The sequence below is a fragment of the Perna viridis genome, chromosome 14, assembly GCF_037379345.1.
Source record: "Perna viridis isolate PV_CMFRI_1.1 ecotype Kerala chromosome 14, ASM3737934v1, whole genome shotgun sequence".
Classification (NCBI taxonomy): domain Eukaryota; kingdom Metazoa; phylum Mollusca; class Bivalvia; order Mytilida; family Mytilidae; genus Perna; species Perna viridis.
The window spans coordinates 5242710-5314798 of record NC_142458.1 but is presented as its reverse complement, the minus strand read 5'-3'; the positions used below and the strand labels follow the sequence as shown (position 1 = coordinate 5314798).

The 72089-nt window shown below is 32.4% G+C and overlaps 2 protein-coding genes and 1 long non-coding RNA gene across 6 annotated transcripts; all 3 read right to left on the bottom strand.

Moving 5' to 3' along the window:
- Window positions 1-871: 871 nt before the first annotated feature.
- Window positions 872-11524, bottom strand: LOC148597876 (uncharacterized). The gene is made up of 4 exons (XM_088561815.1): window positions 11385-11524; window positions 10751-10865; window positions 2984-3145; window positions 872-1978 (listed from the first exon to the last, which is right to left on the bottom strand). Exons 1-3 carry the CDS (start codon window positions 11431-11433, stop codon window positions 2986-2988), a joined length of 324 nt encoding a protein of 107 aa, XP_088417941.1. The 5' UTR covers window positions 11434-11524; the 3' UTR covers window positions 872-1978; window positions 2984-2985.
- Window positions 11525-17970: 6446 nt separating this feature from the next.
- Window positions 17971-21558, bottom strand: LOC148597875 (uncharacterized). Its single transcript, XR_015918602.1, has 4 exons — window positions 21478-21558; window positions 20541-20658; window positions 19971-20133; window positions 17971-19143 (listed from the first exon to the last, which is right to left on the bottom strand). It is a non-coding gene; the product is annotated as an uncharacterized LOC148597875 (long non-coding RNA).
- A 14910-nt stretch (window positions 21559-36468) lies between these two features.
- Window positions 36469-71860, bottom strand: LOC148597874 (adhesion G protein-coupled receptor G6-like). 4 transcript variants are annotated; one of them, XM_088561853.1, is made up of 27 exons: window positions 71786-71860; window positions 69969-70239; window positions 68733-68804; window positions 68044-68115; window positions 66194-66265; window positions 64129-64200; window positions 63773-63939; window positions 63261-63370; window positions 62104-62290; window positions 60032-60138; window positions 58631-58698; window positions 55793-55944; window positions 54526-54652; window positions 53196-53311; window positions 50916-51141; window positions 49985-50156; window positions 49028-49162; window positions 47705-47848; window positions 46905-47054; window positions 44267-44394; window positions 42863-42986; window positions 41725-41869; window positions 40778-40853; window positions 39212-39609; window positions 38476-38499; window positions 37887-37970; window positions 36469-36835 (listed from the first exon to the last, which is right to left on the bottom strand). In XM_088561853.1, exons 2-27 carry the CDS (start codon window positions 70157-70159, stop codon window positions 36771-36773), a joined length of 3384 nt encoding a protein of 1127 aa, XP_088417979.1. In that variant the 5' UTR covers window positions 70160-70239; window positions 71786-71860; the 3' UTR covers window positions 36469-36770. The 4 variants fall into 4 exon arrangements, with proteins under 4 accessions (XP_088417979.1, XP_088417976.1, XP_088417977.1 ...); XM_088561850.1 differs by lacking the exon at window positions 71786-71860 and adding an exon at window positions 71144-71358; XM_088561851.1 differs by lacking the exon at window positions 71786-71860 and adding an exon at window positions 71000-71134.
- Between the last annotated feature and the right edge of the window lie 229 nt (window positions 71861-72089).

Sequence of the window (72089 nt, the reverse complement as noted above, 5' to 3'; positions counted from 1 at the left end):
CTTGAAGTATACTCATAGCCATATTATATAAGAGAAAATCATTGAACTGTTGAATGAATATACATGTACATGTTTAAATGTATAAACACGTAGCCCTCGCATCTTTAAATAAAAATAAATATTTACATAAATATAAAAAAGGTAAATAAAGCTAGTTATGTAATAATAACTGTTATAAATATGTATTTCTTTGAATGTTGATGCTTCATTTGGTACTACGGTGAAGTATATTTTTGTCTCTCTCAAGGTGTGTGCGGGGGGGGGGGGCTATGTCAAAATCACAATCAAATTGCACTTTCAATTATTATAACTATTTTATTTTTGTATGGAGCAAAAGCACCACAATGTTGTCTCTTTTAATATCTTTTGAGTTTAACATCAACAATTTACAACAACAAGCTTTTATAAAGATACGTTTGAAGTCGATTTCGTGTCTTTCCTTTTACCTCAGTTCAACAACATATTTGCAATTTGGCGATTATTTGAGACGTAATAATTCAACGAATCGATATGAATTGATTCAGTGCATGAGTACTTTGATTTATATTTTCTTTACAACAGTACAAATGAGTTGTACTACCGGGTTTCTTTCTTAAATAGCTTTAAATAATTAAGTCATTGATTACAGTGCAGGGTACACTTTTGCATAAATACACCAACTTGTTGATGTTGGAAGGTGATTGTAGTTTGGCTCAATGAACAATTATGTGAGTAACGTGGTGTTATATGTACTTGACTACCCTGTTGGGTCTCGCACGGATCGTACTGGTGAACACATGATATTTTGAAGTGAATTGTTTATTAAATTTTTGTCAATTTATTAGGTGTGAATTTGGCAAATAAACTGACATTTTGTATGGTAATGTCAAAATAACCATTTTTATTTTTATTTAATTCTATAGATGAACATTATTGACTGTATTATACCCTTTGTTTCGAAAATGTATGTTTGTGTACCTAAACCTTTTTCACATTACCTCATTAAGTCGTCAAACAAACAAACAAACAAACAAAGCAACTTTTTGTTAAATGAATCTCATAATATTACAAATAACAACAATGAAAACAAATGAATATAGTACGTTTAAACTAGAATGAAAAATCACAAATTCAAGTCATAACATTATTCGATAAGATATCAAGGGGAAAAAATGAAGTTAAACGAACCACGCCCCTCCCCCCGACCTGACCCACCCACAAACAAAATACACACGTCGCAAAACCTAGATGCTTCCAGGAGTCTGAAACGTACTCTTGGTTCAATATTTGCACTTCAGGGGCGATAACCCTCACAAAGAGTCATCTTACAATTTTGGCTTATGAAGACTTATCTAGGCATTTTCATAAGGATTATTTCATCAGTTATTTTTCTCTATAAATAATAGTTTTTACGATATTTACCAATAAAATGCAAAAGATGTTTTTATGCCTTTCAATGTAAAACCTTAAATTAGAAGTCGTTCCATGGCTTTGCTATATGAAGGCCTTTGTAGACCTTCTCAGATGAAATCATTTAATTAATTGTGAGTTTTTTTTTATCAATTACAGATTCCAAGAAATTGACATAAAACTAAAAAAGTCATTGTTTGCATTTGAAGGGCAATAACTCTAACCAGGAGTCGTCAGACAACTTTGACCGAATGGATACTTTTGAAGAGATGTTCAAACTGGACGGTTTTGAGAAATGTGTAACAATGGTTACTCGTTCCCCCAAAAATAAAGCAAAGTCACATATACAATAAAACAGTAACCTAATTTTCTAAAATAATGTAGCACAACATATTTTAACTACATAATATATGTTTAACAGAGCTAAAAATGATATTTGATTATCCTACGGAACGTTGAATATTTTGTTATCCCAAGTCTCTTAACATTATTACGTTAAATAAGTTGAAATGGTTGAAAGCATATAGGCATTTTTGACATAGGCATTTAGGATACATCATATTTGGAGTTCCTCAGGGATATTGATGAGCTGAAATATAAATAGCAATATTAAGAAAAAAATAATGAAGCAATTAGACTTACGATTACGGAACGGACTTTTTTTTCAGTTTCGAAAAGAAAATTCGGGGTCATCGCATTCGTTTTCTTGTAATGATATAAATAAAACACTGAAATTCTAAATACATTTATATAGAACCTTTTGCCACGAATTGCTTTCCCTACGAAAGTCTTCCCCGCCAATCAAATCTACTTGACACAGGTTTTTTTTGAAAATCAATGTCCGTTATTTAATCATACCATAATTTGTTATCTAAATAATTCTCTTATTGTTTCAAGCAGTATTGGTTAATTGACAATACATACGTCTGTATGAATTTGCAAGAAGATAGAAAATAATGCTCATGTAATAGGTATAAACAACTTTAATGTATATAGTGAATCTGGAGTATAGACAAAAAATGAATGTTCTGAAGTGTTTTTGTTTTCTTTTAACTCTTTATTTTTCTAAATGATTCATTTTCGCTTGCTTTATTGTGTATAGATACAATGTTTTAAATTACACTATAAAAAAAGTTCCCCTTCGATTCACAATCGTATTTTTTACCGCTATTGCCAAGGGCTTTGTGTCACCAAGGCTGTTGGTCAATTCATACATCTGGTCTACACCGTTTATTTCTGTTATTATGTCCCAATAATTCAATGTGCATGAATAAAATAGATATAAACTTATTTTTATATAAAATCTTAATTTTTAATTTAATTGTTTTTGTTTCTAGTTATCAACATTCTTAACTTCAGCCATTACCACGTGATTAATTTAGAATATATTCAACGTGTTATTCAAACGAAGTCGGAACAAAGCCAAAGCAAGCATAACTTGCCATTGTTTTAGTTCTTAAATATCTTATAACTGAAAGATCAATGCAATTACAATATACAATTACATTTAAGTTTCTCAGATGTACAAATGTCACTCAATGACAATGTTGTTGTCAAGCGGAGTCAAGCAGGGTGACTCCAAGTATATACTTACAGTTAGTAGGGAACAGCCACAGTTGTGTTGGCAGGTGCTACAACGCGTCCAACCTCTCCTGCAGTTTTTGTACACGCCTTACATATTATGATGATAACGGCAATTACTATTATCAGAAAAACCAGACTCCCAATGCCAATGCCAATATAGGCACCTGTCGATCTACACCAGAACAAAACGTTAAATTAATGTTTGTTAAAATATAGGGAAGCTTTCTATGATAATAATAATATAATACATGTAATAGTAATAATTAAATCATAATGGACCGTAAGACTATTCTTTCAAGAAATCTAATCGAAAACCGAAATACAAATAAAGTATTGATATAAGTATACTGAACAGGCACCTGTCGATCTACATCAGAAAAAAAAGTCAAACTAATGTTTGTTAAAGTGTGGAGAAGCTTGCTATGCTGATAATAATAATAATAATAATAATAATAATATAAGAACACAATGGGCTGAACATGTAACAAACAGTATTTAAAAATAAAATCTAATCGAAACATTTTAATCATTGCCAATGTTTATCCAATTATGACAATTAAACATGAAGAACTCGATTATTTGACTAGTTTTAGTAGGAGTAATATATGTGTTATTTGGATATAAACCATACAACATTACAGGATGAAGCAATTTAGTAGTAGGGAGTGAAAGGAATGAGATATAAGATATACATTACATAAAAAGGATAGCGACCATTCTGCACACTTTTCATCAGTCTATATAAATGTATCTAATTTGCAATGTTACAGTTGTTGTGGGGATAAATGTCCCATTCGTCTATAGTTTATGGGCATTACAAAAGGGGATAATGAATTGGATGAGGGGAGAAGGTGTGGTGAGAGGAAGTCGTATTTCATTATATTCATTCAAACCAACAAAAACATGTAACATTTTCCATTTTAGTGTGTTTCGTGTGCGTTTTGTGCATGTATCGTATGATCGTATAACATGTAGTATGGAATTCTAGGGACAGTGCCATTCGTGTGCAAACTTCGTGCTTTGTTCTTCGTGTATCCTGCAAATTCTTCGTGGAACGGTTCTGTTCTCTGATTGGTCAACAAAAAAGCACTATTTGTTAAATAAATTTTACAGAATTCAGTTTATTTCGTTGTCAATGCAAAATCAGTGGTCCTTTAAGATTGATAAGAGTAGATGTTATTAAAAATTAACACTTTTGAAAAATTATTGGGTTCAAACATTCGTACATAGTAAATATTTGAAATACTTAAAAAATTTTGAATGGCTCTTCGAAATGGACAAGACAAGTTTCACGCTATTTATTTGTCGGATGAAAATTTATATTTCCAAATTAATTCGAAATTTTTCTTTGTCAGATTAAATTGAATTTTTCAAAACCTATGATATAGCTGTCAGATAAAAAAAAATGTTTTACCATCCTTAAATGTTAAGTACACGGACGTGTATATATCTATGAAAAAAAATTGTTCACTTTGACGAGAGTATGTCAAAATTAGCAATACAGATAAGAGTAATTAAGGGAACCAAGGTTCTAGCAGAATCAATAGAATGTAATCCACGGACTAAGACGAAAAATGGATAGCAGGCACACAACAAAGAACATAAAGTAACTAAAGTACCACATACAAAAAACGGAATTATATGAGCAGCTCAGACTAAGCATGGGAGCATGGACTAAGTGCACTGGTAGGGTTCACGTCAACTGCTTTTCTAGAAACACTCGCCGAGATTCTCCACGTTAACTCATGGGCAGACGAAAAAGGAAAAGAAAACTAAGCCAGGTTGAACTAATCAGTTTTCATAGTACAAATGGATACACCATTACGAAAAATGTAATATTACGACCATAATACTTCTGCAGTGATGACTTCAATCTTGTAGCAACATAACCATGTTCCAGAAGCCTAACTGTAAGACTGCTAACGCGATACAAAAAGACATAACATATGAGTTGTGATATGAAAACTCGATACGCAGGTTCTGAAGGGACATTCAAAAAAGTATTAAAACTACTTGATCAACATATACAAATTATTGAAACTACAATTTAAAGAGTAATCAAGGGAACCAAGCCTCTATCGGAAATCAAAAATAGACTCCATCGTTGAAACATGTACTCCAAGTTATCTTGATCTTTATAAAAATGCCATAGATTTATTAAAAGTCTATTGAAGTTTCTGTAGCTAAATAATTAAAAATATAAAACTTAACGATCCACAACTTCATGATGTCGACCATAAAATGATTGTAATGATAACTTCAATCGTGTAACAACATAACCCTGTCCAGAAGCCTAATTGAAAGAAGTCTAGCGCGATACAAAACATCTGCGTAGTAACGGCAAGCGCTGGCATAATGTATGAGTTGTCATATGAAAGCTCAATACGCAGGTGCTGAAGAGACTTTGTCAGAGATGAAAGGAAACTTGCCAATCGCGTTCAACTGCATAGTTAATTCAGTAGTTATTCTTTACTATTGATCTCTGAGATTAGGTCAAGATATAAGGCTGACTTCACGGTGTTTGTAGTATCATTTATCTCAAGTTCTTTGGGGTAGATAAGATGATTGGGATCCCCTTAACTAGGATTGTTTAACGATAATATGTCATCTATATTGCAAAAACTGATATTAAAGGATCTAGCTAAACGATTCTCATGTCAGTCTAAGAGTAAAGAAAAGATTAGCCAATGGAGGAACACAATTTTTTTTTCATTGGAATGGAGACCTTTCGTTAAAAAAACGCGTCCACCACACTGACGATATATGTTGTCAATCACAAATTCAGGTATTTTGAAAACAACTTCTTCAGTATATTTGGAAGATGATTTGGAATTGAAAACACATTATGCTTTATCCTCAGAACCAATCAGAAGGTATTGCAACATTCTTAATTCGAGAAATTTCAAAAATGGTGATTATTATATACCAATTCTTTAAAGGATTTGTGATATTTGTATTTTCCATGCAAAGATAAATGATTTCCCCTGATCCATTTACAACAAATATTGACATTCTACAGGAATGAAAGAAAAACTGGCTCAGACGTCGCCCAGTATAAAAAGGTCCGAACCTGACAGCAGATCGGACACTCTGTTGTCTTGTAAGTATGTGGTGTCCCCAGATGGGAATCTTACCACACTCACATCTGTTATGGAAAGTGCCCCGACCAATTCAACTAAAAGTACCCAATCACACGTTCAGTCTGCAGACAACCTATTCCAGTACAACAATTCTGACTATTTTAAAATAATGAAACCATGTTCCATCACTTTAAACGATATATTTGACTACAACGATAACGAACCACATTGTACCATATCAAAATGTGGCATTACAAATTGCAAAACATGCAAAATTCTTATAACCGACCCTTACTTCTCCAGTTCCCTTACAAACAAAACCTTCCATACAAGAAGTCACGATGACTTAAGTTGCAAATCAACAAACTTAATATATGGATTTGAATGCAACTTATGTGGTTTAATATATGTCGGAGAAACACAGGAACGATTAAATAAAAGCATGCGTGGTCATCGTTCGGGAATTAACACCACAAAATTCCCCACAGTTTATCAACACTATAATCAACAAGATCATTCAATCCTCTCCATGAAAGTTCGTATTTTAGAAAATATTTACCATCCTACGAACAGTCCCTATCTAAGTAAAAACTATCGTAGGGAAAGAGAGGAGTACTGGATACGCAGACTAGGTACTGCAATACCTTACGGATGCAATGACAACATCAAAAGTATAGAAAATCTTTCAAGCCAATATAACAATAGCATGAATGTAATTAATTTATTAAACAAAGGAGTCATGGTCACCTCTTGGACTTCATCACATTAGAACCAAACGTTATTCTATACCTCTCACTCTACTACACTCCCTTTACAAAACAAGTCTTGACACTCCTGTTTCTGACCCCACCACATCATTATACAGACTTGTTGCCATCGTTTTGGATATTGGTTTTCACAGACTCTTTAAACCAGTTTGTGTGAAAAGTCAAGATGAAGAAAAAACGATCATTTTTTCCATTACCGTTTTTCAACAAATGTATAGATGCAAATAACTTGGCTAACATTCTCCATCACAAAAACGTTACCAACAAAATTCCCACATATTTCAAAGACAAAGCCATACCAATTATTTTATATTCCTATACTTCACCCATTGCATCCAAAATTTTCAATTATAAAAGGCTATTGCAGAACCTTTAGATTGAGGACTTTAAGGCTAAACCACCTGACTGTTCTTGCAAAACCTCTCCATTCAAGTATGGTCCTTCTGGTCACGTCGTTACGAGAGATTTAACCATTATCGAAAACGAATCTCTACGTAATATCCTTTCTAAAGGTCCCAAGTACCGTGAACCACGCTCAATAAAATGGAATTATAACTTTAAAGTTCTTATGGATGCCGTCGAAGACTATGTCTACTATACATGACAAATATGCTGTCGTACCAGCAGACAAAGCCCAAAACAACATTGTTTTATAACCAATGTTTATTATCAGAGGTAGACGTAGAAAATAATAGCAGTGATACGACCTATACTGTTACCACTCTCTCCAAAGAAGAGATTTTGGAAAACCATAAATCTGTGCTATCCTCTTTTGGTCTCTCTACCAAGGACGATGATTGTGATTTACCGTCTATGTACTGGATTCCTAAACTTCACGAGAATCCATACAAACAACGTTTCATAGCTGGATCTGCAAAATGTACCACCAAACCTCTTTCAAAACTTTTAACTTCTATACTCACAACTGTCAATGAGGGTCTGCAGTCCTACCACAACACTTGTTACTCCCGTAGTGGTATTAATTCAATGTGGATCCTGAAAAATTCGAAAGATCTTTTGGAGACAATCAGTTCAAGACTATTATCTGAATATAATAGCATTAAAACCTATGATTTTTCAACACTGTATACTTCTATTCCCTATACTCAGTTAAAATCCCGACTTAAAAACATTATACATAGTTGTTTTTCCAAAAAAGATGGTACACCTAGATACAATATATAGTTCTTGGTAGAGATTCCTCATACTTTATAAGAAATAATTCCAAATCATCTCCCAAATATACAGAGGAAGATGTTTACAAAATGCTGGAATTTTTAATTGACAACATATTTGTCCAGTGTGGTGGACGTGTTTTTCAACAAACGGTCGACATTCCAATGGGAACAAATTGTGCTCCTTTACTTGCTGACCTATTTCGGCTAGAAACCACTAATTCCACTTCCCATAGGCTTCTATGCTAATTTCACAATATTTATTGGCTTCTCTGGACTTTACCTTAACTTTAACCTGCAGAGGACTATATATCAGCATGATTCTACATATGCCAGCTCACAATCCTCAGAATGGCATGTGGGGTTAGCAGACTTGCAGTGCAGTACTGGTCACCGGAAGTGAAGGGTCTATAAATAGCATGGGAAATCCCAGTGTTTTCACAAGATAGGGGTATATTTAGAAACCATTATGGAGATTAGGCTTCACATCACAAGAAGCAAAATCCACCTATAAAATGTACAGAAATGTTTTTCCTTTCAGAAACTGTTTAAATATTTTAAATAAGATGAGAACTTTTTTCACAGCACTATGAGGAACAGGGGTAATTTCTGCGTAGGACTATTTTTGCGTACGTTCCAAATGCTCATTGGTTGAATTGGTGGTCTCTAACCTTTCTTCACTCTTATGAGGCTGACTTTATAGCTGATTTGATCAGAAAGAAAGAATATCGTTTAGCTAGATCCTTCAATCTCAGTTTCCGCTATATAGATGACGTATTATCTTTAAACAATCCTAATTTCGGGGGGGGGGGGGGTTGGGGATTTGATATATCGCATCTACCCAAAAGAAGTTGAGATAAAGGATACTACAGACACTGTGAAGTCAGCCTCATATCTTGACCTACAATTAGAAATCGATGGTAAGGGAAAACTATTGACCAAATTTTACGACAAACGTGATGACTTTTCATTCAGAATTGTAAACTTTCCTTTCCTCTGTGACAACATCCCTTCGGCTCCTGCGTATGGAGTGTTCATATCACAACTCATACGTTATGCCAGAGCTTGCCGAAACTACGCAGACTTTTTGTTCCGCGCTAGAACTCTAACAAATAGGCTTCTAGAACAGGGTTATTTTGCTTCAAGATTGAAGTCATCACTACAGAAGTTTAATGGTCGTCATCATGAACTCGTGGATTGTTATGATGTATCCATCAGCACCATGAAAACTGATTTATTCAACGGGTCATAGTTCACCTTTCCTCGTTTGTCTACCCCGGACTTGACTTTTTATGAGCAACTCGGCGGGTGTTTCTAGAAAAGCAAAGGACGCTTACCCTACCGGTGCACCTGGTCCATGCTCCCAATATTTAGTGGAGTCCGAGTTGCTCATTTACTTTTGTTACTTTGTATGTATGATTTTAGTTACTTTATGTTCTTTGTTGTATATGTCTGTTTTACATGTCTGGTCTTTGTCCTTGGATAACATTCTTTTGATTACCGCTATAACCTTGGTTCCCTTGATTACTCCTTCAAATGAAAATTGCTCTTTTTTTATAATCAGAGCAATTAGATGGTATCGCATAACGTATGATAAAAATGGACAACAATATTAAACATATGTGCACGCATATAAGACATTGCACGCATTTAACGTATAAAAGTATAATATTAATGTTAAACTACACGTAGCAAGTTAACAAAACAACAGATTATGATCAACAGACGGTTTAAATACTCAGCATACCACAATGTATTATTGGTTTCGTTTTCCAAGTTTAATTCTGAAATATACCAATAACAGAGATACAAATAATGTATATACTTCCGGCAAACATGTGTATGATGCTCTTGGATCGCGTTTCGTGTGGCTTTCTTGTGCTTGGAATTGGGGGCGTAACACGGTACAGGCGTTGTATATAAACACATTTATCAAATTACATTTTATACTGAATGATTTTTAAAATATAAAGTTCAACTAGATAGTGTAATATCTGATCAAGACAAACGCAATGGAGCAATTGCGATGGGCATAATTGACAATAGAAAGATTGTGCATAGTGTAAATGGAAAATTCGTATATATGAATATCGTTCAATATCTGTATGTGAGAATGAAAATATGAACAAAATATATTTTTACCCAAAAAAAGAAAAAGGAACTAAAAATATTACATGGAAAAAAAATGGACTGTTCGGTCTTTTGGCCGTTAGGGATAAAAAACAAAGAAAGAATCAGACTGACCAATCCAGATGACTTTATACTATTTGACATACATATGATATACATTTCATGGGAACAAAACATTTAGTGGTATAAATTTAACCCTGTGCCTGTATTATCATATATCTTCCCGACTTTTACAAGGACAGCCATTTAAGTAGCAGTCTTTGTAAGAATCATGCAAAATCTGAAAACTTTGATACACCCGCAAAAGGCTACATATTTTTATGGGTCTATACTTTTAAATGTTATTCATCAAATCTGCCTGCCCTTAGGAGATAATCAACATAAAAAATCCAATAGATTCTGTTGTAATTGAATGCCATCTACAGAGTTATCTCCCTTTATTTGGAAATCTACAGGGCATTATATATTTTGTATATCCTAAAAACACGGGTTATATGAACAAATGCATGAAATTTTCTGTTTACTATGGCAATTGAAGCAAAATATCAAAGATAAAAATATTTAGGCTTTTTACCCATGAATCACTTTGCATAATTCTTAGCGGGAGTGCTTCTTAATTACTTACAGTGTTAAAGCTGCGTTGTAACTGTAGTAGTAGTAATAGTTATAGTAATTGTAGTAGTAATAATAAGTTCTATTATACCCATAGTAGTAATAGGTGGATGCCGTGACAGTGTAGCCTGTAAAATAATTACATCAATAAAATATTTGCAGCGATTTCAACAAGAAATTATTTTAAAGGATGAAAGGGAATTTTGTTTATCCAGCAGGATTAAAAATCTTCCATACCTTACTCCTCTATTGAATACTTTTTTGTATTTACTTAAACGTCCTCGAACGTTTACAGGAAATGTTTTGTTAAAAAGTAATTTTGATCATCTGAACAGTTCGTATCTTATTTGGTATTTCTTTTTTAATTCTAAACTTTTTTGTTTACAAATATTTTATTTGAGATTTCTTTTTCAACAAAGAAATTAAAGAATCAAAAATTGTCCGCTTTTAATAATTGCAGAGACTTCAGAAACGCATTTATATACTTATCAAAAAGGATAGTTCGCCACACGTCAGAATCAAGAAATTCATTGACATAGGTACACAGCAAAAAGTTACAATAAAATATGATTGAAATAATTAGAAAAGAATCTTATCAAAATGTGGTGGAAAAAGCCGAGGAAAGGCGTCTTGACTATTTATCTTACCGAAATATGCTATAAAAGCAAGAAGCTGACAACTTTTTCCTGACGTCATCTCGCCAAGTGTGGACTCTCAATAAGGTGTCTCGTGACAACATATAATATTAAAAACCGGATGTCTAAGGAGAAGCCATGCATAAGCGAACACTACAAACTTATGATCTGCGCATTTATATTTGTATTTGTACCAGTTTAAACCATAAAAACCTTAGATGGTTTATTTTTTATTTGATTTTTAAAAGGTTTACATGTTATTGTGGAAATAAAAAAAAGGTCCAAATCCGATTTATGTTAATGCAAACTGGACACTGGCCATTTCTTATATGAACTTTCCTAATTGATTATTGCATAGGTTTTATCAGGTGGGGTACTTTTGTTCTACCCTTCATAAACTCAAGCATAAATGTCCTCTAAATATTTGTATTTTAATATTTTTCGTAGTTTATGTTTTTTACGCGTCCAAAAGTACATTAGTATCAGACCAATTGATTAATGTAGTCAATTTACAGCCATGAGTTCTTTAATCTAAACATTACATACGGACCGATATACTAAAAATTTGCTTTGCAAAATGTACAAGTAGGTTTTTTTAATGACTTTAAATTGGTAGACATTTCACGAGCTGATATTTTATTTCACTTTATATAATTTGTGCAATATTTCAAATTGAAAGGAAATGTTGTTTATAACAACAGGCTTCGGAACCAGCATTTTGCTTAATTTACTTAATACACAGTTCCTAGTCCTAAGTATTTAATTACAACCCCCCGCCTTTACACACACAGCCCCCCAAAAAAACCCAAAACAACAACAAAAAAAAAAAAAAAAAAAAAAAAAAAAATCAAACTTAACATGACTCTCAACATGAAAATACGAAAAGCATTAAGTGAACGAGGAAAATACGATGATGGAAATACAAACTACAAAATGAGACTCACTAAATAATGACCTCTCTACTAGGCAACAACTGGTCCTTACTACACAGGTAAGCACAAATTATATCGTATTGATTTATAGTTGCGATTCTATTCAATCCGACGCAAATCGGAGAGATTCCGAACTTGTTTAATATGTAAATGGTGTAATTTGTTGAAATCAGTAAATGAAAGGAAAAAATATAAAACGAAATAAATAGGGGTTATCGAATTGCGTAAAAAGCTACTGCAATAAAACAATAGATCTCTTATTGACGTCATTTCGACCTGATCATCTCTTACATGAATAAACTCCCGTTTTCTTTTTCACAAACGATATCTATTTGTTATAGATACTCTTCATCTTTCACCAGAATTGAAATCCGTTGAAAGGTAACGCTTGTGTATTGGAAGAAAGTAGGAATTGCACATTATACCCTATCATATGGGTTCACCCATGATTTTGTAAAATAGGGATTTGTTGATTTTGTTTTACTTTTTATGCACCCAAAGGGTAAACAATTCTGCTAAAATGTTATGCATTTGCGATTACAGACCATGTTTGACCAAGTAAATACTTATTTTGCGTTTGGAGCTGTTTTCTTCTGAAACGATTATATTATGTTTGAAAGGAACATTTTATGCATTTTAATATGATATAAGTACACGGATTTGCAGTGCCTTTTTCATACGCAGGTATATTTTATGCTTCAATTTGCAGTTTTCGATAACCATTTAGAACGCGGATGTTTACTTTACTTAATTGAAAATGTCATGTCAGATAATTCAGTGTGAAAACTTTTTAACAGGTCGTATTCATAACACTTCCCTGTTGCATTTGTGTCTTTCGTTAATGACAGGATGTTGTTAAAATGTTTTCCATCCAAACTGAACTAAAGTACTTATTTTCGTAGTTTCGTAATTTGAATTTACTTAAGGGGTTTTAATTTAAGCCAAAGTGTTTTGTGCACATCTGAAAGATAAACATACTGTAAATATGAAATTTTCTTTTGAAAGATATAGCGATTTGCTGAGACAATTCTGTCGCAGGGTATTCCGGTCAAGCTGGTTATTTCTGCACAAGAAAGGACAACTTATAATTCAAAAAGTGACAAATATATAGCCGATGAAAAACTCGAGCACACTGACCACATTTTGCTGGGTATAATAGCTATTGTCTTCCTGTAAAACAGTACATGTACTTTGTAAGATATATGGAATCATATTCTACAAAAACTACATTGTAAAAATTGCTGTCCTTGAATTTCAGTGCTTTGCTTGAATCTTGGTTCCCTTGATTATTCAGTATAGATGGAAAAGTTTAGGCGGGGTTTCAATTTATTGTATATTTTGTAAGTAATATAAATATGTAATGATAGAAAGACTAACTCAATTAAACTTATTTTGAATAAAATATTTTTGACCTATGTTCTTTTTTTAAATTTTAAATCTCGGGTAACTGCAACGAGATTTTATTTTTTTCAAATTCGGGACGTTTTTTTCAGTTTTTGGACGTTAATACACAGAGCAGTTCAATTTTACTTGCTGTACGAAAATAAAAATATATATGTAAGTTTCTTTTTTTCTTTAATAATGTAATAAAGTTTCTCAAATAATTAAAACGCTACTCCATAGTTTACAAGTAAGTTTAAGATTTAGATCTTACTACACATTTGATTCGAATGCTGATTAGACGTTACTGCTTGAATCCAGTGTAAAGGTTATCGAATGTTTATATATATATATATATATATATATATATATATATATATATATATATATATATATATATATATATTGTTCACTCCCCGGGACTGGAACTCCCCTGTGATATCTGAGGCATCACTGCCTGCAAAAAGCCCAGCGCCCTAGACAAAAAAACAAACAAACAAAAAACAAAAAATAAGTAGGAAACATGCCGAGTACACGGCTTAGTTAAGTCAGTATTTAGTATACATCACGTAATTTGTAAAGGTCTACTAAAAAATTACAAATAGGCATATTAACTAACATGCAAACCGTGTGGTTTTTGTAATAAAATTCCGTGTGCAAAAAAGCAGAACAGTATGTTTTTGTTTGTTTTTAGATAGGACGATCTCCTTTCTATTACTGAATGAATTAAGTGTATGCAAAGGTAAGATTTTTAGATTTTTCTTAGTAATAAAACAGAATAAATACAAATCAATATATACATTTGCATTCGCTTCCAACAAATGAAAAATATATTTTAAATTTCACATCATAACTAGATTTAGCGTATCTCTCTCTTAAGTATGAAGCGTTTGGATTTTCTTTTGATGACATTTTTTATGAAAATGATTGATTGATTGTTGGGGGTTTAACGTCCGAGCAGCAATATTTCAGCTATATTCAGACGATGAACATGAAATGGATGATAAAATGAACATGAAATGATGATAAGTGAAAACAGTGATGGGACACAAGGATAATAGGATCGACAAATTTTTATTGCCACTAGAAAAAAGGAGGATGGGTAGGGTCGGGCAATTTAGCCTCCTGTGGCGGAGCGCAAGGTTCCAACTCCTATCGAATACCACAACATGGTTCTTTAATGTGCTAGAAATGTGACATCTTTCCCAACACGGTGCACCACTATGTTTTGCGGTCAGGTTTCCCGTATTATTGCCTGACAACCGCAGCATGTAACACGCCAGGAGTACCCCATTCCACTTCCTGGGGGCACACATCCAAGTTGCTCCGTGGGCAAAGCGCCTAGCCCCGGCTAGGTTTCTGAGCACTTTTTAGTTGCCTTTTACCACAAGCTTAGCGCTGCTGCAGTCCTATTCTTTTAACACCCGGACCTGCACGGGGCCTTTTTATGGAAAACTAAACGAGTGCTCGTAGAGTAAATTTTGTCATTGACAATGAGGATACGTAACTACTTAAAACTGTTTATTGTGAACACATGAAACATGAATACACATAGGCGATTTAAGATTCAATAAGGACAAACACACCCACACATACTTAAACACCACAACTGTACTGTTGTCAACTGACACAGAAAACCAAGTCTTTTAGTTCGGAAGTAGTAGGAAAATGTAATAATGGTAAGTTTTGTTATACATGTTGAACATTTGCCTATAAACATTCAGGTCCGCTTCAAATATAGAATAAAAAATTAACATTAGGCAAAAAGGAAAAATAATCCTGTCTTGGGTTTCATACATTAAAACAGTCAGATGTGGGTACATGATTTTAGGTAGATATTTTTTCTCGCATTTGCTTTTACATCTTGAGTTAATGAAGTTTAAAGATGGTTGTGATACAGACATTTGTAAAAATGATGTGGTCAAGCTTATTATTTTCTCATTTCTTCACGAACTATGTACATAATTAACGCAATTCACGTACACAAGGGAGAGTTGAGCTTCAGAACCTCGAAACCTTCCTAAGGATCCACCTGTATTCGTTGGTTTACAGTTGGCATGGTGTAGATAAAAAAAACCCTAAACCTTGCCCAGGGTTTACCACTGGAGTACAAAAAACTGCAACATATGACGTGAATTTAAATGCCTAAACTGCGAAAATTAATGATAAAGTATTTGAAACTTTTTTTGTTTCAAACGTAGCTTTAACTTATTATTTTGTTTCAAACTAGCGGCCCCTTTCCCAAATAAAAATCAAATTGTAGTTCAGTAATGCCTACGATGCCCTTTGTAAAGCCTCTTTTTTTACTCCAACGCAAAAGTAAATATCGGCAACAACAAAATTTTCGAACGCTAATCCGATCGATAATCAAGTCAAGTCCAAAACAAGTTTAGCTTTTTCGTTTAAAAAAAGCTTGCGGTCTTTGCAGCTTCTTATTGGAGCTAATAATACAACTAGTGATATTTTGTCCCAGCTTCTTTTTTCATGTTTGAAATATTTCAGTGAAAATCCTGTTCTTTTGTTACAATTAAGATTTGGTATTTTGTTTTCTGGATGTTGCATATTATTATGGTCATATCCAGAATATAAGTATACGATTATTTATATTATATGAATATAAAGTTTTCTGTTTGGGCTCAATTTTGTGAGGGTAGTGTTGATATTATGGATAATGTGACGACTGTAAACATTTAGGAGTCTTATTTTCCGCGGGAAAAGGTGTCAGGGTTCTTTTTAAATTATTAAGTCAGAAGGAATTTCGAAGTATCGGAAGATCCCGAAAAGCAACCACCTGTATCTCCCTTTTTATGTTATCTTCCCCAGTCCGATGAAAGAGCAATCAAGGGAACCAAGGTTATAGCGGTAATCAAAAGAATGTAATCCAGGGACAAAGACCAGACATGGAAAACAGACATACACAACAAAGAACGTAAAGTAAATAAAATCATACATACAAAGTAACAAAAGTAAATGAGGAACTCGGACTCCACTAAAAATTGGGAGCATGGACCAGGTGCACCGGTAAGGTAAGCGTCCTCTGCTTTTCTAATAACACACGCCGAGTTGCTCGTAAAAAGTCAAGTCCGGGGTAGACAAACGAGGAAAGGAAAACTATGACCCGTTGAATAAATCAGTTTTCATGGTGTAGATGGATACACCATAACGATCCACGGGTTTATGCTGACGACCATTAAATTTCTGTAGTGATGACTTCAATCTTGTAGCAATATAACCCTGTTCCAGAAGCCTTTTTGCTAGAGTACTAGCGCGATACAAAAAGTCTGTGTAATTTCGGCAAGCTCTGGCATAATGTATGAGTTGTTATATGAAACGTTATCCAATGAAAAATTGCCTGACCAGAGGTGTTATCCAATGACAAATTAGGATCGTTGATTTTTACCTAATTGCTGTACACTACTGGCAACTTTTTTTTTCGGTGACATTTCTGAAGCAATAAATTTTTGTTCCCGTTTGTCTAGGAAGACGGCAAAAAATCTAGCAAAATAGATTTTACACTAAATAATTATGCAGAAAACCAAGGATATTTATACGGATACTAATACAAACATATAAAAAAATTATTGGATTCAATTGTAATTCAATCGAAGCACATTGTTCCAAATTTGCATGCAGGGCAGTTGTGATAACTGTACATTTGATCGAATAATATACAATATCAAACTTTGTTTGATAAAAATTTAAATGACCATTCATTGCCATAGAGTAGATGTAAAGCTGTTTAATCAATGTATCCACTACACGTGCTACGTTGTGGTTAGGATAACACATGTGGTCAGGGCCGAATCATGTGATAGTTAGCTAGGTCACATGATACATGTACAGGTAAAGTTGAAGCGATTTAAGCGTGATTTTTCCTTTTCTCTTTCGTTTACTCCGGACTTGACTTTTTAAAATCAGCTCGGCGGGTGTTTCTAGAAAAGCAGAGGACGTTTACCCTACCAGTGCACCTGGTCCGTGCTCCCAGTTTTTAGTGGAGTCCCATAGAAAAGAAACAAAAAAGATTTAACAGAAAAAAGTTGGTTTTTTTTACTTAATAGCCTTAAAGATTTTGTGCATTCGTTTTCCCAAACATTACTGTGTGCACTACAAACTTAATGCTTTAAATCGGAAGTGTACATAGTGAATTACATTTTATGTTCTAAATTCACTTGTTCAACAGAACATAATTTATTTATGTGCAAAACTACTATCAAACCCAAGCTACGTCTCTATCACTTTTTAATAAAATAATAAAACACATTTCTGATTTCGTCAGACACGGTGGCCATGTCATTTTAATATTTAATTACATTAAAAAAACATATTGAAAATAGAATTAATGTCCATAACTACATCACTGAAACAACGGAATATATCTACAAAACGTCCAATAAGAAGAAACAAAATATGTACAGCCCTGCCCAATAATACTGGCATTACAGTATATCTAAAAATAAATAAATATCATGATTAATAAAAATGAAATTGACCTCTTTATTACATTATTCATAATACTGTAAATAAGTCTACACTATATATGTACGTGGTCACCGTCCAACCTCGATAATTGAAAAAAAAACTTGATCGTCTCTTTTATATACTACCCGCGAAATTCAAACCGATTCTTTCCCAATATAGACAATATAAACTACATAACTGAAAATTACTACGCGTAAAGCACATAAATATATGTATTAGTGAGTTTTCTTCCGAATGAATTATATTCTTTCCCAATGATGTCAGTAGGGAAGATAAGGCCTTATAGGCCCTTATTTGTGTTTCTTACACACGCATGCACATGAGAATTGAGCTTAAACGTAGCAAAATAAATATTCGTATTAATATATAAAATGCATATCCATCAATCGCCTTCTTCAGGAGAAATATCCTACATGATGAATCATGCTGTACCTCTCTGTTCGGTTTTTATATTTTGCTTTCACGTCATTTATGAATCCTTTTGAAAAGGAAAGAATGAAATGTAGTCAGAAACGACCAGTCATTTTGCTACATCTACTATATAACTAGTGTCACAGCATGGTAGCTGTTTTGGTTTTATTCATATATAAACATTTAAAGATATGAAGTGACGTTGCAGAAGAAAAAAATGACGTTACCTAAAAACGACTAGAAAAATCGGGTAAATATATATAGCATGAAGGGTGAAAGAGTCCAGTTGTCAAGGAATTATTTTGTCTTATCAAATAGCTTATACAATTTCGAATGACATTTTTATAGCTAACTTCTAGGCATAATTACTTTTCAGTACCACGAAATAATTCAATACCTAGTATTGTTAAATAATTTTCCTACTCCTTGGATTTTGATCATTCTATTTGTATATTTCAAATCCGATACGATATAAGTTTTTGTTTCAATAATTTACTTGCATGTGAGTAGATCTTTCCGCGTGCCAAATTTCAGAAAATTCTTGGACACAGTTTTTACGTATGCTCTACCTGAAGAAGAAATCAGAGCAAAAAATAATATCGATTACCAGAAATTATTTTTAAATGAATACATTTCGTACTATCAAACATTTTGATACAGTCAAATGAAACAAGTTATCTGTAGTCATGACCATGATTTGTGCAGCTGACATGACCAGATTAGTTTGGTTGTTGTGTTGTTGTTGCATTGTGTCGGAGTAGTTCGGCGGCGGCTGTGATGGGGCGTTGTAACTTGGTGGCTGATATATTGCAGCTCCAGGAGAAGCCATTTGCCCGTAATGTTCTTAAAAAAGTTCGTATCTTAATTAGTATCAGTCAAATTGATTAATAAATTAAATAGGAAACTTACATTGAATTTATTGAGTAAACGAGTAATCAGGGAACCAAGATTCTAGTGGAGATCAAAATAATGTAATCCATGCACAAAGACCAGACAGGGGAAACAGATATGCCATTTAAACAAGCCCCATTTTTAAAAGTTTGTATTTTATTAAGCCGTTATCCCATATGTATAATTCAATACTGTATTAAAGCCGACAGAAAATTGAACCTAGTAAAAATACAGAGAGTAATTTAAAAAAAAATATTTTAGTTGCAGTGTTTACGAATACACAATGCGATCAAATATGAAAACAAAGAACAGCAACACAATGAATCTAACAAATACGACAACGCCGCCATTAAAATCACACAAAAACGAAATCCGTGCAAACTACTTATGAACGTAAATGTTCAATTAACAGTTCTTTGAGTTAAACAAGAAGACGTACTCATAAACACATATGATTGACAAAAATAATAGTAAATGATATTGCTCTCTTTCGAAGTTCACCTACCATTTGAGTAAGAAATAGTCGTGGCATTTTGTTGCGCATGCACCATTCGTTCTGTTTGTCCGGCCTTTTTCGTACAAGCAGAACAAACAACAAGGACAACAGTTATCAATATCCCAAGAAAAAATAAATCCCGATCACAGCTCCAATAATTGAACCAATGGACCTAAAATCCAATGAATATTTTATGAACGTTAGCCAGATATTGAAATGAAGTAACCTAAAATAATCCAGTTTCTATATTTTCCGCATTGTAAACATACATATAATTGTGATCAAGATTTAAAAAAATGAATCCATAGGAACAAAAACAATTTACCAAATAAAATTACTTTGTAATCAGAACGTTTTGTGTGGATTCAATTTGTCCGTATTGTCATATTAGGCAAAACATAAAGTTATTAAAACTAGATTAAGTCATTGCAAGAGCTCAAAAGCTGTATTGTTTTAAAATTATTAAAGCATCGTTATTTTTTTCAAATTATTATGTTTTTACCAAAATATGTATGCGTAAAGCCTTTTACAAGTAGTTTTTTTGGTTTGCATGCAGATTATGCAATAACTAAAATTTACCAATAAACACTGCCCTAGCAATGGATGCAAATCTGATTACCATAATATCCGGAACAATATCCAGAACAGTACCTCTAATACGAATAGTAATAGTAGCAAATTTCAGCCACAACATTTCCTGAAAAAAAAATTAATAAAATGATTTCAGTAGAACAATATATAATTGTGTGGTCATATACAGTAAAACCAAAATACAATTGTACATCAGCAGTGTTGTTTACGATGAATATAACATACTTTGTTAACGAGCATACCTCCTAGGAAGAAGGAAGAAGGCCAATCCACAGAAAAAAAATAATGTGAGAAGTAATTGATCATATGATTAATCATATATTCTTTCATTTATATTCCTTCAATGCTTTATATACAATCATGTTAAATATCCATGAAATCAATTATTCGTTAGCAGATTGGGTATATGAAAGTTAATGTTTTGCAGTAAAGCTTGTCTTAAGTATGTTCAACGAAAGCAGGATATCTTCTCTCGATTGACAATGTCAATATAATGATACTTGTTTATTAGCATATGATACATTCAACTTTAAAAATCAAATGCGCCACTCAAATATAGGAAATGTGGATAACAGACAACAATTTTGGGATAAAATGTAATAGCTTTAGGGGTAAATGAAAAAAAAAATAATGATAAAAATTAATCTTACCAACATTAGCTACCACGATTACTACTTGCAGAATGGTCAGTCCTGTCATCTTGTGTTATATCATTAACTGCTTTAAATTTGAACACATCTTAAATAAGGCTTAACATGGGCTATTTAATTTGATCACAGTATATTTAATTGTGTACATTGTTTTAAAAAATAAAGGTATGAATTATGGATCATTCTTAAGAATATCATAAGGTTTAAATGAGAATCAGGTATGGAATGTTGAAATTGTGTACGTTTTTAATTCATTGAATTCATTGTTTACTTACCTTCCATTTGTGCATGTACAGTATATATTAAATATACACATTATCCTGATGGTTCATTCAAATATTTAATATTTTACTAAGGTACACACAGATTTGTGGTAAGAAAACGCAATAAATATACATGTTTACCAATCAGGAGCGCCTACTGTCACTTGCGGTTTATTTTCAATTCAGTTTCATATATCATTTTTTATTTGAATTTGGAATGTGTATGTACTGCTTTTTTTCACAGTCAGACCATGTTTTTTGTATTTTTTGCGGACATTTCACATTGATAATTACGACTGAATGCAGTTGTAGTTCCGATGACTCCGTCTTCACTACACGTTTGACCTATTTGTTTATATAGAAATTACGCAGCAATTAAATGCCATGTTTTATTTTTATTATGCAAATTTGATTCAAACTACTATAAAACATAATTTTTTTCTATCTCCGCTTGAGCTGAAACGGAAATGGTCCAAATATCATAAGTATTGACAGTAATCTCCAATCATGCTAAATGTCGTATTTTAGAAAAGCAATTACGTCATTGCAGTCATTTGTAAAATTACAATTTTGGAAATGTGTTCCTTTTTCTGTGGCAGTCGGTATAGTTTCGCTTTTTACCCTTTGACATTAAGCACGCTCTTCTATGGAAACACAAGTCACCTGATTGCAATTTTGTTTCCCTATTGGCCAAAAACTGATAACTTAGTGGCGTTCCCTTTTTTCACCTAAATTGCAAGGAATGTTATTGTGTTGCTGATCTTTAATAGACCAAGAAGTTACCAAAAGAAACCAAGATACTTGTGGAAATCAAAATAATGCAAACTAGGGGAAAAGACCAGACATAGAAAACAGTCATGCACAACAATGCACACAAAATAACTAAAATAATACATACAAGATAACAATAGTAAATGAGCAACTCGGACTCTACTAAAATCTTTGAGCGTGGACCAGGTACACCGGTATGGTAGGCGTCCTCTGTTTTGTTAGAAAAAGTCACCAAGTTTCTCATAAAAAGTCATGTCCTTGATAGACGAAAGTGGAAAGGAAAACTATGACACGTTCATCAAATCATTGTGGATTAACGTATTATTTTTGATATGAAAATCCTATTATTCGACTGAAATCTTGATCTGGAATTGCTTTAAAATGTCTTAATATAAAAAACAAAGTACATTTCAGGAAAATACAATTGTCGCTACTGATTTCTTTGTCTACAGAAACAGAACATTACTAAAGAAAAAAATTGAAAAGTACATGCACATGTTTAACATTTACAATTTTTCATCATCAGGCTCCAATTTCAAATAAAATATAAAATTACATTCTGTTTGAGATTGTAATTTCATAATAGGTGAGTCATTGTAATTATTGTTTGTTGCGCTTAAAAAAAAGTTTTGGAATTTTGTAACGCATTATCAAATTGCAGAAGACCTTACCCTACCGGTGCACCTGGTCAATGCTCCCAGTTTTTAGTGGAGTCCGAGTTGCTCATTTGCTTTTGTTACTTTGTATGTATGATTTTAGTTACTTTATGTTCTTTGTTGTGTATGTCTGTTTTCCATGACTGGCGTTTGTCCCTGGATTACATTCCTTGATTACTGCTATAACCTTGATTCCCTTGACTACTCTTATCTGCTATATGGAAGGACTCAAGCTTTAAATACAATATATTTCTAGCATAGCTTCATTGAACATTTGCACCCCATACGACCTTTTGAAATGCATTTTATAGACTTACCTTGATAAATGTAGACAATAATGGTCATTTTTTTCAAACACCTGCCTGAGGGTTGGAGGAAGGCGTCTTTCATTCAACCCCATTAGTATTTCCACACAACAGTTATATTTTAACAAACAAGTTCTCCAAATTCTAGAAATTCATGGAAAATTTTGAAGAGTGGGGATGCTTTGGTTCTTGGCTACAATTTCTTAATCAAAACTATATATCATACACGAATTCAAAAGTTTTTGAAGGTATCTAACACTGTTTTGTGTCTGTTAATCTTTTGCTTTTTAATGTCTTTTCATGTAACGGCATCTACTATTGCCTTACTTCTGAGCTGTCGCTGCACCTTTGTTTTTGGACCTTTTTAGGCAGAAATTTGTTTCAAAAACATCAATAATGAACGATATATAGGTCTCTTCAAACATCTCTTTAGGCTTTTTGGGGATGGATATGCTTGAGAGTGGTCTAATAGACAAAACGTACGATATACACTCTGCTAGTAATTTTGACATATTAACACGATGCATTTAATAATAAGAATGTGAAAACGCATTAATTATGTATGTGGTCAATTTAGATAACTATACACATAATTGTTTTAAACAATGAAGACAAGATATTAGATAATTCGATGAAATACCAAAACAGTTAAACTTACAACCCAAATGAGAATCGTGCATGGGATGTTTTATGTAAGAAAAGTTACAAATGCATATATTACTTGTCAACTGTTCTTTTTTCATCTAAAAATAAGATACAAAAGTTCATCAGGTTATCGTATTTTTTTTCATCTTGACGTATGATAGTTCATTCAGATATATACCTTTGTTTGTACACATTCAGAAAGTTCACTTCAATTCTGTGTAACTCCTTTCAAATGTCACATTATGTATTTATTTTGGAAACATACGCCCCGTATTTTGGTTTTAAGTAACTCATTTGCGAGAAAGATGTACAGAAAGAAAATGCAAAAATAGAACACCCCTTTCCAAAGGTCAATTCGCAAAAATTTCTCGTTGTAGGTATATGTTCCAATTTACGATAAGGTGAGCAGAAACGTTAATTTTAAAGTTAATTACAGAGTTTTGGGCCAGCCAGATATATACTCGTAAACAACAGGAAAGATGCAAAGGCTGTGAGGCCTTTACTTTTAAAATGTATAAAAATAGCAGGTCAATGAATGTCAATGCTACATTAGTTTTCAGAGGCCCCGATCTAGGGGAAACATTTGTTACTATTCATGTAAAATGTGTTGTCGTACTAGCAGACAAAGCCCAAATCAATATTCTTTAGTCTGCAAACGCATTACATCTAATATTTATTATAAAAAGTAGACGTAAATAAATACAGGCAATAGCTAGATTTCAACTGCTTCCACACTTTCCGAAAAAAGATAGTGGAAAGCCATAAATCTGCGTTATTCCCATTTGGTCTCTCTACAAAAGACGATGATTGTGATCTACCGTCTATGTACTTGATTTCTTAACTCCACAAAAATCAATACAAACAGCGCTACATAGCTGGATCTGCAAAATGTACCAGCAACCCTCTTTTAAAACTTTTAACTACTATACTTGTAGCTGTCTAGGAATGTCTACAGTCAGACCACGATACTTGTTACTACCGAAGTGGTATGAATTCAATGTTAATTCTGAAAAAATGGAAATTTTATTTTCTGGAAACCCTCAGTTCAAAATTGTTAGCATTTAGGTCTGTGATCTTCAACTCTTTATTTCTTTATTCCCCATACTCAATTCAATGCCGACTCAAAAACATGATACATCGTCATTACTCCAAGAAAGACAGTTCACCTAAATACAAATAGTAGTACTTGCTAAAGTTTGTTAAAACAATTGTAAATTATCTTCCAAATATGCAAATGAAGATGTTTTCAACATACTGGAATCGCATTTATTTAGTTAAGTGGACGCGTTATTTAAAAATAATGCCAGTATTTCAATGAAAACAAACTGTGCTTCTCTACATGCTGACCTATTCATTTACTTTTATTAGGCTAACTTTATATATAATCTGGTCCAAGAGAAGGAATATCGTTTTGCCAGTTTCATTGATCTCAGTCGGGCTGTAAAGGTGATATATTATCATGAACCAATCCTGGGTTCGAGGATTTTATCATTATTTATACCTATACATTTTATACCTAACCCAAAGAACTTGAGATAGGGGATACCACAGAAGATGTGAAGTCAGTCTCATATCTTGACCTATACTAAGAGGTCGATTCTTAAGGAAAATTATTGAATAAAGTTTACGACAAATGCATTGACTTCTCACCCCGATATTGTCAACTTCTCTATTTGTTAACATGATCCAGTACCTGTGCATTTTATATCACAACTCATACGTTATATCAGAATATTTATGATCATCATCATAAACTCTTGGATCGTTACGGCGTATCCATCTCCATCATAAAAACCAATTTGTTCAAGAAGACATAGTTTTCCTTTCCTCTTTTGTCTTCCCTGGACTTGACGTTTTATTGTTAACTCAGTGGGTGTTTCAATAAAAAGAGAAGACACCACTGGTGTACCTGGTCCATGCTCCGATATTTTCTACGAGTATAAAATGTTTGTAATAGACAGGTTTCTAATTTTTCAAGTGATCAATTGAGATAGTTTTCACTGTAGTAAATATTTGTATTTGTTTTCTGGTTTATCAAGAACTAGTTTTGCCCTTTTATTTAACTACTGAGGGTATAAGGTCGTATTTGCCAATTTCATGTTAAGACATTGAAGAACACTTTTATGTTTTTACTCTCAATTTGTAACGACTAGATCAGATGCAGTTTAAAGAAAAAAAATATATCAACAAAATAAAAAACGAATGAACGGATGAAATATAATTCACTATAACTCATTCAATAATCAATATAGGTACTATATCAACAGTGTATTGCCATTACTTTTTAAGCGAATAACATTAATCAGTGATAATTTATTTCGTCGTGACTTTATTGGTGTATAACTTAGTTCATATAAATAAACCTGTCCTACTGCTCTTTTATGATATAAATATCACACTTGTGCCATATACAATTCCTGATTCTCCATTGTCCCCATCCCAATTCCCTTTTGAAAATTCCCCATTCCCAATAGAAATATTCCCATCGCCCCATTGAATGCCTATTGCATATTTCTTATGAAATATTTACATTATCAAATTTAAGTTTATACTTATAAATTCTTTGACATTTAACCTGTTATTCTAAATTAGATGTGCGATTAATCAAACGAAACAAGATTCTAACGGAAATCAAAAGTATTTTATCCGGGAACAAAGACTAGAAACAGAAAACAGATAAACACAATAAAGAACATGAAATAACCAAAATAAGTATATTTTTACAGGTTGATGTTTGCTGTATATCACCTACAATACCAGTGCATTCATCACAAAGACAGATGATTTTCCTTTTCATGACGAGACCATATGAATCGGATATACTTTGCCCTGGTTACCTGCACTATATGAATCGGATATACTTTGTCCTGGTTACCTGCACTATATGAATCGGATATACTTTGTTCTGTGGTCCTTTTCACAAATATCGTAAGTGTAAAATTAGTAGTAAGTTATGACGTTACAATACTTTGAATTACTATGACGTCATAACTTACGACTAATTTTACACTTACGATTTTTCGTTAAAAGGACCACTGGTTACCTGCACCATATGAATCGGATATACTTTGTCCTGCTATCTTTATTGAAAGTCATACTATTTATGTAGTTTTTATAATTTTATGTGGATATGTTGTGTATGTATTTAATTTGGCTAACATCCTCCATCACAAAAACGTTACCAACAAAACTTCCTCGTATTTCAAAGACAAATCCATACCAATCATTTCATATTCCTATACTTCACAAAAGGACGATTATTGTGATTTTTTTTCTGATTTCTTAATTCCACAAGAATCCATTTAAACAACCTTTCATAGCTAGATCTGCAAAATGTACAACTAAACCTCTTTCAAGAGTTTTAACTTCTCTACTCACAACTTTCAAAGATGTTTACAAAATGCTTGAATTTTAAATCGACGACATATTTGTTCAGTGTGGTGGACGATTTCTTCAACAAACGGTCGGCATTCCAATGGGAACAAAGTGTGCTCCTCTACTTGCTGACTTATTCCTTTGCTCTTATGAGAGTAATTTTATAGCTGATCTGATGAAAGAAGAGAATATAGTTCAGCTAGATCCTTTAATCTCAGTTTCCGCTATATAGATGTGACACACTGGAAATCGATGATAAAGGAAAACTGTCGACCAAACTTTACGACAAACATGATGACTTTTCATTCAGAATTGTCCACATTCCTTCATTCTGTAGCAACAGCCATTCAGTATCAGCGTATGGATTGTTCATATCACAACTCATACATTACTCATCAAACTACGCAGACTTTTTATATGGCACTAGAATTCTAACAAATAGGCTTCTGGAACAGGGTTATGTTGCTACAAGATTAAGTCATCACTACAGAAATTTTATGATTGACATTATGAACTCGTGGATCGCTATGATGTATCCATATTCGCAATGAAAACTGATTTATTCAACGTGTCATTGTTTTCCTTTCCTCGTGTGTCTACCCTGGACTTGACTTTTTATGATCAACTCGGCGGGTGTTTCTAGAAAAGCAGAGGACGCCTACCTGATGCTATTGATGTACCTGATCCATGCTTCCAGTTTTTAGTGGAGTCCGAGTTTCTCATTTGCTTTTGTTAGCTTGTATGTGTGATTTACGTTACGTCATGTTCTTTGTTGTGTGTGTCTGTTTACCTTGTCTGGTCCTTGTCCCTGGATAAAATGCTTTTGATTACCACTATAACCTTGGCTCTTCCCGTTCATTCAGTGAGCACCTGATGTTTTATACCCTTTTTTTAATCTTTGCTTGTGTTTTGGTTGTTCGTGTAATGTTTTGTTTTCCTGATCGTAAGTTTTTATAAGTAATTCATTTCAAAGAATTGTGAATGTACATCGTCTCTGTTTCATTTGTACTTAGATTTTGATGTACCTGTTCCATTATTGACGTTCCTGTATTTGTTGCCGATATCAATTATAATGTCACATCATTTTTACTTACCATTCTAAGTATTTTACCACAGGTCAGGGAACAAAAAGAAATCAATATGCATCTGGCATTTTATGTGAATAAAATCTACCTGATAAAGTGCTAAACGCAAGTAATTTCACAGGGTAAAAGAAAAAAAAATAATTTGTTTGATAACAAGGGAAAAAGATACACCATCGTTATATTACAGGGTGAAGAATAGAATGGCATGGGATCAAAAGTTGGCGTGTTTTCATGAATATAGTACTATTTAAAACGTTTGAACATGGAAAGAAATGTAAAAAGAACCTAGTTTGAATGTTGAATATAATATAAGATGAAGGTCGATAGCTGTCTGGGCTTTATTCTTTCCATTGATTTCTTCTGCAGTTTATGGTTTGGTGGTTTGTTTTGATATTTGTTAAACTATATTCGTAATATATATAAATATATATATATATGTCTTATAAAAGCCTGAATGAAAATTTTCTCTTATATATGTTCAAAGGGAATCAATCTTTTTGATTTTTTTTTGCCTGGAAATTGACAAAATCAAAGATCAACTTTCACAAAAAAATAATAGACAATTCCACAACAACACAAAAAATTTAAAAAAAACGACAGAAAAATAAAATCAAAAAGAAAAAAAAATAATAATGATAATAATAAGAAATAAGAAACAGAAAAAGGAAATTATACATTAAATATGAATATATATTTTATTCATATCCTAGCGAAAAAGCATACTAGTTGTGACATTACAAGTTAGTAACCAAATGTGGATCTTTGGTTTAAACAAACTTGTTTTCGTTTTTAATCCCTGCAAAAGAAAAAAAAAAACATAATTCATTTCTCTATTATATCAATCCACAATTCGGTTATTATGTTACTACTTTTCATTTACGAACATAATAACTTCTTGGTTATCAATAGGGCTAATTCAATCAGAACTGGTTTTATTTTTACACAGATGTTTCCAAAACTTTCTTAATGTAACAGGGGTATAAAACATCCATTTTACGTCATTTGTGAGTTTGGATTTGTTTTTAATATTCTCGATCAGGTACCATAGAATAGTGATACAATGTGTTTAATCGATGGTCCATCTACTGACCTATTTTCAGATAAAAAAACAAAACAAAACGAAACATTAGATTCATTAATTGTTACAATATTTGAATGCATATTACAAAATATCGTTTTATTTTTTTTCGAAATTTTGAGGTTCAAATGTGTTTTTTTTATTTCTTTGTGCGGAATGTCTTGCCACGTACTATACATTTTATATTCATCCAAAATGCGTAGCTGTAAAAACAATAAAGCAGGTAAACCTAAGATAAGGGACTCAACTCTTACAAATCATAGGAACATTTGTATTCAAAATTTTAAATCAAACATGTAAGCATCAGAGTAACTTGGATTAATTTTATTCTGTTTCAGATGAAAGCTTGATAGGCTTTGGTGTAATTTAATTTGATTCAAACATATCATTGATCCCAGGGTTTATGTCACTTACTCTGGGTCTACCACGTTACACAAGCAATGAATTCAAAACTAACTTCATGGCTAGCCTTTCGGTCGACCACGGGCAGCATGCATTTTTCTATTGACAGTCGCACTTCTTGGTAGTCTAAACCACATTGCCAGTACCACAAGTAAGGTCATCCTCAAAATTTTTAACATTTGCATCGCTTCTACTAATAAAATTTACATTATGTTTATTTTCATAATTGATTTACACATTTTTTGTAGATATAGATTTAACATACGTGTTACATCTGGTCCATGCTCTGGGTTGCGCATTTACTTTTGTTGCTTTGTACGTATTATTTTGGTCATATTACGTTTTATTTTTTATTTTTTTTTTATTTTTTTTTTTTTGTGTGTGTGTGTGTGAGTCTGTTTCACTGTCGGTGAAATTCATTCGCTTCCTTTGATTACTGTAAGTATTTGGAATAAATATTTGTGCTGCATGCACCAACATAATAAAAATATTTGCAGTTTTAACTTTTTGTAGAATACATTCTGACCATAATGGAATTTCGCTTTCATGCATATTGTAATTTTTTGAAAATTTGGGCTGGAATATATATGTCGCAGCCACCAACATGTAACTTGTATTGAAAATTGTAACACGTTTTGTTTATAAGATATTTCATCTATTGAAAATAAGAATATTTAAAATAAACTCATAATTTGGAACCTGAGAAAAATAGTCAAGCATCTGAAATCGTATTTTAGTTACCGTTTTTATTCGACTGTAATTGCACTATGCGCTAATTTGGAACGTTGAGTGATAAAATTTGCATATTTATTGCATAAAGACGAAAGAGAAAGGACAACATTTATTTTAACTTATAAACGTCCTCTCCCGAGAAATGATACAAGGACTGTAAACATCAGGTGGATTGCCGAGGACAAGATTATTTCTAGACACTAGTCATTTACTAGTCAAGATAATTTCTGATAAAGATGATGATTATATTATATTATATCATATTATATTACGATAGACATAATAAAGCACAATAACGTTTTTACGATGTTGAGGAGACCGTCGAATCCTTGAAGTGCAGACTTTTATCTTTTGGTAAAATACATAACAATAAAGCAACATCAGACGCTTGCAGTGTTCAATATATGTATATAATCCTGACAATGGGCTAAATACGTTTACAATTTGATCTTGGTCAATGTTTCTCAACTCTGTCCCAACCCTTTAACAGTTAAAATATCAGAATGTGTAAGAATGACAGTAAAATATGTACTTGTGCAAATAATTTGAAAGTCACAGTTATTAGAATATGATATAAAATTTGACAAAGTGACTCAATGATGAAATACACTTTAACTTAAAATGTCTAACGAATCTGTATACGGAGATATAAAAAGAAATGAAGTGAAATTAATTACCGTTTTACTGCTGTCTGTGAAAATGCAGTTTGGCAAATATTTGCAGCTGACTTCAAACCCAAGCAATTTATGCACGAATCCCTACCACCTGATGTCCCTGAACTCCAATCAAATGTCATTTTAGATCATATGGCGTATCATATTCTTTATATTATGCGTCTGAACTTAGCATTATGTCCTTTGACTGTGACCATACTGGCTTCAAATGGTTTAAGGATGATCACTTGTTTCCCTTGATGAACTCTACATGAAACGCGCCATGATACCAAAACGCTTTCAATTGGTAATAATATGCCGCTTGATCCGAACCATCTATCACGTGATATGAAAAAACTATTACATGGTATGCTTGCTCAACTACATATTATATTTACTTAATTACAGAATTTGTCACATGATATAGTTATTTATTGAATGTGAAAATAACATTACGTGATTTCAAAACTGCACATCCGATATGTGGCGAGGCAGTTTACCCGTTACTTGGTGTGAAATGTTCATTGCATGAGTGAAGTCTTTCTTTGTAATGTTAAGAAGACGAATTGATTTACAACTTTGTTCAAACATATATATATATATATATATGTGTGTGTGTGTGTGTGTGTGTGTGTGTGTTTACCCGATACCACCAGAGGTTGCCATATGCAGTACATCATGTGTTAATCCTCACGCTCTAGATTAACTTACGAGGAAGTACGGCGAATCACTGCGTTAAGAAAGATATATTTTATATAGCCTAGTTGGTGTGGGTGGGTTAGAGCGTAGGACTTAGTGGAGTCGGTGTTGCCATAAATGTCAGAGAAGAGAAGGGAAGTTTGCATTGCAACCTTGCATCGATTCTAGAGTTAGGGTTAAGACTTGATTATATTTACATATATGAATGTGTCAACACTAAACAAACACAATCATGTTGCATGTTTACGTTCACGTTTACGTTTATGTTTATAATATAACGGGACTTTGTGTATGCACAACATTAACTGCATTCTTCTTATTATGACGGATAACGACCAGAATCTGTGAAGAAAATATAACACGCATTTAACACTTCATTTTGTATGCAAAGATTAAAAATGTAAACGTTTTCGCTTAGTTTTTCATAAAAAAAAAAGAAAAAGAAAAATGGCCTAATATTTAAACAAAATGATCCAATAGGTCAAGTATTCAATCAAGAGACTATGCAGTGTTTATTACTAGTTCCTATGTTCGCATAGTCATTGATTATAAACGAAAATAAATTGAGTTTTTAATACCTTGTAATTTCATTTACTCTCAATTTGATTTAAATACGTTAATCGCTTTGGACCATCCGCTTTACATGTGATGTTATATGAGGTTTATGTAACACAACCTCGCACTATTTATATGGGCTGCGCCGACGTATTAAATGGACAATTTTATTGTTCACTGTGTATTGCCTATTTTCTATGTAAATCTTAAATATCAAAGTAACAAAATGAGAAAAAAACATATTCAAATTAAATACAAGAATTTAATGTTTCTTTTATTATGTTTTATTATCGTGTCAGATGGTTGACTGGTCGCATATTTTGGACATGAAGCGTTAGAATGCATCATTTAAACTGTGCTACCGTCTACGCTTTTACATATCGATGTAACATCGACGAGTGTATTAGTTAACGCACTGTTGCTGGCTTTCCCTACCTTTACATCTGTGAAACCATTCTTATTTTCCATATCATCGGATTTAGAGATATGAGAACGTGTATCTTAAAAGGCAATTGAAATTTCGAAAACAAATAACACAACGAAACCTGTCTAAACTGAGCCCCTTTTTAAAAATACATTAAGGAGGTAGACCTTGGTTGAGACAACACACTATGTGATATGTTTGTATCATATTGAATTTCATCAAACCATATCAAGCCTTCAACTAGTACTGAAACAGAATGAAATTAATCTTTGATGCTTTCATAAGATTGATGTAAAATGTTGAATGCGAACTTTCAAATGATTGAAGAAGTTGTGTCCCTTACCTTAGGTTTACCTCAGTAAAATTAATGTTTAGAGGTTTTTAAAGTATCCAGTTTCGACAGGTGTACAGATTATTCATGGTTGGTTTTGGACGCATTCCAAAACGGTTTAATATTATTCATGAGTTGTTGTAACTATTGGTTTGATTAAAGTGTGTTTAATGCAACCGTTTCATTTATCCTTGGAAACATGAATACTCGTACATATATATACAGATGCATACATATATGGACGAATAAATGTAATATTAGAGAACAAGAGTTGTTTTTTTTTCTGTAATTATTTCGTTTATTTATTTCTTAAACAATGCATTGTTTTGCTCACTATCTCTTGGTAACAAAGTACCTTTTTTATTACCGCTAGAACTTTGGTTCTCTTGATTACTCTGGAAATGTGTCGTAGTGTCGATGAATTAATGTATTTTTTAATTAATAGTTTTAAAGAGAAATTGATTAAAAATACATATTATAATACAACATGACTTTGCATCTGAGATCAACTTGTTTGTCTAAAAATAAATATAATAATAGCAGTTTTTGTAAGAGTCATGCAAAATATGATACACCTTATAAAAGGCTTCACATTTTTATTTTTGTAATTAAGTTGTTTTATGGGTCTATATAATGAAATGCGTAATTATTCATTCCAATTTGTATGCTTTTAAAAGATCATCAAAATTAAAAATACAATAGATTATATGGTATTCGAAGGTCATTTACTCAGTTATCTTCCTTAAATTTGAAATCTACAGTGCATTCTATATTATTATTATATCCTTCGAACCCAATTATATGAAACCCAAATGTTAATGCCTTTCTACACAAAATATCACAAATGACAAAAAAAAGTAGATTTTTTACGCATGACACAAATTATGCACAGTTCTTAGTTTGAGTCCCACTTAAAAAGAAAATGTTAGAAACAATATTTAATCTAATAAAGGAAGGTTACATATCCTTTAATATTAACAGGAGTTTTTTTATAGTTTTTTTTTTTAAAAAGCATTATTTACGATTACGATTATCGTAAACCAGAAAGCGACCAAGAGAACAGACAGAACACCAGAAACAGAAATAGTTACAAACATGAATTTCAAGATAAATAATAATACCAACAGAAACAAAATCTGGAAAAGATACAAAGGTGGGGAAAATGTTTTTTTTTTTCTCATATGGTGTCGATCAGACTAAACTAAAAAAAAACATTTTATATAAATTTATCTCTATTGTGGAATTGACCACCTCATCATTACAAATAACGAGTTCAACATGTCTACCTCAAAGTTTTTGGAATGACAACTGGAGTCTTATGGCAATATAACCTGCTTCTAATGGCGTATTTGCAAGACATTTAGCACTGTACTACAAATACTAAATGCTAAGACCAAAACCTTACAAAAAGTATGAACTGTCATATAAACACACCACGCACATGACTGATTTGATATTAACACAGACAACGAAAAATTTCAAATTCAAGGTATCACCTTTGTTATTTGTGAAGTTATAAACTCTTTCCCTTCATGTCAACTTCAGAAAACAGATTTGGTATATGTGAGAGACAGGCCAATAGGGGTCTGTAGCTGACTTTGTCTCAATTACTCTAGATTTATACTGTCTAAAAATTCCCCGATCCTTACATGTATGTATTGTGTGTAAGCATTTTAGAAAGCGTTCATAGACGTCTCGGTCCATGGTTTTAAATTAAAATGGTTAAAAAACTGACATATTTCTTTGTTAAATAAGACCCTTAAATATCTGAGATGAGATTATTTATTGTATTCAATACTATATTTGCAAAAGCCGTAGCATGCTTTGATTTCAAAAAGTGTTTCTGTACAATTAAAATTAAATCTAGAAACAGATGTAAAAAAGTTACTTGAACATGCACTTATAGAAAGTAATTTACGTTGCTAACCCTTTGTATTCCCCTTATGAAATAAGACAATAATCAAGGAATCAAGATTCTTATGAAATGTAAAAGAACAAAAAAAATGTTATCCAGGGACCAAGACCACACATTGAAACCAGACACACAAAATAAAGAACATGAAATAATGAAAATAACACGTACAAAGAAATGAGAGAAAGTGAGATACCCGGTCTATACTATAAACTGGGAGCATAAACAAGGTGCACTAGTAGGGGGAAGGCGTCCTATGCTTTTACATGAAACACCCGCTGAATTGGAAGAAAGATCAGTACACTCCTGTAATATATTAAGAAGGAGTAATCAAGGGAACCAAGGTTATAGCGGTAATCAAAAGAATGTAATCCAGGGACAAAGACCACACATGGAAAACAGATATACACAAACAAAGAACATAAAGAAACTAAAATAATACATACAAAGTAACAAAAGTAAATGAGCAACTCGGACTAAAAACTGGGTGCATGGACCAGGTGCACCGGTAGGGTAAGCGTCCTCTGCTTTTCTAAAAACACCCAGGTTGCTCATAAAAAGTCAAGTCCGGGGTGGACAAACGAGGAAAGGTAAACTATGACCCGTTGAATAAATCAGTTTTCATGGTGCAGTGATGGATAAATCATAACGATCCACGAGTTCATGATGACGACCATAAAACTTCTGTAGTGATGACTTCAATCTTGTAGCAACAGAAGCCTATTTGTTAGAGTTCTAGCGCGATATAAAAAGTCTGTGGAGTTTCGGCAAGCTCTGGCATGAGTTGTGATATGAACACTCCATACGCAAGAGCCGAGGGGATGTTGCCACAAATGAAAGGAAAGTTGATAATTCTGAATGAAAAGTCATCACGTTTGTCGTAAAGTTTGGTCAATAGTTTTCGTTTACCATCGATTTCTAAGTGTAGGTCAAGATATGAGGCTGACTTCACAGTGTCTGTGGTATCTTTTATCTCAAGTTCTTTTGGGTAGATGCGGTGTATCAAATCCCCTAAATTAGGATTGTTTAAAGATAATACGTCATATATATATATCGGAAACTGAGATTGAAGGATATAGCCGAACGGTATTTGTTCTTTCTGATCAAATCAGCTATAAAGTCAGCCTCATAAGAGTGAGGAAATAGGTAAGCAAGTAAAGGAGCATAATTTGTTCCCATTGGAATGCCGACCGTTTGTTGAAAAACACGTCCACCACACTGGACAAATATGTTGTCGATTACAAATTCCAGCATTTCTTAAACATCTTCCTCTGTATATTTGGAAGATTATTTGGAATTATTTCTTACAAAGTATGAAGAATCTCTACCAAGAACTCTATATTTGTATCTAGGTGTAAGAAAATATGATTTAAAAAATGATAACAAGCCGTAATCCTTTATTTATAAATAATGCGTTATATAAGTCATACGTATTATGTAGATAAATTTTAGCAAAAGTATTCGTATACTGTGTTCAATTGTGTTAATTTTACAACAAAATCCTACTGAAAATGAAAAAGAAGAAAAAAGATCGTACCAAGTTTAATCTGTTGAATTAATGAATGTTATAACATTACAATAAAAAATGCTGAATGTTATGTACACCAGGGGTCATGTTTCATAGATGATATTTAAAGCAATATTGAGGATGCAGTCTGTATTTCGGATAATATTGCACAACGTCAAGTGTATTCCTCGGAATATGACGGATAACGAATATCTTTTGATTTACCTCGAACGTCAGAATCTGCAAAAAAGATTAACATGCGTTTGATTTTTACTTGATTTAATATCTTTTGATGTATTGAATTTAATGTTTTATTTTGAAATGAACTTGTGCAGGAGTAATCCCAAAAACCAATGTTATAGCGGTAATCAACAGAATACAATCCCGGGGACAAAGACCAGACATGGAAAACAGACATACACAACAAAGAACATAAAGTAACTAAAATCATACATACAAAGTAACAAAAGTAAATGAGCAACTCGGATTCCACTAAAAACTGGGGACATGGACCAGGTGCACCGGTAGGGCAAACGTCCTCTGTTTTTCTAGAATCACCCTCAGAATTGCTCATAAAAAGTCAAATTCAGGGTAGAAAAACGAGGAAAGGAAAACTATGACCCGTTCAATAAATCAGTTTTCATGGTGCAATTGGATACACCATAACGATCAACGAATTCATGATGACGTCCATTAATCTTCTGTTGTGACAGCTTCAATCTTGTAGCAACATAACAACTTAGGCTTGTAACGTAGTAATTGATGTAAAACGAACGTCAATCATGTTTTAAATACTATAGAATGGCCAAATTATTTCGCATGATTTTCACACAAATTTCACATAGTTTTGCACCTGAACTGAGCAAATAGATTTTGTGTCAGAGTTAACGTGTGAATCGAGCCGTCACGTGAAATTAACATGAGTTTTTCAAATGCAATTCATGTTAAGTGAATTTCACGCGAAAATCATGTCAATTTCATTTGAAGTTTATCTGAATTTCACGTGAAGCTCAAATAACATGAATTTCATTTGAAAAAAATATCTGCATGTGTATAATTACATCAACTGTGAATATAATAGATTCTCTAATCTCGTTGGATAGTCGGCTATACGAATGACACTTCATGAGTCAATGAAGGACATCATCCAACTGTTGATATAGGCTACGCCATCAATAAAGTGGACAACTATTATTGATCGCTGAGTATTGCCAATTTTCTAAGTATGTCTAAAATATTAAAGAAACAAAATAAGAAATACATTCAAAACTAAATATATATTTTTACGCACAGTTGTTGGGTTTCTTTGTCTTTATATCAGTAAAACCATTCTTACTATCCATTTCATCGGATGTATAATTATCCGACCTTGTATCTTAAATACAATAAAAATACAGAAAACAAATGACAGTGATATATGTCTAAACATTACGCCTTTGTCCTTTAAGTTAAATAACAAATGCTTAATATACATAAGTATTGATGTAAAGCGCCTGAATTCGACAAGTTTACAGATTATTGTTTTGTTTTAAAATATATATGTATTGTATCGTTGATTACTATTACTTAGATTCGTTGAAGATATTGGTTTGACTAACGTTTGTTAAGCGTTTAATTTTTCTCTTTAGATAATATATAAAAATGACACCAGACAATTCACCTTGATTATTACTGTTATCCCTGAAAACATTTGTTTTATTATTTTTTTCTTTTGTCTTGTTTTTGTTTTTCAACAGCGCATTATTTGGTATCTTTTATTTTGGTTAATAACCAGGTACCTTCAACTGTATTGGGGTCGATACATGACATAATGTTAACGGATACTTTTTAGAGTGCAATAATGAATAATGCAGTCACATGAAAATTATAATATAACATACCCCTGCTTCTTATCTCCCTTTTGTCTAAAAAGAAAACAAAATACGTGTATGTTAACTAAACGAAGAGCAGACGTAAGAAACAATCATTGAAACGAAAGCTTGAGTCATACTAATTATTTCCAAGACGCTTAACACAGCACGAAAATACTTAACCACAGAAAATTCTTGCGTAACATGTCAATTGTGATACATAAACTAAAATGCTCGAGTGGTACCATCACAACCAATGGTAAATTGACGATTTCAAATTCACGTAATTACGTTTGTTTGTTTGCTTTTTTTTTTGGTAAGCTGTTAACTCTTTTACTACACGTAAATTTTTATAGTATATCTAGAAATATGACAGGGATATCAGAGCCGGTACTTCACTTTGTCCCAAGTTTTTTTTTTGAAATAGAAATACCAACTCTTCGTTTTTGTTTCAATAATAGGACATCTAATTTGCGGAAAACTATGGCTAAAGAGTTTGGCCATTTTCCGTCCATGCTGTTATAAAATCTATAAAGTATGTTTCTATTTGAATACCGGTTTATCAACAAAATGTCTAAAACACACTGGACAAAGATGTATTCGATGATAATCTGATGTTTTCGAAGTATATGCAGGAAGTGCAAGACTCATCTTTATAAAGTTCTTACATATTACTAAATATTGGTATATAGAGAAAAATCTAAGAAAACGAAATAAAAAAAATATATGATTAAAAATATAAGTTGAACCGATCTAATTTTCTCACCTTTACTGATAGAAGGATCGGAGTACTTTGATGGAGTTCCACTAAACTTCTTCTTCCATGCAGTCTGGGCGTCGGTCTTTAGCAAACAGTTGAACACAAAAATGAACAGCCCTTGTAACGAGTTGAATACCGTAAACAGATATTGAAATACTATTCCTCCATCTCCAATGGCAAACACTGCGAATACCCATGTTAGTCCAAGGAGAACAATTATGCCTATTGCTCCTTTTAAACGCTGAGAGACACTTGCTTTGTTGCTATCAGTTTTTGCTATTTTTGTCCCCGTTCCTTTAACTATAATCTGAACAACAAAACTAAATACTATGAAATTCAGAATAAGAATGATTCCAGCAGGAGCAAGGAAAGCTGCATAGAATGGTAAAGGTGACAACCAACAGCTGAAGAAAAAAAATGAAAGAGATAACAATATAATATACATGTTTATATTCAAATATTTCTGATACCTGGTCACATGCAATTTAGGGTCATTAAATATTATTTGCATTTTTTTTATTTGAGAATTATGTTCTGTGAGCTCAAGAGTTTAACATTAATAATTAATTGTAAAATGGAGAACGAGCTGGTGTCTCTTTATCAATGCATTTAATTCTCATATATTTATCAATTTTTTCAATATAAATGAAAAATAATTTAGACATTTTTGACAGAATGTTGCCACCCATGTCTATGATGCTTCAGAAGCATAAACACTCCTTATTACGTTTAGTTTTCCCGCACGCACGATACCAAAACGCACGCTAAACGCTCACTAAACGCACGATAAACTACGCTTCTATCGTGCGTTTAAACGAACGCTCCTATTGTACGCACGATAGACGAACGATGAAAAATAATAATATATTGACATGTAATGAAGACAGGCAAAAATAGAAATTAAAATTTATGAAATTATATAAATTAACAATAGCACAAAATATACAAATATAAAAATGAACGCTTCTATCGTGCGTTTATAGTGCGTTTAAACGAACGCAAAACGATGTGTACACGCACAATACACGATGCAGGGACGCTAAAATGGGAAACGTGAACGTATCAAGGAGTGTAACACATCTTTATAACAAAATTAATTTACTTTTATATTTTCCGACTTTTTGGATACAGTGCCTGTTCTCGTTGTTATTTTTCCTCCAATTTTCCCCATATTGTAATTGATCCTTGACATAATGTTTTATGAAAGTGGTATCATTAAACTGCTAAATTTACTGAAAGGAATGTGTCTTATTTTTGAACAGGTTTTACAAAATAACCTGGTCTGCACTTGCCTAAACTATGTTATTGAGAATAATCGTTTAAGATTGAAACATTCCTTATAATTTGAATTCTGATGCATGTCAGCTGAAATATTATTAAGTGATATGTAGTCAAATTTTGTTTGGAATTATGTGAATTGCGGAGTGAAAACAAATCGAAGTGAATGATGTCATAGTACCAAGCCAGGTTATGAATAACTTGGATTACCAAAAGCAAATCAACCTATCAGAAAGGTTGTTACAAATCAAATTAGATTATTTTAACAAACATAATAATTTTTAACTCACGTACATTCCTCCTTTCTGCTGGCCATAATTATTGGTAGAACCGATACCCAGTGTCACTCCGACGACTATCAATGGGACACCTTATTTAAAAATTAAAAAAAAATACTTGACAATTATCATTTATCATTATGTAATAAATGTCTTTCTTATCACTTTGAAAGTAAAAATCTAAGTTGATTTATATGGAAACTTAAATGGCCACTATGGAAAGACACGTTTGGGTAGCCATTAAACATGTTTTCTCCAAATATGAAAATTTAAAAGCCTGTACAAGATAAGGAACATAGTGGCTAATTTCATACTCCCGATTGATCTGTGATTTTAACAGTTTGTACCATTACATACCTTTCTTCTTTAATTAATGATTATGAGTTACGTGATTATGTTAATACCGTTATATACATGTACGCATGAAACAATATCAACCACCAAACACATTCTAACAATAAGACACGTATTGCATTTGTTATTAATACAATTTATTAACACATGTTGTAGAATACGCAAAACATCATATAACAAATGTACAAGATATTATAGTATGCAAAACAAATCATGATATCTATTTACACCGTAGGTAATGTACAGAAAACGAGTACATTTTAGATAGGGCATGAGACATTAGGTACTTTATATAAACTGTATTGCCATTGGGTAATATTTGGGATAACCAATTTAATAAGTTTTCTATGATTTCCATTATAAAACGTTGTAATGTGAAATATCATATTTTGACGTGCATAATTTGTGACTAATAGGTATGATTAAACGATAAATGCAAATGTGGAGCAGATAATGAGGCAAGTGGTAATGGTACACATAGCACGTGGAAAGTTTACAAATAGAAATTAATATAAAACGATGTATAGGAACAACAAATAAGATACCAACCTCAGAAGGTTATATATATAAATATCTTACGTTATCTAAACTAGTGCACGTCAGACTTACCCCATCCAAAAAGACAGCATTTCAAAAGAAAGTGAGAAAAGTATGTATTAAAAACTTTTATAAGAGCAAGGTACATGTAGAATGCTTCAACTAACATCCAGGATAAAGCAGCCAGTAGCACGTAATGCAGTGATGCTGCAACAATCTGCAATTATTTAAAAAAAAATTGAACTGTCATAAAACATGAAAAAAATAACTTGGTACGCTCTATGGCATAATATTTGCTTTATTAAAAGACAAAAATGTAGAGTACAATTGATCAATTGATTAACTATGGTTCAACATTCTATGGCAAATATTTCATGCACTTCATTTTGACGTTTGAAAAGTCGAACTGACCCTGCTCCGTACTTGTATAACTCGATAAGCCGGATCTTAATTGTGCAACCTCACAGAAGCAACAACACTCGGAAATAAGACAAAAGAAAAGTACACACTAGTTGTGATTGCATTGTTTTGTATCCATCTGCACCATGAAAACTGATTGATTCAACGGGTCATAGTTTTCCTTTCCACGTTTGTCTACCCCAGACAACTCGGTAGATGTAGGTAGTTGCACCTGGTCCATGCTTACAGTTTTTAGTGGAGTCAGAGTTGCTCATTTGCTTTGTTACTTTGTATGTATGATTTTAGTTACTCTATGTTCTTTGTTGTGTATGTCTGTTTTCCATGTCTGGTCTTTGTTCCTGGATTATATTCTGTTGATTCAAGGCTGTAATTTTGGTTCCCTTGATTACTCTTTCTAAATGAGGTCGCTCATTAACTAATTCAAGAACAAATATATCTTAAGACTTCGATATTTGAACGATACTTTAACTTTACCATAAGTTGCGAAACAATTGTCAGCAAATAACAAATGGAAAACATATCCATATGCTTATCAGATCAAGGACATTCCGTTGTCTACACCAAAGTAATTGGCAAGGTATATTAGACCTCTCAGTTGCCTTAAACTCTCGTGTGTACATATATAAAGGCATATTTTCGTCACTTATCTGTTTTTTTCCCATTCAATGCAGTCTTTGTCAGGTATTAAAACATGACAATATCGTTAATGCGCATCAAAATAATGGAAAAGGAATAAACCATAGTTCACCATGAATAACCTGCATTCTTGTCATATATATATATTACATACCTTACAGACGATGTCGTTGTCAAGTGTATACTCTTGCATTCCGACTAGGAATATAATGTTTGTCATTGCCAGTGAAATACACAGGTTAATTAGTATCTTTGACGGATTGCTTGTCCTGAGGTGTCTGTAACCAGGAAATGATATTCGAAAGAAATCAAACATGTAAATAATAGCTATAATCACATAACGTATCATATGTATAGCACATAAAGAATGAAATCAAAAGACAAAGATCAGACAGCGAAAAAATACACAAACAACAGATAAGATAAAATAAAATAATAGGTATAAAGAAACAAAAGTAAATGAGCTACTCGGCTACAATTTATCAATATGAACTAGAGCACCGGTAGGGTAAGTGTCCTCTGTTTTTTCAAGAAACACCCACCGAGTTGCTTATAAAAAGTAAAATCCGGGTAGACACAAGAGATAAGGAAAAGAATGACATGTTAAACAAATCGGTTCTCATTTGCAAATTAATACCGTTTCCATCCACGAGTTCACGATGACAATTATCAAACGTTCCTAAGAAATGAACATTCCCTGTCTCGGAACGTAAATAGTTGTTCAAGAAAGCAGGTAAAATATGATGGAGTAAATAATGATGTTACATCAATAATGGAGATAACTATCAACTAAATACAGCAATTCAAAACAATGCATATTCATATATTCTTTTTTTTTCTATTCGTCCCAAATTCATGTATCTTTGTTTATTTCTAGTCAATAAATTTCCATTGTCTTTTTATTCTGCAAAAGTTTAATTTCCATGCGACATGTTTTTTTTTTACATTTTTCTCCATTTGTGGCCCTGAGATAATTACACAAAGATAAACAAGCAGTGAATGCAAGGTAGGAAATGGGGAGAACTACTGTGCTATAAACGGTCGGTGTGTCATTAATACGTATACTTTCAATGCTTTGTAGTGGCACCAATAGAACGATTGCAGTATAAAGCGTACTACTATCATTTTTATTATTCTAAAATGTCAATATATTAGAGTGCATATATATGTTTATAATGTAACCTTTTAAACAGACCTTCTCATAAGTTTTGAGATTGGTTTGGTGTAGACAAGTAATCAGTTTATCGGGGTAACATTCATCAGATAAAGATAACAGGAATGGTGAATATATGTCTAAGGGACAAAAACCCAATGGATGAAAATATCAACCTCAGGCCAACCATTGGTCGTCAATCAACAACGAGGAAACACACACATGACAGGCTGCAGCTACCCTCAAAACATCATTACTCACAGATCCACCGAAAGAATTATCCCTTAATAATCAAGTAACATACAAATAAACTAAACACATTTAAAAAAGGTTAAAGGCTCGTATTGTTTAGGGTTTGGTTAAAGCATGTTTCAATACATTTGTATATACATGTATATTTCTCACCTGAACAAACAATACGTTATCAAAGTGAGTATTAATCCCAGAAAAGATACACCGCAACCAATATAGGATATATAGGTCAAGGCCAGACGGTTACTCTTGCTCAACTTATCTCCACTCTGGTAAATATCCTACAAAATAGTGCAATTATATCTTATGGCTAAACAAAAGCCGTAAAATAGGGGTATTTTTACTCTGACTTAAATGCTTTTGAAAACAAATAAGTGCTACTATTTCATATAAAAAAAGTGTCTATGATAGAAGTAATTTCATGTGACTAAAAAACATTGAACAAACCTTACTTTTTGTACACATATGCCATAAATTAACTTCATTAACGTCATTTCTGTATTTAAAATAAACCCCCCATAGGGTATGTAAGTCTCGTCATGTGACCCCGTGATTTCCCGAGAACGGGTCCTGGTGTACCATTCAAAAAACATGCAAGAAAGTCATTTAGAGAGCGCTGAGCTCAGTGTTAAGGGCAAAAACATCTTTTTGTGTAAAAATGCCGATAAAAATGACAAATATCTATTTCTGCATGATAAAGGTATTTAGTAAAAAAAAACATAAAAGAGAAGAATTTGAATTGTTATACAGCGTTTCGGGTACCAGGAAGTAAACAATTAAATGCAGATCGGTCTTCGGTTTTCATTACGTTATACATCCGAAACTCCGTTGACGAAAATGAAACTAAAATGAGACTTACTTACCCTATATACACCCACGATAAAATCAACCAAATCAACAAGGGTAACAACAAAATCCAATCCATAATCAAGTCAAATGAAAGACAAATCGGACAAATTAGATGTAACTTCACCGGTGTAGTAGGTAGTACAATGGCCTTGACTTGGTACAGGCTGTTTGAAACGAAATGGTGGGTCCATAATCAAGGTTATACAGAGTGACTAACCACTTTGTTCATTTGTACGTGAATATACCGGTTGTGGTTAAATAGAATAACCATGCTATAAGGGTTATCGGTAAATCTGTGGTCAAATCAGTACAATGAATAGCTTCCAAAAAGAAACATTACCCATTGTTATAGACGAAACTAAATTTTTTTCAACAAATGACTGATATCCAGATGAAAAATTTAGTAAGAAACATTTTGAGACGCCTTTTCTCATATCCATGATTCAGAAGTCTGTAACGCAGTCTGTGTCTGTTATGGCGTTCAATGAAAAAATATAGTTAGCACTTGCTTAAGCGCAGCGAATCAATTGTGAAATATAAGCACCATATGGAGACATGCATGTGTATTGCTTCACAGGTAAGATAAATTTGTTATTTTGAAACTAAAGTCGTCATTTGTATCAGAAATCTTATTATTGAGATTTGGGTGCAAAGAAATGCTGAACAAACTGTTTCTATAGTTTCCTTGTCTCAAGCTGTTGTGGATATTATTAAAAGTAACCATTTACCAAAAGGAGGGTTGTAAAACAAAAATAAATGTCATCAGCATAGCTTGCTGAAAACCAATGTAATTTTTTTTTATTTTGTCAGAAAATTGGAACAATTGAATGGCAAAGTAAGACTAGAAAATAGTGAGGATTTTGTGTTTTACCTGTATCCATCTCAGTTTGATATTTATATGTACTGCAAATGCATTAGTAAATGTAACATAACAACTGATAGATTTACGATTTATAAAAAAAAGCAACTATGTAATAAGAACTTTTAAGTAGTTAAAACCCTTGTTTGAATGAAAACCGTGCAAGATGAGTTTGATGCATTATTTTGTAAGCTTTAAAATTAGAGAAATCAACAACAAAAAATAATAAAAACGAACCAAAACAAAACAAAACAAAAAAAAAGTGAAGAAACACATTTAAAATAAAAAAAAGATTGTTGACATAGATAAGAGATGAGGCTATATTCAGTAAATGATAGTAACTAACAACACCATATACCATTTCCGGTTCTCCATTGCCCCAAATCTAAATTATTCATAACCCCATAGCATCCTAAAGGTTCATTGTTACCTTTTTGGTCTCTCTAACTACAGACACATATGTGTATCTAGAACATTTTATATGCATATCATCGCCTAGATATGAAAAAAGTGACATCAAATGTGAAAATGATATCGAAAACCTACTTTACTTTCGCTTTATATTCTTTATTAATTTCGCAGAGTGTGCCAGATATTCAATTGCTATGATCCACTGATATACATATTTTAATTACCTATTATGTATAGATAACTATTGTCCTTCTATTGACCAATATAACAATGTGATCAGAATTTACCTTTAAATAGGGAAGGAACATCTCAAAACATTATCTCAGCTTAGTTTATTTTGGCACTCTCTTATAGAATTGAAAAAATAAAAATAAACAGCAAATGTAAGGCTAGTTTTTTTTCTATATCATTTTACATAAAATTGATGTAACTCATTCATATTTTGGAGATGCCATGCTTTAAAATGTGTTCTAGATACACGGGTTTGGCTGTAGTCAGAATGAATGTTGTTAAATTGAGGTAAAGATGAACCCTAATATCATTTTTCATTTTCACTTCAAAGTACCATGCTTCTTTGTTCTTCAAGATCCAAATCCCTTTACTCAACTCACCATTATCATGTAATAAAAAAATGTGGACGTACTAAGAAAAAAGTGTATCATACTTAGTTACCATCAATAAGGCAAAACTTGTCAAATGGTTACATTCACAATCAGTTTGACTGTCAGGCACGTGATGTTTAACATTACATCCCTTTGCTGACCAGATAAGTTCTGATGATCCACTCTTAACAACGAAAACACACCGTGGATTATCGGAGATCTATAATACAGGTTGCAATATGTAAGGTAAGGTAATTTTTTTGTCAAAGACCACATGAAACCTAATTCACTTTACATATACATTTTGTGCTAGAATACATGTGTGCATTGCTTTTTGTTATATAAGGTTTGCTTGCTACACATGGGAAAACGAGGGAGACAGAGTAAACAATATCACAGTAAGGCGAAGTATAACAAAATAATAGAATGAATTAATTATACTCTTTGGTTCGTAGCTCGAAGAAAAGTTTAAATTAGCGCTCACACTTCCCTTTAATTTAACTGGTTTGTTTAAATAAAATGAATATTATGATTATATCGGTACATGCACTCAGGGACATATCAACGTTTATAGAGATAAAGTTGCACACAATGTAACAATTATAATTACATGTATGAAGTTTTCTTGACAAAATATTGAGTGGCTGTTATTAAAGAAACCTGTGCTTCTTACATCCGTGAACCTGGTTCAAACTTCATGTTTGGGTGAAACCTTAATTGCACATCAATTTGTTAGTTTAGTTTAGTTGAGTTTAATTGTGTTATTTGTTGTGTATTATCAGTTTCTCAGTCTAGTATTTGTCACTCTAGTGTAGATCTTCTGCTTCTCCTTTGTATCACTATGTTTTAGCTTATATTACAACCACTCACTTTTTTGAAATGTTTGAATCTAAAAATAACCGGATGTTGTAAGTTGTTAACATCGGTATTCTGTAAAGTTGTTGATATGACAGGTCCATTAACCTGGTTTGGGTTGTCAGCCTTAGATCTCGCCAAATCAGTATCCTTTACCCCCTGTCAAGTTATATATTTCAAGGTTACATATATTTTTGTCCTTTTTAGCCGAATATATCTAGCACAAAAATATATAATTGGACAATAATTTAGCACAGCCCTGATACAAAACCAATATTTCGATAAGGATATGGAAAACAGTATATCTATATCGAGCCGAATTCGAATATCAAAGTGTTTGCCAAGTTTAACACTGTTATTGTCTATTCTGCCGCAAAAAATGACTACTTGAACCTAAAAAAAAATATAAAAATACCTTTTTACAATCAAATAGGACGGCATTCTTGCGATTTCAGTTCAAAAGATTATATTCAGTAAGTGACGCTTTATAGTCGGCGTCACATAAATAACATACTGTTAAAATTTGAATAAAAATATTTTCTACGACTTTATTGACACCTACCGTCGTTTAAATTGTCTTAAATGACTTGCTCATTCGTTTAGCCAAACGGCTTCTCCCTAAACATTGAATCGTTAAATTCCGGTCAGATTTTAATTCTAGGTGGCAATATTTACATTGTAAAAAGTCGGCCATGTTTACAGTGATCGGGTTGCTAGGAGATGTTGTTTACGTTTAAATGGTTTGTCCAAAAACCGAAGAACCCAGAATGCAATTCGGCGTTATTTCGGATATCTCGGATTTATTTTACGCGAACAACGTATAATACCGAGAAGTTGATCAAGCAGACGATTGTCACCGGAGTTCGACGGGAACTTACGCTTTTCGTTTGTAAACAAATCGTCCCGTAAAAACCAACATTGCGGATATTAGTATGGGATTTTCCCGTAAGGATTTGTTACGCATGATTTAAGCTAATAAGCGACTTGTTTTTGAGAAGCTGTTTGGCTAAACGAATGAGCAAGTCATTTAAGACAATTTAAACGACGGTTGGTGTCAATAAAGTCGTAGAAAATATTTTTATTCAAATTTTAACAGTATGTTATTTATGTGACGCCGAGTATAGTAAAGATGCAATTGGTCTACTATGATGGCTGAAGACAAAAAAAGTAAAATCATATGGATTTTGCAGTCAATATATACAAACAAACATCGTAAGTGCTATATTGGTCATGGATGATTACGTCGCGGTAGTATAAAGTATGATGACGTCATTACTTACAATATATTTCAAATTTCGTATTTTCGTTGATTTATTGAACATAAATACATGTACTTACCATAAACATTTTTGTGTTACCATATATGACGAATGCGAATTTTGCCGATGATTTTTGAGTTTTATTAAAGAATGAGGCAGGAACAACAACACCAGAATCCAGTTCGGATAAGTCCTCCCCTTCCTTTAGTATAATCTAGAAGTAAAATATGCATGGTTAATCATTGTATCATTATTTGACAATACAATATTTTGCTGTTTGTCTTAACGCGGTTAGTGTCAAGGTTTAGTCCCAAAAATTGATGCCGTACCTTTAATTGATATATTCTGAGGTTTTAAATACCATTCTGTGAAAGAATCAGACAATGAGTGGCACATCATATTTCTCAATTTGCTCTTGTTTGCATCAAATATATTCCATATATCTATTTAACAACTGAAAAGCTATTTAAGTTTAGCTTGAAGCATCTGTGACGGATATTTGTTTACTGCTTATCTAAGGAAATAGTGCAGGATATTGTCCCGTCATTTTTCCATAATGTATTTCAACTAAATTTGACCCATCGATATCTTTAAAAGGCAAATTCTTTTTTGCGTTTTTCATTTATTATCGAATTTGGTTCTTTATTTTTTGTTGATTTAAAGTGATGCATGCGGTTATTCGTTGTTCATCAGTGGTCGATTTTTTCATCTTTTAAATTAAAGTACTAGTTGTACACGTCCCTTTTTCGAAGAGTTTATTTGTTTTGTTTCACATTTGTAATTGTGATTGCATTATTTTCTAATGCATTCTTCATTCATTTCTTACCCTACCGGAACATCTGGTGTTAAACGGAGTCTGAGTTTCTCATTTAATCTTAATGCCTTGTATGAATTATTTTTGGTTATTTATGTTCCTTGTTGTGTGTGTCTGTTTTCCATGTGTTGTCTTTGTCCCTGGATTACATTTGTCTGATTTCCTCTATAATCTTGGTTCCGTTGATAACTAATTCCTTTTCACATAAGAAAATTTCCATACCTTATCATCTGTTAACGACACTCCTGCTTCCACTTGTGCATTCACAGTAATTCCATGAAATTTATTTGGATCAGCTTGTTGCACAAGTAAAGCGAGATTATGATGCACAACAGAAAATGTATTGTTCGAAATGTTGATATTGTTTGCAAGGTATTCAACGGAATTCACAAATCTGTGCATAAAAAATTATTTGAACGATGTAAGTATTTGTCAAAAAAAGGCATTTGACAATTCTCAACATATTTTCGTCTCAATTGATCATTCCAGTTTCATTTCATTTGACCAAAGTTATTCATATATGTAACGTATGTAGGAAAAAAGCCTTAACAATAAAAGTGATCAATTTATGTCATACAAATACTTTGAGAGGGGATATTTATTCGTAATAACTTCAGATTAAAGCAACAAAATAAGGAACAATGTGGGAAATAACTACATAGTTTGTTATCAGTTTATAAGATTTTGCAACACAATAACTATTTAGATATCTGTTTTTTGTCGGAAGTGAGTCTTTAGGAAAATGAAGTTGGATCAATAACATTAGTATCAATAATAATTGTCGGATAAATGGCTTGACTAAAATGATGTTTTGTATTGCCCGATTAATGTCTTTTTATACAGATAAATCTGGTGGCTTTGTCAGTGGGATAATTCTGCATAAACATTAAAAAATGGGATGAAAAATACAGATTTCTAGCAATAACTAATTTATATGTACGAAGACCTTTATCAAGTATTATTACACGAGGAGAAGCTGTAATTGAATATTCTTGTCACGTGGGATTTGACAGATAAAATTAGTTATAACGATTAAGTAAAAATGTGAAATGAAGAGACATTATAATTTGTGCCTAATCTCCTCTTATAAAATACATTACAAATAGATTAACGTTTCCTCGAATATCAACAATATTAATAGAATAGCATTTACCTTTCAGATGATTTGTTTGTATTTATATATATTGCGTCATCAGGTGAGTTGAGTAAATTACTCATACTTTCTACCATGTTGTCAACCATCGTTTCATTCGATAAAACAGAATGTTCATTTAAAACATTTTCTATAACATCCATAGATAATGACACGTCAGTACTGGTGAACTTTGGTGATTCCTTTGTAAGGACAAGCAAATACGTCTGAATAGTGGCAACGTTATCTGTAAAGGGAATACAGCGAGCGTGTCAACATCGTGGTGTTTACTGGAGTGTCAGTTTATTATGTTTGTAAAGGGAAAACAGAGAGCGTGTCAACATCGTTTTGTATACTGAAGTGTCAGTGTATTATGTTTGTAAAGGGAAAACAGAAAGCGTGTCAACATCGTTGTGTATACTGAAGTGTCAGTGTATTATGTTTGTAAAGGGAAAACAGAAAGTGTGTCAACATCGTTGTGTATACTGGAGTGTCAGTGTATTATATGTGTTGATTATTCAAAACTCGGGACAAACGAGTCTCTGTGAAGTACATTTCAATTTTTAGTGAGTGTGTCTTACATCGCGTTGAATATTGGTATATAGTGCGGCATCTTTAATTTAATCACTTATTAATCAGGTAAAATGAATTCATGTGTTCAAGAAACTGTTACTTTGCATCACACTATTCCTAGGAAATGTACAAGCATTGACAATAGATGTGTTCAAAACAACTACATGGTTGATAATTGTAAGTTCATCTTCAACTGGTTTGACGGCAAATTTCTTCTTATGAACTTAGAAATATTTCAACAAATTCATATTTTCATATTTTCTTTATTTTCCTGTTATTCTGAACATATCGGATTTAATTGTCTCAAGGTATGCTCTTAGTATCAATTGTTAGCACGACAAATACCTGATAAACCTCGGAAGCTCGAAATCCAAGGTACGAATGCCTTTCGGTTGGAATGCACATGAAACTACCGAATTTGTGATGAATTATATTAGGTGTAATTACGTAAAATATCACTTAGATAAACGGTAAGACTTAAGCTTTTCAAACCTCTTATCACTCGATTTGACAAAGTGATTGACGTGTTCGAGTTAGTGAGGGTTACTATTTACGTGTGGATTGACTAGTAAGTTCGAGTTTTTGAGAAAGAGAAATCCGTGATAATGTAGGAAAGAAATTGATACTTTGAATTTCGTCAGAAAAACCTGCATATAAAAACACCTCACGATTTGATAAAATAACGTCACTCAAGGATAATTTCTCTATTTGAAAAGACATTTATTTGAACTCTTCATTTCTGGATTTGCTCAGGAAGTCATCAGTAGCGTATTTAAACAAAATAAGGTTTTTGAGTTGCTCGTTCTTTTCAGTGCATTTCAATCAAATGATAAATAAAATGACAAAAATGCTTTGACAAATCTTGTTATTTTTTTCTGTTGTTGCAAGAAGTCAGGTTAATCTTCCAAAATTGTGTTTTGTTTTCATACCATGATTCATTAACTGCCTAATTCTTACAAAAATCTGCCAGTCTATGCAGATGGGCATCATAGCCTCTGTCTTGAATAACCGTGATTTCTTTTATCTAGATTGTACCACCGATTTAAACATTTTTTTTAAATTTATTGCATAAAGTTCATTAAATGAAAACATAGTTTCGAAGTTGCTTTCCCTTTTAACAATTAAAATAAAAATACACAACACACTTAATGTTACAAAATCTTTAGTACATTTGGTATGGTCTATTTTTGCTATTCTATTTAGGTAAAAGAATGTCCATTGGAGCTTAGATTCGAGCGGTGATCATAAGAATATATCCCTGTAGTCTATTTTTGATATTCTATTTAAGTAGAAGAATATCCATTGGAACTTAGATTCGAGCGGTGATCATAAGAATATATTCCAAAGACATACTCTAGACAGGTAAAAAAACAAACACAACAAATAACATGAAATCACCAAAATAACGCGTACAAAATAAATACAAGTAATTGAGCAATCCAGACACTACTAAAACTTTGAGCATGAACCAGTTGCAATTCTAGGATAAGCGTCCTAAATAGAAAGATACACTATCATGTTTCGAACACACACAAACACACACACACAATGATCGGATGGTCGTATGTGAAGGCATGACTTGAGCTTACATTTAGTAACACAATTAACGTTTGAATTTTAAAAGAAATAAACTATGATAAAACTTAGAAAATATTGAAGACATTAGCATACAAATGTTCACAAAAATGTTTCCCTTTCATAAAGCAACGTATATGGTATGCATCTTACCAGTGGTTACGTTAACTTTAGATAAATCATCAAGGGATTGAGTCAAAGGTCTGTGACTGCGACAAGTTGAATAATCCGGTATATCCCACTCAGCATTACTTTCATTATTCACAGTGCTTAAAAAGTAGATAAAAAATTGTGATTAGTAATGGTAATACTATGCAATCACTTCATTCGTACATGAATAATTAAAAAAATGTTTCAATATTTTATAAAACAAAAATAAAAACAAATGTAGATTTTGACGATAATGTACGTATCTTTGATGTACTAAAATGTTGTTGTACAGTCCGTGTATGTTGCATGCTTATTTCGTGATTAAAGAAAGACGTGTGTACATGTAACATGTATTCTGCTTTGACCCACACCAAATATTTTATAGACTTAAATAAACTATTTGACTCACCATATTATATAACCAGCTATTTCAACTTTGATACGTTGCTTAGCATGATCAAAATCTTTATCGACCCGACATTATTTTCTTCATTCAAAAGTGTATATGAAATGAGGTAATGACCATATAAAACATTCTTGAAATTTTATTAGCAACTCTGCTGGTGTTTCTAGAAAAGCAGAGGGCACTTAACCTACCGGTGCATGCTCCCAGTTTTAGTGGAGTCCAAGTTGCTCATTTGTTATGTATGATTTTATTTATTTTATGTTATTTGTTGTGTATGTCTGTTTTCCGTGTCACGTCTTTTTCCCTGGATTACATTTTTTTATTACTGCCATTACCTTCGTTAACCTTGATTATTCTTTCGTACATCATACTTATGACAATCTTTATAGTAATTTACCCATTTTCCCATTTCAAATTATCAAACAAAGTACGTAATCCCCATTCCTCTCATGTAGAATGTTAAAGTTGCCCCATGCAAGTGATGTACTGGCTTGGTTTTGTTATAGTATGTGGACTTAAATAACCCCCTTGCACCCCAACCATTCATCAATCAAAATATGATTTTAACATACCTCGAAAACCTCAGTGTTACCGCAACTTAGTACCATTCTAAAGCTGAGACATTTTGCTACATAATGATATCCAGATGTGTTAAATTCGTTCACACAAGCTGTCCCAGTAAGGCTTAAAGTCTCAAACAATTGCGTAACCAAGATCTTGGCTTGTTGACCCAGTGGGATAAAAATATATGCTTATACTAACAAAAAAAACCGAGAATATTCTTTGGCGACAAATTGATTTGGTAATGGGATATATAAAGTTACCAAAACAATTGTCATAAAGTTGATGAGTGGGGGTGCATGATGGACCCTCCCAACCTATGAACTATTTTGTCTACACTAAAACATAATGCAGCTGATAACGTACCATAATCTGTTTGCCATATAATCAGAAGCATTAGGACAAAGAACAGTTGCTGTTAAACCAATATCAACAGATGACCATTCAAACACACCAATGTCAGTCCGAGTTATTTCTGAGGAACACTTTTGATCTAGAAAAGAAAATAAATGATCTGAAAATATCAGAATGTTCATAACTATTCTTGTAATTATTTGTGTGATTTTAGGTCAAATATCACTAGTATCATATTACACATCGTGTTGGAAACAGTTTCCTTAATGACTCATTTCGATCCAATTTGACAAATTCAATTTTATCCAGGGTCTTACATATAGGGGATTATACAAATGAATCAATTTCAACACTCACGAATCAATAGCATATATCATAAGAGGCCATTTGCTTAACACTCCTCTATGGGAGTAGGCTACAATTGATAAGTTATTCATCTTTCTAATAGGATGAACGACAGTGTCTCAAAATAAAATTTCTAGTATTTGTTGCAGTTTCTAGACATGATTTATTATCCACCAATTACTTACACACTAGTTTATGAAAATACAAAACTAACCATTTGTGAATGACTTTTAAAAAGTGGTTGTAAATTATGACGTTACCAATTTTTGTTATCTCTTGTTGTCATCATTTTTGATTATTTTTACACTGATACAATTGTGCAACTAACTCTTAACTCTTAATATTTTACCGATCAAAAGTGAAATCAAACGACGGAGAAGAAGACAAAGGCATTATCATAGTGCATGAGAATTCCAGTTAAACAGCAGAGAAAAAGGGACAACATACAAACAACAAATCGTCCAACATGCATTTAATTTACCAAAGTAGGAATAACACAAAAAAAAAAAAACCAAAAACATATGTTTCAGCAATGACACAGATAATATTCATCATATTTTAACAAATTGAAGTTTGCATATTCCTTTGATGTCAGGTTTGCTGAGGCACACACGATATCAAACCGAGATTTTTATATTACCCCAAATGGACACCGTGATATAGGTCGAGGGTTTATACCACATGTGAAACTGATTTTGACATGCCATGTTCATTATATCATTTAACTATACTTCAAATATAGCCCATTAAGGGGGCGATATAAAGTATGTGATATAGGTCTAAAGATGTGACATACACGTAGGGTTTACGACATAGGGTAAACGATATATTGTTTAAATCAACAATTATTTTACATATACAAACACCGTATATTTTAATGTAAATATATGATAAATTCAATATTCCCCGTTATATCCATAAAATAATACGTTACCCAATAATATGACATCAAACTGTTCAAGTCTGTATCCATTCAACTCAGGAAGTTTTCTAATTTTGTCTCTGATATATACTACTTTATCATTCGTAGGGTATTCCGTTCTGGATGTCAGGATTATCAGAACATCAAGTATTATCCTTTGGCCCCTGTAAAATAACGATATGAAAATTCTTTGTGTGAAAAAGGAATCATAAAGTTTTGTTGAATAGTTGACACATTTTTAATTTCATGCATTTTATTTTCGAAAAAAAGTTGGTTGTAACGCTTAATATCCCAAAGTTTCCCAATCGGTCAAATGCAATTCACTAGAGACGTATGTTAATGTTCCACTTACAGCATTAGAGACTAGAAAATTCATCTGAAAATGATTGCACAGCGTAAATTGTATCTAACGGAAATTCTTATTCCAATGTTATGTTTATATCACATGTATACCCTAAAACTATACGATGGCTCAGAAAATCATTTTACAGTTTGTCAAGAAAGCAACCAATTTTTTTCACAAAATGAGAAATTTATCTCCCTGTTTCAATAAAATTTATTGCTTTCGATATAACTATTTTTTCTCTTACACTGTTGCATTTAATCGAAAAAACAACATTCAACTATAAAAAAGTGTATTTTACGATATGAAGTAGATATACATTTTGTACATGAAAAAAAAATATCATGAGCTTTTAATTCGTGTATACGTTTTTATGAACAAATTTCTGAAAAAAAATCGCACATGTACTTTAAAGACTTTCTTTGTTTTGGCAAATTTCAAGACTGTTTATGTCGGTTAAGCAAGAAATTTAAGAAATCCTAATATTTTCCCAGTCGTTATGGATTCAATTCTTCAAATCACGATTGGCACTTGTACCGCTTAATGATTAATTTTACAAACAATTTTGACCAAGAAGAGGTCCTTATTCCCTTTTTCTTATATGAAAATTTATATTTTGCAAACGAACAACTTTAAGGAATGATATATTTGCGTTGAAAAAAAGTTAGCTTATGTCAATACAAATATCGTCCAATTTCATAGTGTCGAAACATGTTTTGCATTGACAACAAGCATGGTTAAATTGAGGAAACCGACTGAAAGATTCTACTTATTTCAACTGTGCCTATATAGTTGTGATAATTGTAATTGAAAATACTATTGTCCGTGATTTTCAAGTATCTCATGCATGATTGTTTAAGTTGGTCTAATTTTCTTCCCTGAATGTCAACCATGAATAGAAAAAAAAGATATTCATATCGTATATATTACAACACTTTGTATACATTGTTACAGTCTAATCAATTTAATTGAACTATATCATCTGCATGTATATTTAGATTCGATTCTTTCTTTCGATACAAATATTTAGTTCTTGGAAGAGATCATACTTTGTAAGAAATAATTCCAAAATCATCTTCCAAATATACAGATGTTTGCAGAATACTGGAATTTTTAATCGATAACATATTTGTCAAGCGTGGTGGACGCGTTTTTAAACAAACGGTAGGCATTCCAATGGAAACAAATTGTGCTCCTGCAATTGCTGACCAATTCCTTTGCTGTTATGAGGCTGACTTAATAGCTTATCTGATCCAAAAGAAAGAATATTGTTAAGCTAGATCCTTTAATCTCAGTTTCCACTATATAGATGACGTATTATTTATAAACCTAATTTCAGGGATTTGATCCATCGCAAAAACCTGAGATAAACGACACAGACACTGAGAAGTCCACTTCATATCTTGACCTACACGTAGAAATCGATGGTAAGAGAAAAACATTGACCAAACTTTACGACTTTGGTGACTTTTCATTCAGAATGTAAACCTTTTTTTCATCTATGGCGACATCCCTTCAGCACCTGTGTATTGAGTGTTCATATCACAACTCATACGTTATGCCAGAGCAGAAACTACGCAGATGTTTTGCATCGAGTTAGATTTCTAACAAGTAGGCTTCTGAGACTGGGTTATGTTGCTACAAGATTGAATTCATCATTACAGAAGTTTTGTGAACTCATGGATCGTTATGGGGTATCCATCTGTGCCATGAAAACTGATATATTCAACGTATTATAGTTTTCCTTTCTTCTTAGACTACCCTGGACTTGATTTTTTTAGAAACACTGCGGGTGTTTCTAGAACACGTTTATTCTACCAGCGCACCTGGTTCGTGTTCCCAGTTTTTTTGTTTGTGGGGTCCAAGTTGTTCATTTGCTTTTGTTACCTAGTATGTATTATTTTTGCTACTTTATGTTCTTTGTTGTAAATTCTGTTTGCCACGTCTGGTCTTTGTCCCTGGATTACATTCTCTTGATTACCGCTAGAACCTTGGTTACCTTAATTACTCTCTCTGGTGTTTATAGAGTCTCAAAAATAGTGCTGTACTGGCAGCACAAATCTATAATACTTCATAATTGAAATTCTTCAGCTGCCGTTTAAAATTTTGTAGACAAAGTGAAAAAATATTTGAAATATATCATGCTTTTGCATATCTTAAATGATCGGTGCGCAAAGTATCCATCGAGATAAAATACACGTCAAAAGACTGATGACTAATCTATGTACCTAGTTTATACTCAAATTCTTAGTTTCTATGAGTAATCAAGGGTCCAAGGTTGGAGCAGATATAAAAGAATATATTCCAAAGATATAAAAGACTAGAATGAGAAAAAAGACAAACTCAACAAAGAACCTAAAATAAGTAAAATCACAAGTACACAAATTCGAAAGTAAATGAATGGCTAAAATGGATAGGGAAAGAAAACAAAATGACACTGTTCTTATGGTGCAGATTGAAACGTTTGTACACCATAAACTGTAATTTGTAAAGAACTTAAATCTTACCTATATCTAATGACATTGGAGTGAAAGGTTCCAAAAGGCATTCTCGGATTGTTGAGGTTTCCATTAATCTAAAATAAATATGCCTACTTCTACAGTTTGTTTCCTGTTGATATAGTTATTGAATAATAAAATTACATATAATGCGATAATTGGTCATTATTTATAATTCAGAGAAATTAAGTTTGAAGTATCCACCTAAAAATAAACTGCCCATCATTCTGTAAATATACTTATACGACCAATTAAATGCACAAAGACATAGATAAAAGAGTATAATTCTAACAAAGTTTTGATATGCTTATGAAAACCATTTTATCTTTATCTCATGTAAGCGTCCAAGTAACATAGAGTACTTTCTTTCTGTTTTGAATAAATGCTTGACAGGCTTTGGTGAAATCGAATATGATTTAAAATAAATTTCCCTGATTTCGAGAGAAATCACCTTCAGCCTAGCTTACCTCCTTGGGTAAGGACAGGGATTTCATGTATGAAATAGGGGAAATAAATTGTGCTATGATCACCATGGAACTACAAAAGCGCTTAAGAATTCTGCTTATGCTATCTATAATCACTTTAGGAGCAGTTTATTTTTTCTCTAAAATTAGAGAGAAGGTGATTCAGGCATAAAAAAATCCACCGTATTTAGTTTTATTTCGTTTTCAGAAACAGTTACTAATCACATAATCCGTTTTAGATTTGTATTTGTTTGTTGATTTTAGAAATAAACATTACATAGATTGTACATAACATTTACAATTTGCAAGAGTAACGCTTCTTGATTTGACTTCTTTTGTTTTATCTTGGTGGGGGATACATGAATGACTGTCTTTAAAGGGGAGATAGGAATGCCGAAATGATTATCATTTTGTAAAAAAAATATAGCATATGTAGACTTAGAACAAGATTATTTATTTGGTGGGTTCTCATTAACTATGAATAACTTTTCCATTGACAGTGTCTGAGTTTTATGTGGACTAGTACTTCAAGTCGAATAAACAATTATGGCTCCATTAACCGAATGTTTTAATACAAATAGTGTTATTACACAACTCCTGATTCTTATACGGACTGACACAAAATTATACATCTGAATTAGACTTTTATATCTATTTATTAGCCTATATAGGTTCTGTCGAAGCTAGTTTTTTTCACTTTATTTGTTGCATATGTTATACTTTGTGGATTTTGAATGCTTAGGAGGGGCAATTTAGGGAAACACGACTCAACAGAATGCAATCCAGGGATAAAGACCAGACATGGAAAACAAACAAACGCGACAAAGAACTTAAAGCAACCAAAATAATACAAGGAAGAAGTTCCGTTATGATTTTTCTCTCTTCGTTTTCATGCAAGGACAATACTTTTAATGTGTATTCCAAAAAAACACGCAGTTTCACTTACATAAAATTCAATAGAATTCCCAAATGCATCACGTGCAATCTCTTTTACTTGACTTTGATTGGCATCGAGATGAATTGTCCCAAGGAATGTAGCCGTATGCATTCGACCTAAAATAAAGTAAAAAAAAAGCCTATCCATAAGTAAATGAGTAAGGTCTATTCAATGATAAATCAAGAAACCATGTTTCAAACGGTAATTCGCAAGTGCAATAAAATCCAAGGATATCGAGTAGACAGGCAAAATAGACATATACAAAGAAAAGTAACAAAATGACACATTTTAAGAAACAAAAAATTATATGAAACCTGGATTCTTCTAAGAACTGGGAGCAAGGATCGGGTACACCGATAGTGTTCATATTCTTTCTTTTAAAACAAGCATCCGCTGAGTTTGTTAATAAAATGGCACGTCTAGGAAAAACTGTGCCAAAATTAATAAATCGATTCTCATGATGCAGATGGGTACACCATAACCATACGCGAGTTTATTATGATGACCATAAATGTTTTGTTGTGCTGACTTCTATGTTGTAAGAACGTAAAGTAAAAACAAATGTAGCACCGTTCAAACATAGATCGTGTCATATTGGCTCTAGCGGAGCTGATATTTTGTAATATGAAAACTCCATATGTAGGTCCAGAACGGATCTTGTCATAGATGAAAAAGTCAACGCCTTTGTCTTTTTATTTGATCGTGAGTTTTTTTTTGCTCTCTCAAAAGATTTTACGGGCAGGTAAAACAATGAGGCTGACTTAATTGTGTTTGTAGTTTGTAGTTTGTAATTGGTCATTTCTGTACACAAACATGTATCATTTATTGATATTCAGAATTTGTATTTAAAATATAACTGACTGAATAGCTTATATGTGGGGGCCAAATATATACCCGGTTATACACATGCATTCATGATATATGAATATTTAATACCAATTAAGTGACCTAAAAGGGCAAATACTAGCTATCAACAAGAAAAAAAAAACAATAATTGTCGGGAAGTCATTTAATGTATCCAAGTTTTGTAATTTTGTATGTGTGATTTTAGTTACTTTGTGTGTGTGTTGTTTTTTTTTTTGTATGTCTGTTTTCCATGTCTGGTCTTTGTCCCTGGATTACCACTATAACCTTGGTTCCCTTGATTACTCTTTTACCAAATTATCACCCCTCAGGTCATCTATTCCTGTGATTCAATTGCAAAATTGAGGGTTTCAGATGATTATTAGATATTTTCTGGATTCACATTTAATTTACATCGCTTCTACTGAAGACTCTCCCTGACAACTGTTCGTATAGATGCTAATAGGTATTGTTTTGAGAGAGTAAACAATAAATACATAAATTAATTGTGTGTTTTCTCAAATAGAAATATTAATTTTTTATTGTTTGAATTATTGAATAGTATTGTATTAATTTCGAATTATGTTACTTATATCTGTCATACAAATTCATGCCGAACTTAAAAAAAAAATATTAAAAAAGATATAAATGACTCCCGAGTACAAGTTGACTCAATATTTTTGCTTTATATTGGTATTTGAAGAAAGCAATTATAAAGTATCGTGTTGCTTATCAACATATGTCAAAATGTCATTCCTGGATGGATTAAAATATACGAAAATCAAAAGTATATAATTTTTAAACAATGAAAACGTCAACTAAAAACTTATTCCACAGAAAAAAGTAAAACTTTTGAAAAGCCTTTTGCAATTGAGACAAATGAACTATAAATAAGTAATAAAGGAAATAATCTACTTTTAATTCGAAGACTGAACACTTGTTTTGTTTGTGACCTTACTACATTGCTACTTAAATAGGTACACCAAGGACAAGGGACACAAATCTTACAAATCATGTGAACGTCTACATTCAGCATTTTACAATAATCTCATTTAAGCATTAGAGTCACTTGGATATATTTTATTCTGTTTCAAATAAATGATTGATAGGTAGGCTTTGGTGGAATTGAATATGATTCAAACATATCGCAAAGTTCAAGAGTTACGCTTCTTACCCGAAGTCTACCGTCTTTACATTAGTTTGATAAAAACTGAGACTGGCTAATTTGAAAGACCTACCTCTCAGAGCATTTCTGTTACAGAGTGAACCAACACAACAAAACTTGCATAATTGAGATTCTGTATGATTATAGCAATTTCCTCCATTATTCTTTTCAATTTGTAGACACTGTGAGTAGTCCTGACATCCCTTATTTATACCAAGGCTGAAGTAATTCATGAATTCGGCTTCTTCATAGCACACTGCCTAAATTGTTAATGAAACATGTAATATTCATGTGTTGATAAAGTTAGTTTAAAAGGGCAATTCACAAAAAGGTAGATTCCAAGCTAATGTTTGCTCTTTTTGTCCGGACTTTGCATTAGATTATCTAACCTTGCTCGAATTATTTTGATTTACATAAAATACAAGATAAAAGAAGGTGTTAATAACATTATAAATCTGCGCATGTGTAGATGAAGCTGCAAGTTCGTCGATTTATTTGATCTCTTTCAATGGGGAATAGATTTGTATTACTACTTTTACTCTTGTCTTGAATAGTATTGAAGTATATGCTTTTTTACTTGTACTAATAAGTGTCTGGAAGTTCGGTAATGAAATTATATTGTACGTGTATTTACAAATTTGGTATAGCCAGGTATTGCTAGGCAACACAACCTGTGGTAACAAACCTTATTCCCTTCAACCATCAGGTGGTATACAACATGTACCAAACTTGGCCGTTGTGAAAATTTAAGAGATTTGCGCTGTATTTAATTTCTTTTAGAGGAATCACATTATTTTTCAGCTTCTGTAGAATTTTCTTTTTTTTTAAACTTGATATTGCACTAGATTTTGCATTTGTTTCGGAAACTGCATTTATATTGAGCCTTGAATATACAATGTATTTTTGTCTAACATCATGTAGTTATGGCATCTATCTGCCTTTTCTGGAGTCCTTGAAAATTATGCAATTTATATATAATACTTGTCATTGTTGGTGCAAAAATATTTCAGGAAATCATTTGTATTGAATTTTAAAACTTAAATGTTTTGACAACATGTGGTATACTGCAGTAATTACTACATATCAATTCAATGATCTGTTGTTGTGACTATCCTTTAAAGTTGTTGGTCATTCCAGAGCAATATGAGATTTTTGCATGCCTACATCAGAAAATAAAAGTTGTTTTTTTTAATGTTAAATCAAAATGAGTCAGCCTGTAGTTGTACTCACTGTTTTGTTCATTGATACTGAACAAGTTTCGAAGCTATTTTGTTGTAAGCAATTCTCTGTACTTGTTGCATTTTTACAATACAGGCAACTGATTTGTCTGAATGTGTCACCTAAAAAGCAACAAATCCCATATTTGCCATTTTGTCGGCAAGTAGAATATTTTTTTCGTTTCTTCAAGGTGTGTTCTCATTATATAACCTTAGATTAATTGCACACCACACGTCATAAATTACATGAAACTTTAAAAAAAGCTGTTTTCAAAGCTTTCCTAAGGAAACTTGCCCAATATCCATATGGTCAAAACATGAATAAAGTTTTTAAACAGGAATTTTGATGTCGCTCAAGTCTAAAATATAATTTAACGATAAAGCTTACTTGTATAAATCGCATATCAAACAAAAAATAGTGATTATTTTGCTAGAAAACTTTAACGAATAAATCATGTATATTGTGTAGGACATTATAGTCCCTATATATTTCCTGCAATGGCGAGGTAAGATAAATGTATTTACCTGTGCATATCCCGAATTGATCATCTTTCATCTCTGTAAGTTTTAGTTTAGTTCCTACGCAGCTTCCTGACTGAACATTAAAGTCATGCGACACTGTTTTTGCATTTAATAAGTGTAGAAAAGCTCTAGCTTTACAATCACATACAAGATGGTTATCAATGAAAGATCTGAAAAATAACATTTTAGTACTTTACATTCAATAAACAAAAGGGACAAAAATGAAATTACCTGATACATAATAACTGTCTTTTAAATTGGAAACAAAAATAATAGTATGATGTTGACGCGAGCATTTGACTGTTTTTTTCCTGATAGGAAACGTTCTTGAAAACTGAGTTATTCTAGTGTGTACTTACATTTCCATCAGGCTCGGTAGACGCATGAGTAAGTCCCTTTCAATCGTAGTGATGGCATTATATGATAAATTTCTGAAGACAAACGTAGCTGTGTTATGCATGTATTGATAAATTCGATTCAGACATAAGTGTTATACTGAAATTTTACAATTGTATTCACGATACTTAGCAATGTGTATAATACTGGGATGACACCTGTTTGTATCATTTTCGAATGAGACGGATTCTTAAAAAAAAACTCAAATCAATAACAAATACTTTTATTGAACTAATCGTTGCCTGCTTAACTGTACACACACGTCTGTTAAACTAAACCTTTTCAAGAAAATGTCTGTGAAAGCGGAAGTTAAAACGCCACTAAGTTCAACTAATTATGTCCATTTTTGCTTTACTTGGTTTACCTGTTGTCTTACATATAAATATTTCCTACAACAGACAAATTATTGATTTACTGATTGTGGTTTAACGACTTATGCCATGTACTTCATGAGTTTCAGGACGAGAACGTTTACCCAATCAAACAGACCCTGCTTTGTGCTAGACCGACATAGTGAACCATAAAGTTATTTACAATATTACATGCGATCCTATTTGGACATATCATTTTAACTCTAAATCAATCAGTCCGAACTCTATCCCTTAACTTCCTGCCTGTATAGGTAATCTTATCATACAAAAGAGCATCGTTTAGCTAGATCATTTTATCTCAGTTTCCGCTACATAGATGATGTTTAAACGTTGAATCCTAGTTTCGGGGCTTTGATAGATCGAAAAAACACCCATAGAAATTGAGATAGTGGATATTACAGAAACAGTAAATGAAAACTATTGACCAAATTATACGACAAACATGATGACTTCTCATTCCGTATTGTCAACTTTCCCTCCATCTCTGGCATCATTCCTTCTGAACCTTGCGTATTGAATTGCATAAGCCCCGTGCAGGTCCGGGTGTTAAAAGAATAGACCAGCAGCAGCGCTAAGCTTGTCGTAAAAGGCGACGAGATAGTGCTCAGAACCCTAGCCGGGGACTAGGGCGCTTTGCCCACAGAGCAACTGGGATGTGTGCCCCAGGTGGTGGAATGGGGTACCCCTAGCGTGTTACATGCTGGGGTTGTCAGGCTATAATACGGAAAACTTGACCGCAAACCATAGTGGTGCACCGTGTTGGGAAATATGCCACGTTCTGAGCACGTTAAAGAACCCTACTGTTGTATTCTCTCGGAGTAGGAACCATAGGGCTCCGCCACAGGAAGCTAAATTGCCCGACCCTATCCGCTTCTCCCTATTTTCAGTGGCAATCAAAATTTGTCGACCCCATTGTCCTTGTGTCCCATCCCTTTTTCATTTCATCATCATTTCATGTTCATTGTATCATCAATTTCATGCTCATCGTCTGAATATAGCTGAAATATTGCTGCTCGGACGTTAAACCCCAACAAACAAACAAACAAACAAAAGCATACGTTATGCCAGAGCTTTCCATAAAAACGCAGAATTTTTGTTTCGTGCTAGATTTCTTTCAATAAGGCTTCTTGAAAAGGGTTATGTTGGTACAAAATTGAAGTGATTATTGCAGAAGATATATGATCTTGTTGGTCGTTACCACGTATCCGTCTGTACAATGAATGCAGTTTTGTTCAACTTGTCTACCCTGGACTTGCCTTTATATAAGCAACTCAGCGGATGTTTCTAAAAACAAAAGGACGCTTACCTTACCGGTGCACTTGGTACTAGAGCCCAAGTTGCTAATTTATTTTTGCCACTTTGTACATATAACTTTGGTTATTTTATGTGTTTTTGTTGTGTGTGTCTCTTTTCCATGACTGTCTTTGTTCCCGGATTACATTCTTCTTACTTTTATGGTCGTGTTTCCCTTAATTACTCTTCCATGCGCTTTATGTAGAAGCAGTGACTACGAATCTTATTTCTGTCCCTTACTAGGTTGAATAATAAGAAATTATGCACTCAAAATGAACAGACCGTCCAGAAACCACAAAGGTGGTCATAGGCCATATTAATAAGTGTGAAATCAAACCAGAACACTATCAACATCACTTCTTACAAAGTCAATAAGTTTGGAAGATACACAAAGGCACTGGTCTTTATTTCGGCCAACACGTTCTGTTCAAGATTTCTGTAATACAAAATACCTCTTTTAGTGTTAAAAGGAAACATTTAGATCAGTAGGGAAGATATCTATGTTGAGACGAATACTTAAACATCTCTTAAATAAACCGAAAACAAAAACAAATCAAACAAACAAATAAACCAACACAGAAAGGGACAGATAATATATATATATATATATAGCTTGACTGAGACACAAGTAGAAAATAAACAAGGATCAGTTAATTGTATGTTTTCTTACTGTGAAAATACTTTAATTTGTAGATACCAATTTTCGTGGATTAGGGAAAATACACAAGTGCATTTTTGTATTCGTAGTTTTGAGGTTTTCATTACACACATCAATGGAAATTTGCTTTTGATTTGGCGCGCCCACTCAAACCACGAAAAATAGTATTTTCACAGTATTCCTCGAATTCCGAAAGCGAAAGTATCATTATAATTTTATTAAAACAATAGTACAAAATTTGATACCGTTTCATATGACTTGTAATGAGCAAAGGTACTTAATAGATAACTGTACAAAGATGTAACAGCTCGAAGAATACTAAAAAAAGGGATCATGTAACTTAAAATGACAATGGATTAATTATATGTTTTTAAGTTTCTTCCATAAACTTCAGCTTTAAGTACCAGTCCATACAAATCGAAGACACCGACAATGTTAGAGGTACTTCATGATGATCATTACTTGTTCTCTTTATGCTTTATCAATCTTTATTTTGAAGTAAACTTATACGTGTAAAATCAACCAAATCAAAACTCCTGTAAAGAGCGAATTTCATGTACACTCTACACAATCTTATCTTTAAAGCGCACTTTCAAAATTAAAAAAGAACTATGATTGTTCATGTGTTTCTGAATAAGAAATAAACGTAAATTTCGTAGGTTGTTGCTGTATATGAATCATCTATCGTCTGCCTTTTATAAAGACTGCTACTTAGTCTTTAAATGGTCACTAGATGGTCACAGACAAAAGGGCCAAACTTGCTGATGGAATACACTTCTTGAGACTTTAATGTTTCCCATACAAGCATTTGTTTAATTTTTAAACTGTATGTTAACTTTTTTTATGCTATTATTTTTTTTTATATTTCTATTATTACTTTTTGTATATTTCTTTCTCCCTTTTTAATAATTATCATCGTTTTATCGGTTGTTTAAAGCACGATAGAACGTTCAATTATCGAACGTCTAAACGCGTCCTAGAACTTTCGTTTATCGTGCGTTTGAACGCGCGATTGGAGCGTATGTTTACATGCGCGTTAGATACGCGTGTTTAAGTGGCGTACTTGCAGGAAACGTTAACGTCCCAAGGAGTGTTAAGTGCACCATATAATTTTCATATGAATCAAAATTTAATGAACGTTTTAAATAATGTTTTAGTTTCACGAATGGATATTATTACTGTATGATTATTATATGATAATTATATATCTTTGACACAATTTGATAATCATTTAAATGCAAACCAATGACAACTATGAATAATCATTTGATCAGATGATAACCATTTAACTAGCATGTATAAACTATTACACGGATTCGATGGCAATATGTTTATAACGCGTATATAAGTGTCATATGTTTATAACACGTATATGATTATCGTTTGTTTATTCTTCGAATGCCATACGATAATCATATGGTAGTAATAGTATTATCATATAATAGTCATATGATGAAAATATAATTCTCACATGTTGCCAGCCCCAAATGTTTATCAAATATGGCTTTTATGTGCTGCATTTTGTAGATATGGTTACGTTTATTGCATCCACTTACAATATTCTTAGATTATATAATTTCTCAAAGGCTCCTTCTGCAAGAGACTCGATGCTATTTTGCTGTAAATACCTGAAAGGTTGACAAAACAAATATTATCAAACATAAAAAAAAGTCATAACGCAAATGGCTAGTCATCGAATTAATTAAGAGGCTTCCGATGACGATATAACTTTGATCATTCGATATAACAGGGACAATTTTATTTCATTAATTAGGTTTCAATGTAATGCGTAGCGCATAATGCCTTTTGTTTTAATTTACGATTGCTTTCAATTATTTTTTAAAATATTTCTTTTGATTTCAGTAAAAAACAAGACAAAAAAAAAACAAGAAGAAAGAAAAAGAAAAACATATACATTTGTTTAAAAATACAGTATGGTTTGGTAATTTCTAATGAATGATTTGATGTTTGATGCAAAATCTGGCATGTGGCACCCGCAGTCTTGGAATGCAGATGTATTGATCGTTATCTCTTTGTTCAATGTGGGATGCCTGCATTTTTCTTGTTCTGATCGGATAGGAGTATGAACAATGACCACAAAACCTATTGTAATATAGCAAACGTATATGTTAAAGAAAATTGTTTGTGTGTTTTTTTTCTGAGGAGAGCGATCGAAATGTACTTTAATCTTAAATAGCTATGCATTGAAATACAAACTTACGAACACGCTATGAAACGTACTTACAATGTATTGAGCTCTGTAAGACCATCAAAACTGTGACTTTCTATTGTTGTTAAACTATTTTTGCTGAAATCTCTTGAACAGTAAATCATTACACATGAGTGAATAATTAAGTAATGTTTTGCAATTTATATCGTTGAAGAAATAAAACATATCAAACTATAATTAAATGTGAAAAAATATCTAGCTTTAATATGTCTCTTTGAGTACTATACTATATTGGGTGAAGGCCTTATTCTATGGTAAACAAACTACAACAGGATTTCGAAAGGTGCAAGCATTTGGATACTTATGTCATTTAAGTGATCTTTTATTATATTCAAGTGCCCCTGTTTAAGAGTAAATGTCAGGTGCTAGATGAATAAAGTAATGCAATGCAAATTCTGGAAAAAAAAGTTTTAATTAACTTCCTATGTATCATTCATCATAAAACACGTGCTCGTTATAAACATTGATGTACATAATACAATGACATACAAAATATATAAAAAACAAATCAATACCATTTAAAATAAGAAACTTCACTTACAAATCGTGTCATATCTTTTTTCTTGTTTAGTTTTGTTTAGAGAGTGTTTGGATACGTAGGAATTGCACATTTTCGTTGGTTTTTGTTTGTTTGTTCGCGTTTTTTTTTTTTTTTTTTTTTTTTTTTTTTTTTTTTTTTTTTTTTTTTTTTGGGGAGGGGTAATTTTGTATTGCGTGTTTCCGGAATAGTCTTGTCTAGGATTTTTTTTATTTGATTGTAATTTCGATTTAAGTGACCCCTTCTGGTAAATGTATCAAGCATAATGATGGTATACAAGGCTTTGTGATTGATGTATTGTGAATATCGTGTGTAATAAATGGTGTATCGTGTTTCGTATTTGATGTATCTTGTGCTGTATCGTACATGATAAATAAAGAATCATGTTTAGTTCAACATCTACGGTGAATGGAAATGGTTGTATCGTACAGAGCAAACCGTGTTAGGTTTTAGTAATACATGCAAAGTTTAACATGAATGCATGGTGAAGGGTATACGATAAATTATTATGCGTAAATGTAAGGAAATAAACTTTTGTAGATGAAATCCAATACCAGATATGAATATATGATAGTTGAATAATAAGTAAGCATTGCAAATTAAATAGGAATTTAGGTTTGCGAGTGTAAAGGTGCAAATGATATCAGAATATATTGACAATGTACATTAAAGCTGTTTTTAATCTAATAGTATAGTAAAACGTATCAACTTACACAGTGTAAGCATCTGATTGTATTCCTACTGGCACATTTCTAAAAGACTTTTCTTTACAATTGACTTCCAGTCGGTCAGCGACATATGTACAATTACATATTGGACCAATTACATTGGTACACAAGTTTAAAGTCTGTGCCATGAATGAAGAGATAAATAACGTAACAAGTATCCAAATAGTTGATTCCATTGCAATTTAGTATTCCTCTTTTTGAAGTGTGAAAGCTAGCGTTTATACATAAGCCAACACGTTGAAGGTATCAGCAAATACTGCAACAAATATAAAAGATAATACCTGAAACACTTTCATAACTGTCTGAATAAACATATATTAACCATGTCTAACCATGCTGTCTAAACATGCTATCTAAATAAATTGTCCGAAGAAACACAAAATGTTTAAAGGGAATCATAATGAAACAGACTCAATGAATAAGACAAAACAAGAAAAACAAAACAAACATAACGAGAGAGAGGTCAATAGGTCAAAACTAACAAGAACAATATGCGATATGAAAACAAATACATTGAAAGTACATGTTGCAAAATCATACAGTCTTCACACACTTTTGAAACGTTGCTTTATTTGCACAATTAAAGTATTAAACTATCATCTAATTTATTTTTGTCTATTGTTTTTTTTACTTTTATTTTAACATCACATTACTCCAATTCAGTGGTAATAATTTTCTTTACAGTGAAAGTTGTCAAACCGGATCTTGTATAATCTGAACAAGACACTTTTAAAAAAAGTCTCTTTTATTACTTTAATGGCAATTTAAATCGTTGAGCATGCATACCAAACAGATGTTTAAACCAACAAGTCCCTCTCAGCCAGGTGTCCTTTCAGTTTGTCAAATGAAATAGTTGCATAGCTCATAGAACCTGAACATTATGTTTGTATTATTTGAAATGCTTAATTTACACATAATTACAGTGAAGACCCATCGTAAATTTTATTCACCGGATCTGTTTAACATATAGGAATAATTACAAATTTGTATTTAGAAAAAAAAGCATTGTGACTTACGTTTAGTACATTTACCTCTTAGTTATGGCAACAAATGAAACTCTTACAACAATAAGATTGGTTACATTAAATATGTCAAATCTCTCAGTACATTCGTTATCGTCAACATTGGGGTTTTACACAAAAGTAATAAATAAACCTTACCATAATGGCGTGGATCGAGTCTTTATTCAAACATTTAAATGTCGCTTTTTAGAAAGATCCTTTATTATTTTTCCAAACGCCAACTTGGTCATGGTATTTTAATCATGAAATAATCTATATTATTTGTTTACAATTTTTTGTTCTTTATATGCATTGAAAATCTATTCAGATGACTAATACAAATCGTAATTGTACTAGACCTCTTGATGAATACATATGTACTCCTGATTTGTGCTATTTATGTAATGCTTTAAACACACACACACACACACACATATATATATATGACAATGTGGTGTTATCTGAAACAAAACTTAAGGAGGTAGATCTAGGGTAAGGGACACAACCCTTAAAAATCATTGGAACATTTGTATTCAGCATTTTACATCTATCTTATGTGAGCATCTAATTTACTTGGATTCATTTTATTCTGTTTCAAACGAACGCTTGAGAGGCTTTGGTGAAATTGAATATAATACAAACATATCACTGATGAGTTATGTCCCTTACCCTATGTCTACCTCCTTAATACAAAATTTATATCAATACATGATGGTAAACCATCAACATATTGTATCGACCTATTAGTCATAAATAGTAAACCAAAGGTAAATGCCACAAAACTTTGTTAAATTGTCCTACCTGTATTTCATGTTGAAATTTATCAGTTTATTATTTAACACAAAAAATACGAAATACACATTGAATACATTTAAAAAGATTGTTTAAAGAACTTAAGTACCAGTCCACATAAATTTCAGACACTGCAAATGGTAAAGTGGTTCATACTAAAGAAAAGCAATCACCAAACAAACGGTGCTTCTGCAGTCGAAATATTCTATACTTTCACATTACGATCATCATTTCGGAATGCAGATCTACACCTTTTAGAAAATCATACATTCATTTTCTACTAAAATCAACCAAATGAAACCACATCAAGAAT

Coding starts and splice junctions, on each gene's coding strand:
- LOC148597874 (XM_088561853.1), bottom strand. CDS start 70,159: ATGGAATCAACTATTTGGATACTTGTTACGTTATTTATCTCTTCATTC. Junction 58,699..60,031: donor GGAATTCTATTGAATTTTAT/GTAAGTGAAACT, acceptor TATTTATTTTAG/ATTAATGGAAACCTCAACAA. Junction 50,157..50,915: donor ACAAACAAATCATCTGAAAG/GTAAATGCTATT, acceptor TTTTATGCACAG/ATTTGTGAATTCCGTTGAAT.
- LOC148597876 (XM_088561815.1), bottom strand. CDS start 11,433: ATGACGTCAGGAAAAAGTTGTCAGCTTCTTGCTTTTATAGCATATTTC. Junction 10,866..11,384: donor TGCTTTTATAGCATATTTCG/GTAAGATAAATA, acceptor ATTATTTTACAG/GCTACACTGTCACGGCATCC. Junction 3,146..10,750: donor TACAACGCAGCTTTAACACT/GTAAGTAATTAA, acceptor GTTCTGGTGTAG/ATCGACAGGTGCCTATATTG.